The following is a 72,089-nucleotide window of genomic DNA, read 5'->3' as shown; positions in this document are numbered from 1 at the left end:
TGTTTCCAAAAACATCTTTAATACAATAGTAAGTTTAATAAACTTTAAAACATACATGACATAAGTTGAGATACAAAACGGGCATACACCCAGGACCCGTTTGACTTATCCAAAAGACACTAATCAATTTCCGACAAAAGACCGAGCATGGTGATTAGGAACGAACTACCTAATCCTATATAACTCAAAAGCCAAGTCTTCTAAGCATCACAAGCTAGCCCACTAGTCCCCACGCTTACCCTTGCCACGTCCGCCTTGCAAATCTATAAAAATGTAAACAACGAGAGGGTAAGCTAACGCTTAGTGAGTGAAAGTATACTACATACATATATATGCATAAAATGGACACTCCACGCAATAATAAACAAGTAGCACATACCGGAGTCCATGCATAAAGGCAAGCTAAACTAAGCATACCGTACGTTCGCTACAACAATCCAATAAGTCAACAAATGAAAGTACACCAACAACGATATGTACAACGCCATCAAGCTACACCCGGAGGGTTAGCTACAACACAACAATAAGACAATATATATATCTATATATATAACGACGCAAAAACCGCCCAAGGTTAACCCCTTAACCCAAACAGAATGCCAAATACCCAATACCAAAATGAAGATTGGCCGAACTACACGAGCCTTAGTAAATCCGCACCACACGAGACTACTATCTTCATTACCACCACAACATCGAGGTTGGCCCAAACTACACGAGCCTTAGTGAATCCGCACCACACGTGACCATTACCTCAATATGATGATCGAAACTACACGCGTCATCGTGAATCCGCACCACACGTGATTCACCTCCTAAATCAAAACCCACGGTCCCAGAATTATAACAATCCACATCATCGGGGTTACTCACATACCAAACCCACGCCGTTGGGATTATACAAATCCACATCATCGAGGTTATCCAAATCGCAACTCAATACCAATCCCACGACATCGGGATTATATAACTCCCCATCACAAGTCCATGTGATAACGTACACACGAAGCGTGCACCGCGCCAAAGGTGGTCAACCAAAACGCACAACCGTGCCCATTGAACCTATACACAAGTCAATCAAATCCACCTATATGTGAAGTGAGCTCTATAGCCGAGAACCACTTCACTCGACCAGCACCCATCCTATACATACATATGCACATAGTATATTAACACTCACCTTGAAGTCTTGATGGATTCACAAACCAAGATCGCAATCGCCAATGCGTACCTATTCCATTATCACATAACAAACAAAATAATTAGGGTAGATTACAAACCAACCCAAATTGACTCTTAGTGCAATTTCGACCCAAATGCACTTTCAAGCACAAACCGCGCACCAAACCTGTAACAGACTGAAACCTGGGCTAGTTGTAAGTGGACTATTTTGTCCTTAGGATTTTATTATGTGCTTTATATGCTTTTAATTTTAATTATGTGAATAGTGTTATTTTATTATTTGGTTAAGACCAGTTTGTGACAAGGGTCACAGAACAGGTTTGTTTATTTAATTTGGACTTCGTTAGGGTCGCCTAACGAGGTACGTAAGATTTCAGATAACTGGTAAATACCCGTGTGTGATGGGGTATGGGTTTTAACCCAAATAAGTGGGTATTACTTGCTTCATTCCACATTTTCTAGATTTTTCCCCAAAATCACTCCCGTACCTAACTTCTTCTTCCTCTTGAACCCTAATTCAATAAATCTCGATTTGAAGTCTAATTTGTGTTAGAAATCGATTCTTTGTGTTTTACTGATTCAAACAAGGTAAGAATCATGTGTTTTCATGCTTGAATTTGTGTAAAAATGAAGTTTTTGTGCTAGGTTTTACAAAAGTGGGTTTTGATGTCAAAATTGCTTAATTTGTTGTTGTTTTGATGTAATGTTTGTGGGTTTATGTCTCAAAAGGTTTTATAAACAAGATGTGATGAGTTTTGAGGTTTAAAATGAGTATATGGTCGAGATTTAGTGATTTTTGGCTCAAACCCGTCACTTTTTCAAATTTCAGCAGCTCAAGAACACACTCGGTCGAGTGTCTTTTGGAAGTGGGCCGTGTGTGTACACACTCGGTCGAGTGTCTTTTGAAGTGGGCCGTGTGTCTACACACTCGGTAGTGTTTCTTTTGAAAAGACAGTCGGTCGAGTGTCTCCACTCATTCGGCCGTGTATCTACACACTCGGTCGAATGTCTATGACACACACTACCGAGTTGGGTAGTGTGTCTTTTCAGCATTTTGAGAAACTTGTTTTGGTCATAACTTTCAAACCGTAACTCCATTTTTGATGAATCAAATATCGTTGGAATCGTATTGAAGAGTACATTTCAATGATGAACTTTTAAGAAGCTGGATCAAATTGTTTTTGGGGCGGGAAAATAGGTTTTGGCGTGTGTCCCGTTTTCCACGTACTTGTTTGACAATAGTGAATGGAGTTACGTTGTGGACTTGTGAAATAATGTTATGACCTAGTTTATAGTATGAATTGGTTATAATATTGATTGAGATATGTGTATTGACTTCGTTTGTATTGTTCTCAGGTGATAAGAACAAGGAAGAAGCTCAGAAGTAAGATAACTGAGCTGTAGCTGGTAATCGGTGAGTGGGTCTGTCTCCGGATAGAGTTTAAGTAGCATGTCATGCTACTGTGATTTATTCTATTACCATGATTTGCTATAATGTTATTACCATGTTTAGATATTGGTTGCCATGCTAGTGAGTTTATTACATGTTTATTGTGATTATGTGATATTATGTGCGCACTGTGTTTGGCACCAGCCGGGCCTGAGGAGGCTGGGGACTCGTAACCGGGCCTGAGGAGGTTAGAGTTCGTGTGAGGTTAACCGGGCCTGAGGAGGTTGGGTCCAAGGACTACCGATTGTGGAGTATAGTATTGAATGATGCATCCCCTGCGTCCGGATAACTATGCTGTGAATCGTGTAGTAAGGACTATCGGTAGACTCTAGCTCGATCAACTAGGAGTAGTGTGCTCGTACAAGCCGCCGATCCTCATATTGTCTTTATGTTGTATGCTATTTGGTTGTTAGCATGTTAGTGATATTGTTCGCATGTGTGGTGCTTATGCAATATCTGTTAGATAGATTCCATTCACTTAGCGTTATGCTAATCCCCCACATTTCCACCCTTGCAGGTTTAGGTACTGCTAGTTTGGACTGGTGCTAGTGTTGAAGATATGTTTGACGTGTGAACTCTGATGTGGACTTTTGTAACATGTATTTTGTAATAAGTAACACCGTCTTGTAAACTTAAACTTAATTATGTAGATTTCTGCTGTGATGTAATTAATGTTGTGATTTTAATATAAAAGTCTTTCGCTGTGTTTAAAAAAAAAAGCCGGTGTTACAAGTGATATTGTTCGCATGTGTGGTGCTTATGCAATATCTGTTAGATAGATTCCATTCACTTAGCGTTATGCTAATCCCCCACATTTCTACCCTTGCAGTATTAGGTACTGCTAGTTTGGACGGGTGCTAGTGTTGAAGATATGTTTGACGTGTGAACTCTGATGTGGACTTTTGTAACATGTATTTTGTAATAAGTAACACCGTCTTGTAAACTTAAACTTAATTATGTAGATTTCTGCTGTGATGTAATTAATGTTGTGATTTTAATATAAAAGTCTTTCTCTGTGTTTTAAAAAAAAAAATGGCCGGTGTTACAAGTTGGTATCAGAGCCAGGTTTGGCAGCAAGTACATGCGTGTATATTGTTCCCAAACCTTGTGACTAGTCAAACATGTCAATGGGATGGGGGTTAAGTAAATGTAGGATTTGTGTGCGTGTTAGTTGTGATTGAACTAACTGATATCCACTAAGCTTTTGTGTGAGCTGTTTTGTAGCACATGTATGGCTGATAGAAACGCAACTGGACCATCCAACCCCGGAACATTTAGAGCACCAGAAGAGGGTGTTGAGTCGGATGAGGATTAGAATAGTTACATCCTTCAGTTAGAAAGCAAGCTAAAAGAGGCTGAAGACAAAATTAATGAGCTTGAATTAGCGAGGCATTCTGGAAATGATGATACACCACCTGGATTCCCAACCGCGCAGTCCCAAACAATACCTAATGTGCACCAGAATCAGTTTCAGAATCAAATACCTAACCGATACTATATGCCACAACAAAGCGCTTTTACTTACCAAAATCCCATGATGATGAACCCATATCAAATGCAAATGTTTCAACAACCATACATGCAACCACCTAAAAGGTGTACTTATAAGAACTTCCGTGATTGTAAACCCTCCGAGTTTTCTGTAAGTACTGATCCGACTGTAACTCTCAATTGGTTGCGAGAAATTGAAAGGGTATTTGAAGCGTGTCCGTGTGAACCTGAGCTGAAAGTAACATATGCTAGTCGACTGTTGAAAGGTAGGGCTATGATTTGGTGGGATTCTTTGATTTTCAGTATACTGAAGGAGCAAGTGAGTATGATCACTTGGGAGCAGTTTCATGGGAAGGTGTGTGAACAATATTGTAATCCGTTTGATATGAACCGAATCAAGACTGAGTTTCTTGAAATGAAAATGACACCTCAAATGACGATCGATGAGGTAGTAGAGAAGTATATGGATAAACTGAGGTTTGTACAATAGTGGGTGCCAGACGAAGCGTCTCGTATCCAGCACTTTGTAAATATCATTCTGCCAGAGTATCGAACTTTTGTTAGAACAGCTACATCGTTGTCTCAAGCTGTTGTGCTAGCCAAGATGGTGGAAAGTGATGTTAAGGCAGCTAGAAGTAGGATGTTTGGCAATGTGGTAAATCAGGGTGGACAGGCATCTAGTCAATCAGGATCTAAGTCCAAGAAGTCAGGTGGGTTTAGATCAAAGGGTAAAAGTGGTTAGAGTAGTTCTGGGTCTGGATCTGGTAGAGGGGATTGGTGCCGCAATTGTAAATCTTCACATAATGGTCAGTGTTCAGATGCGACTAGGCGGTGTATAAGATGTGGTGTAATTGGGCACGATTCACAAGCTTGCTCATTCCCAAGTAGTGTGTGCTGGAATTGTCATCAATCTGGACATCGTGCAGCAAGTTGTCCATCCAAGAGTGTTAGTTCCGAGGCGGGGTCAGGTGTACGTTCGGCATCATCCGGAGGGTCTATTGCCTCGAGTGGGCAGAAGAGGAAGAACCCTCCATCAGCAGAGGCCAGGGCTTTTCAGATGTCAGTTGAGACAGATACTGCAACTGACGAAGTGATCACCGGTATGTTTCTAATCAACTCAATACCTGCTCGCGTATTGTTTGATTGTGGTGCCAATAGGTGTTTTATGTCCCTATATTTCTGTGCTAAGTTGAATTTACCAGCTGCTGTATTACCCAAGCCGGTTAGTGTAGAAGTAGCCGATGGTAAGACCACACCCGTCACAACATATGTGTCTGGGGTTTGTATAGAGATCGAAGGGAAGTCTTTCCTGGTGACTTGTTTAGTGTTACCTATTCTTAGCTTTGATGTAGTATTAGGAATGGATTGGCTGAGCTCGCTTAGGGCTAATATTAAGTGTGATAGGAAGATGATTACCTTCCATTCGACCGATGGAACCCGTGTTGTGGCCCGAGGGGAGTGGGGCGGGTATAATTTTCCGTTGATATCCATGATGAAAGCTAAGAAGTCGTTAGCGAAGGGTTGTGAATCATTTCTTGCATATGTGATTGATGCGAAGAAAGAAAAGAAAACAGTGGCTGATATACCGATAGTATCAGAATTTCCTGAAGTGTTCCCTAATGAGTTACCAGGTCTGCCGCCGGTAAGGGAAGTCGAATATAAGATTGAGTTGGTTCCTGGAACAACTCCAGTTGCAAAAGCTCCATACCAATTAGCGCCGTCTGAAATCCGTGAAATGATGTCACAGATTCAAGAGTTATTAGATCGTGGGTTTATCCGACCGAGTTCTTCATCGTGGGGTGCTCCGGTATTGTTTGTTAAAAAGAAAGATGGTTCAATGCGTATGTGTATAGATTATCGTGAATTGAACAAAAGAACAGTGAAAAATAAGTATCCATTACCTCGAATAGACGATTTGTTCGATCTGTTACAGGGTGCTTCATTCTTTTCTAAGATAGACTTACGATCCGGATATCATCAGGTTCATGTTGCTGAATCAGATATACCGAAAATAGCATTCAGAACAAGGTATGGTCATTATGAATTTCTTGTCATGCCGTTTGGGTTGACGAATGCGCCAGCAGTCTTCAAGGATCTAATGAATAGAGTGTGTCGTCCATTCTTAGATAAGTTTTTGATCGTGTTTATAGACGATATACTAGTGTATTCAAAGACGGACAGTGAACATGTTGAACATCTGAGACAGGTTTTGAACTTGTTAAAACGTGAGCAACTATTTGCAAAATTTTCAAAATGTGAATTTTGGTTACGTAAAGTGTAGTTTTTGGGTCATGTAATTTGTGCCGAAGGTATAAAGGTTGATCCGATAAAGATAGAAGCGGTAATGAATTGGAATTCTCCGAAGACTCTGACTGAGATTAAGAGTTTTCTGGGATTGGCTGGTTATTAACGCAGGTTTATCAAAGATTTTTCTAAAATAGCAAGTCTGTTGACTAAGTTGACTCGTAAAGATGTAGCCTTTCGATGGACTGATGAACAGGAAAAGGCTTTTCAGATTTTGAAACAGCTACTGTGTCAGGCACCAGTGTTAGCTTTACCAGAAGGTTCAGACGACTTCGTGGTATATTGTGATGCATCATATGCTGGGTTGGGTTGTGTATTAATGCAAAGAGATAAAGTAATCGCTTACGCCTCGCGACAATTGAAAGTTCATGAGAAGAACTATCCAGTGCATGATCTTGAAATGGCTGCAGTAGTGTTTACTTTGAAACTGTGGAGACACTATTTGTATGGAACTCATTGTGTTATATGTACAGATCATAAGAGTTTGCAGTATATCTTCGCACAGAAAGAATTGAATATGCGTCAGAGACGATGGCAAGAGTTGATCAAAGATTATGATTGTGAAATTAAATACCATCCGGGTAAGTCAAATGTGGTTGCAGACGCGCTAAGTCATAAAAAGTCAAGTGAAAATGTTAAATTCCTGCGTTTGAGTTTAACTTCAGATTTGATTGACCAATTGAAAACTGTTCAAGCCGTTGCTTTGGAGGATGAACATGTTAAATCTGAACTTATGACTAAATGAAAAGTGGACTTAATTGATGACTCACGTGGACTTAAAACCTTTGATGATCGTGTTTGGGTGCCTATGCTTGGAGACTTGAGGGAGTTAATCTTGACAGAAGCTCACAAATCCAGGTTGACAGTACATCCGGGTAGTAATAAGATGTATCATGATTTGAAAACAGTGTATTGGTGGCCGACAATGAAAACAGATATCGCTCGATATGTCGAAAAGTGTCATATTTGTGCTCAGGTGAAGGCAGAACATCAGAAACCTTATGGTTCATTACGTCAGTTACAGATTCCAGAGTGGAAATGGGAACATATAACGATGGATTTTGTGACCAAATTACCTCGAACTCAGAAACCACACGATATGATTTGGGTAATAGTGGATCGTCTAACTAAAAGTGCTCATTTTCTTGCTACTCGTGAAACAGCTTCGTTAAGTGAGTTAGCCGAATTGTATGTGAAAGAAATAGTTAGTCGACATGGTGTGCCGTTATCAATTGTTTCAGACAGGGATTCTAGATTTGTGTCGAATTTCTGGAATAGTCTTCAACAAAATCTCGGTACACGTGTGAATTTAAGTACAGCTTATCATCCTCAGAAAGACGGTCAGAGTGAAAGAACGATACAGACTTTGGAGGATATGTTAAGGGCTTGTGTGTTAGAATACGGTGGTTCGTGGGATACGCATTTGCCATTGGTCGAATTCGCGTATAACAATTCATATCATTCGAGTATAGGGATGCCGCCCTATGAAATGTTGTACGGTCGCCATTGCATAACTCCGACTTGTTGGTTAGAAGCCGGGGAGAAACAGTTTGCAGGTCCCGAAATTGTTCAAATTGCGCGAGAAAAGTTGAAAGCCGCTAGAGACAGACATAAAATGTATGCTGATCCGCGTAGACGTCCGGTAATCTTTAGTGTGGGTGAATGAGTGTATCTAAAAGTTTTGCCGTGGAAAGGGGTTATCAGATTCGGTAAACATGGTAAGTTAGCACCAAGATTTATTGGTCCATTTCCGATCAGTGAAGTGTTGAATAATCAGACTGTGGTGTTAGATCTTCCGCCAGAGTTAGCCGGTATTCATAATACATTTAACGTGTGTTATCTTCGTAAGTGTAAAGTCGATGATGAAACGCAACTCCTTCCTTTAGAAGATTTAAGGGTCGATTTGAATAAGAAATTGGTGGAAGAGCCGGTCCGTGTAGTTGATCGAAAGATGACTAAGTTGAGAAATAAAGAGATACCGATGGTGTTGATTGAATGGAAACACAGTTTGGGTTCTAATCTTACGTGGGAAACGGAAGAGTTGATGAGAACCCGCTACCCTCGTTTGTTTGACCAAGACCAGATTCCGAGGACGGAATCTCTTTAAGGGGGGTGGATTTGTAACAGACTGAAACCTGGGCTAATTGTAAGTGGACTATTTTGTCCTTAGGATTTTATTATGTGCTTTATATGCTTTTAATTTTAATTATGTGAATAGTGTTATTTTATTATTTGGTTAAGACCAGTTTGTGACAAGGGTCACAGAACAGGTTTGTTTATTTAATTTGGACTTCGTTAGGGTCGCCTAACGAGGTACGTAAGATTTCAGATAACTGGTAAATACCCGTGTGTGATGGGGTATGGGTTTTAACCCAAATAAGTGGGTATTACTTGCTTCATTCCACATTTTCTAGATTTTTCCCCAAAATCACTCCCGTACCTAACTTCTTCTTCCTTTTGAACCCTAATTCACTAAATCTCGATTTGAAGTCTAATTTGTGTTAGAAATCGATTCTTTGTGTTTTAATGATTCAAACAAGGTAAGAATCATGTATTTTCATGCTTGAATTTGTGTAAAAATGAAGTTTTTGTGCTAGGTTTTACAAAAGTGGGTTTTGATGTCAAAATTGCTTAATTTGTTGTTGTTTTGATGTAATGTTTGTGGGTTTATGTCTCAAAAGGTTTTATAAACAAGATGTGATGAGTTTTGAGGTTTAAAACGAGTATATGGTCGAGATTTAGTGATTTTTGGCTCAAACCCGTCACTTTTTCAAATTTCAGCAGCTCAAGAACACACTTGGTCGAGTGTCTTTTGGAAGTGGGCCGTGTGTGTACACACTCGGTCGAGTGTCTTTTGAAGTGGTCCGTGTGTCTACACACTCGGTAGTGTGTCTTTTGAAAAGATAGTAGGTCGAGTGTCTCCACTCATTCGGTCGTGTGTCTACACACTCGGTCGAATGTCTATGACACACACTACCGAGTTGGGTAGTGTGTCTTTTCAGCATTTTGAGAAATTTGTTTTGGTCATAACTTTCAAACCGTAACTCCGTTTTTGATGAATAAAATATCGTTGGAATTGTATTGAAGAGTACATTTCAATGATGAACTTTTAAGAAGCTGGATCAAACTGTTTTTGGGGCGGGAAAGTAGGTTTTGGCGTGTGTCCCGTTTTCCACGTACTTGTTTGACAATAGTGAATGGAGTTACGTTGAGGACATGTGAAATAATGTTATGACCTAGTTTATAGTATGAATTTGTTATAATATTGATTGAGATATGTATATTGACTTCATTTGTATTGTTCTCAGGTGATAAGAACAAGGAAGAAGCTCAGAAGTATGATAACTGAGCTGTAGCTGGTAATCGGTGAGTGGGTCTATCTCCGGATAGAGTTTAAGTAGCATGTCATGCTACTGTGATTTATTCTATTACCATGCTTTGCTATAATGTTATTGCCATGTTAAGATATTGGTTGCCATGCTAGTGAGTTTATTACATGTTTATTGTGATTATGTGATATTATGTGCGCACTGTGTTTGGCACCAGCTGGGCCTGAGGAGGATGGGGACTCGTAACCGGGCCTGAGGAGGTTAGAGTTCGTGTGAGGTCAACCGGGCCTGAGGAGGTTGGGTCAAAGGACTACCGATTCTGGAGTATAGTATTGAATGATGCATCCCCTGCATCCGGATAACTATACTGTGAATCGTGTAGTAAGGACTATCGGTAGACTCTAGCTCGATCAACTAGGAGTCGTGTGCTCGTACAAGCCGCCGATCCTCATATTGTCTTTATGTTGTATGCTATTTGGTTGTTAGCATGTTAGTGATATTGTTCGCATGTGTGGTGCTTATTCAATATCTGTTAGATAGATTCGATTCACTTAGCGTTATGCTAATCCCCCACATTTCCACCCTTGCAGGTTTAGGTACTGCTAGTTTGGACGGGTGCTAGTGTTGAAGATATGTTTGACGTGTGAACTCTGATGTGGACTTTTGTAACATGTATTTTGTAATAAGTAACACCGTCTTGTAAACTTAAACTTAATTATGTAGATTTCTGCTGTGATGTAATTAATGTTGTGATTTTAATATAAAAGTCTTTCGCTGTGTTTAAAAAAAAAAAAAATGGCCGGTGTTACAAAACCAACCAATAATCACTAACACAAGTGAGAATGGTCCTAATACACCAATCAAACCCAATTATAAGTGTTAAACACTTATCTTGCCCGAAATGACACCTTAACCCTAATTTTGACCCATTTCAAAATTAGTCGACCCAAATACGCCCAAATGGGTTCCAAAACTTCCATAATCACTAACACTAGTGATTATACACCATTTACAAGCCTTAAACATGGTTAAATCATCAACCAACCCACAATACAGCGACAATTGTCACGTTTCGCGACACCAGGACGCGATACTCTTCATCCAAACGCGACAAAAGGACATAAGGGAGGGTTTTTACCCCATCGCGTTTCGACATCACCTGTCGCGTTTGGCGACCCTTCCAGACGCGACAAAACCCTTTCAAACGCGACATATTGATCAGGAATTTGGGGACTTCATGTCATCGCATTTCAATCATTCCCATCGCGTGTCGCGATACACTGGAACGCGATACTGTGCCCTCAAACGCAATAATTCTCCAGTTTAGTCCAATTTCCAATGTTTAATCCATTTAAATCGACCACGGTTAAGGTTAAATGTTCAAGGGGTTCAATACGTACCTTGGAATATATATATGATAATGCTAAAAAGGAACATATATTTAGTATCAATATCCTTCCAATATGTAAAGCTTTTAGTTGTAATTGTTCTATTTTTATGTAATATTCGTTTAAATAAATAAGTGCGAAGACAAAAGAAGAAAACGACGATTTGAAGACACAAATGATCAAAAAAGCTAAAAAGTACAAAGTACAATCCAAGTGGTTCAATTTATTGATGAGAAACGTCTCAAAATTACAAGAGTACGAGCCGCAAAACGCAAAGTACAAGATATTAAATTATATGAAAGGACGTTCGAAAAACCGAAACCGGGACCTGAGCCAACTATCAACGCGCGACGCAACGGAGCTAAAATTACAAGTCAACTATGCACAAGAATATAATATAATATTTAAATAATTATATAAATTATTTATATATTATATATTATATTAAATAACGTCGACAAACTAGCAAACAAAAAATATGTGAGCTGGATCTGACGGCCATGCGATCGCATGGGAAATAGGCATAAAACTCATGCGAGTGCATGAGCCCATGCGAGTGCATGAGATTTGCACTAAAATCTCATGCGACCGCATGAGTTACTGTAGCAGGCCACATTCTATAAATACGCCAGTTTTCTGCGAGTAAAAATACATATTTTTCTATATCCATCTTTCTCTGATCTCTCTCATAATATATATTTATATTATAATTATAATTTTAATTTAAGATTAATAATAAATTATGGTTTAGTTAGGTTATTGTAAGAAATGTTTTACGGATTTTAAAGTCGGAACTCTGTCCGGGTAACACTACGCGATAAATAATCACTGTAAGCTATGTTCTTCCTTTTTAAATTAATGTCTTGTAACTAAGTTATTATTATGCTTATTTAAGTCGAAGTAATCGTGATGTTGGACTAAAAATTAAGATTGGGTTATTGAATTTTGTACCATAATTAAGGTTTGGACAAAAGACCGACACTTGTGGACAATGGACTATTGACTATTAATAGATAGGGGGTATTGTCTAATCGAATGACAACTCATTAGAATCTGTCGAACCTATCTTCAAATTAGTTAATCTAATAATTATTAAAATGATCATGTATGTTCTATTTAGTGACGTTTATACGACATCTTTTACGATCATTTAATTAATTATTCGGGTTGGGTAATTGATTATTCATTCTGATCAAGTGGGTAAATTAATATTCATATCTCATTAAAACAGGGGTGGATTACATACAAGGATAATTGGTGTAATTGTTAACAAAGTATTAAAACTTTGGATTACACGCAGTCGATAACCTGGTGTAATTATTAACAAAGTATTAAAACCTTGTTACAGTTCGAATCCCTAATTAGTTGGAATATTTGACTTCGGGAATAAGGTTAATTTGATGAGCATTTTATAATTATGACCGATGGACTATTATGGACAAAAACCAGATAGGTATCAAATAAACCAGGACAAAGGATAATTAACCCGGGTAACAATAATTAAAATCAAAACGTCAAACATCATGATTACGGAAGTTTAAATAAGCATAATACTTTTATTTCATATTTCATTGTACCTTTATTTACTGTCATTTTAATTACTGCAATTTACTTTATCGCAATTCAAATTCTGTCATTTATATTATCGTCATTTATCTTTACGTTTTATTTAAAATCGACAAACCGGTCATTAAACGGTAAAAACCCCCTTTTATAATAATATTACTATATATAATTATATATATTTTATATAAATATAGTTGTAAAAAATATAGTGTTAAACTCAGCTAGCTCCCTGTGGAACGAACCGGACTTACTAAAAACTACACTACTCTACGATTAGGTACACTACCTATAAGTGTTGTAGCAAGGTTTAGGTATATCCCATTCAATAAATAATTAAATAACTTGTGTAAAATTGTATCATATTTAATAGTATTTTGCAATAAAAATATAACTATTTCATATACACCTCGCACAACATCAAGTTTTTGGCGCCGCTGCCGGGGACTCGGCGAAACGCTATATTTTTACGCTATATTTTAGTAAAACTATATTTTTGTAAAAATATATTATTTCTTATTTCATAAAAATATTTTGTATTTATAATAAGTGTCAAAAATATAAAAAGAAAAAAATATATATATATTTTTAAGAGTGGTTCAAAATATATAAAATTATAAAGTATTTTTATTTCTATTTTAGTTTTTAAATATAAGTTTTATTTAATTTATATAAATATTTTATAAATAAATTAAAAATAGAAAAAAATAATAAAAATAATCAGGCATGGTACTGTAGCAGCCCAATTTGTGATCCGAAATTCAGGCCCATGCGATCGCATGAACCGGAAGCTTCAAATCCATGCGACCGCATGGTGAAGTCTGACACGTCTGAAACCTAGGACAGCCGAATTAGGGTTAAGTTAATTAATTATTATTATTATTAATTACCTAATTAGGATTTATTTTAATAATAATTTAGTTTAGTTGTTATTTAATTTGTATTTTTAAGCTATAATTAGTTTAATTAATATATAAATTAATACTTTTATAAAATAGTAATATAAAAATAATATTTTTATAAAATTGTAATTTTATCACTTTTTATCTTTTTATAATTGTATATTTTAATCGTTTAATTCGTAAAATTGTATATTTATCGTTCATAATTAGTTTTAAGACTAGTATTTTGCCGTAGTTATTTTTATTTCTAGATTTTTAGGCTTTGCCATAAAATCTCTTAAGTACTTTTTCTTTAGACTAAGATTTAGATGCTTTAGAATTTTGCGACGCCGTTTTAAGATTTTAGTACTTTTTAAGTTATTGCTGTTTTGGATATAGAATTCCTTTTAAGCTTTAATACCTTTAGATGCAACTTTTAGACTTAAGTTTTTAGAATTCTAAGTTTCAACGCTTTATGTTCTTATTTTTATTTTTCGACTATTTGTTTTTCGACGCTTATTTTTCGACCTTTTATTTTTTCGACGTTTTTCAACGCACTCTTTTTTTTTTCTTATTTCTCGACGCTCTAGTTTTTAGGACTTAGAATTTTTTCTATTTCTTCTCTAAAATTTCAAAACAAAAAATTATTTTAAGCGGTTAAATTGATAGACATCCAAAATTTTCTGGTTCGTAGTAATAGTTGGATTTGTTAGTGGCGAGTTGTGGGCTTCCGATTTAAAGGGTCCTGGCTACCTGCTGCATCTATTGGCTATTCGAAGCTTGGGCAAAATCAGAAAAGTCTATTAAATTTGATAACTTTAATAATTTTTATCTTTATAACTAATAGGATATTCAGTGAATGCACAGAGCAAAACGCTCACCACCTTTCATACGTTCACCACCTGTTCGATCAAGACATCTAGCTAATATTACCGCTGTTGATTTTTCTTTAGAATTATCATCTAGTCGACCAAGTACTCTAACTCAACTTTCCGATAATCCATTTTTTGAACCCGACTTCACTACCAAGAACCCGGAGGATATTCAAGGACAATTCCAAGATCCTGAACCACTAATCATTCCTCCTGAACCACAAACCGTTAAATCAGAATCCTCTAGTGATTCAGATTCAACAAATTCAATTATGGAAGTAACGGAACCTCTAAGTATGGAAGATCGAATGAGAGCCACACGCACGGGCCAAGGTCACGCCATTATTAAACCAGACATTAATGCGACAGATTATGAAATCAAAGGACAAATCCTACACATGGTAACTAATCAATGCCAATATAGTGGTACGCCAAAAGAAGATCCAAACGAACATCTTCGAACCTTTAATAGGATTTGTACTCTATTCAAAATCAGAGAAGTTGAGGATGAACAGATCTATCTCATGTTATTTCCCTGGACTTTAAAGGGAGAAGCCAAAGATTGGTTAGAATCGTTACCTGAAGGGGCGATTGACACATGGGAAGTTTTAGTTGAGAAATTTCTTAAACAATTCTTTCCAGCATCTAAAGCTGTGAGACTTCAAGGAGAAATAGTTACGTTCACGCAAAAGCCAAATGAAACACTATATGAGGCGTGGACAAGATTTGGAAAGTTGTTAAGAGGATGTCCTCAACACGGTTTAGATACTTATCAAATAGTACAAATATTCTACCAAGGATGCGACATTGCTACACGAAAAGACATCGACATAACAGCTGGTGGTTCCATTATGAAGAAAACCGCAACTGAAGCTTACAAAATCATTGATAACACAGCCTCCCACTCACATGAGTGGCACCAAGAAAAAGATATCTTTCGTTCATCTAAAGCGGCTAGAGCCGATTCTAGCCATGACTTTGATTCCGTTTCCGCAAAGATAGATGCTTTCGAGAGACGAATGGAAAAGATGAATAAAGATATTCACGCAATACGAATCAGTTGTGAGCAATGCGGTGGACCACACTTAACAAAAGATTGTCACATCGAGAAAACGATGGAACAACGTGAGAATGTTTCCTACATGAATCAAAGGCCGGGAAATAATTATCAAAATAACTATCAACCGCCAAGGCCAAACTTCAATCGAAATAAAACATTCTTTACAATCCAAATGGACCCAACAATAACTCGTATAACCAACAAGGTCCGAATAACCAACCAACTCAAAACAACACTTTCAATCAACAAAGACCTGGCTTATATAAACCACCACAACAAACCGAAGAGAAAAAGCCAAATCTAGAAGAAATGATGGCAAAGCTAATGGAATCTCAAAAACAATTTATTATATCTCAAACCCAAACGAATGAGAGGTTTGATCAATCATTAAGAACTCAACAAGCTTCCATTTTGAATCTAGAAAAACACATAGGTACTCTTGCTAGCATGATGAGTGAGAGGGAACAAGGAAAGCTATCGAGTAATACTGAAGTAAATCCTCGGAATGAGAATGTTAATATGGTTTCAACGAATTCTAAAAAACCAGCATCAGAAGATGGGAAGGTTTTTGATGTGAGTAACAATGAAGAAGTTACAACACCACCACCACCCGAGTATGTAAAGCCAGTGGTGACATCATACAGACCACCCATCCCGTTTCCAAGAAAAGGAGTTGAGTATGAGCAAGTAATAGGTAATAAAGTTTGTGATACCTCTGGAAAGAAGAAGAAGAATAAGAAAGTGCAAGAAATAAAAACCGTAAAGATAAACCCAGTGAAGACAGTTCCACCAAAACCTCCACCCAGGTTGGGTGATCCTGGTAAATTTATTGTTCCTTGTCTACTTAGTGATTGTGTCATGTATGATGCACTAGCAGATTTAGGTGCGAGTGTGAGTGTTATGCCTCTTTGATTATATAAGAGATTAGGAGTAGGTGAGTTAAGTCCAACGAAAATGAGTGTTCGACTCTTTGATCAAACCATTAGGCACCCAGTTAAAATTGCTCACAACCTACCCGTTCAAGTGGGTAATTTAACCTTTTTAGTCGAATTTATTGTCATTGACATAGAAGAGGACTCAAACATTCCTCTAATTTTAGGTCGACCATTCTTAGCGTCCACCAGGGTGTTATTTGATGTAAGAGAGGGTAGAATGACACTTAGTAATGATGAAAAATCGATCACCTTTGTGAGTCGAAAGTCTAAATCTCCACCAACCAAAACCATTGAACGAACAAAAACAATTGGTAAGAACCATGTTGTTTTACCAACTCCAACGGTAGTGCTTAGCAATAATAAAACGCCTAAGTGTGGGGAAGATGAAGTAACACCTAATGATGACCTGATAACAAAGAACCCCGTTGTTGATGCTAAATTAAATGACCCCGTTATTAACAGTTCAATGAAGAAACTTATTAAACGGATTCGCGATGCTAGAACCAAGGGAAACTTTAAGTTATGTAACCGGTTAGTATCCAATCTATCGCCTAAAGAAAAGTTAAAACTAGTTGAATTTGTGGAAATTACACAGGAATCCGACCAATGGCTTAAAGCAAAAGTCACAGATATGCAAGTTGATTATGGTCCAAACGAAATTAACGATGAAGTTAATCACAATTTCAAAACCACAGCTACCTAAGTGTGGGGAGATTCAAATGTTCTAAAAAGAAAACGTTATTTAGAGTTAGTTGTTCTGTTCTCGTGTAGTTCCGAGAATGGAATCCGATTGGTCTTTTCCACTAGCAGACACTAAAGAACTAGTTTTCTTCCCCCCATTCTGAATTTTTGTTTTGTAGGTTTTATATTAAATTAATACGCATTTTTAAATTTAATTTTTGTGTGATTTAAAAAAAAAACAAAATTTACTTTATTTCATTAAGTTTAAAAAAATGATTTCTAAAATTCATCGTAAGTTGAAGACTAGGTCATGAAACCGAAATTGCTTTACCCGAGGGCGGGGCGAAAAATTTTGTTATCATTATTTTTAATTTTATTGATCTAAAGTATACCAAAAAAATTAAAAAAAACCAAAAATCTTTACTTTTAAAACAATCGCTTTAACGACAAATTTTAAATTTTGTCGAGGGACGTACTAGGTAAACATACCGAAACTACCTAAAGTAAAAGGAAACAAAATTTTAAAAAATTATTCATTTAAATTGTTTTAATAACTAAAGATTTTATAAAAATAATAATAATAAAAATATTATGTATGTTTGTAGTTTATCTTATGTACAAAACAGGGTAAAACATCGCACTTTCAAAGACTGACATTAAGTTCAGCAAATGCTACTAATTTTGACGACAAGACGCAAAATATCAAATGTGATATAAAATAATATGTTTGCATACTCGGTATTTTTAATCACTTTTCTACACTAATCACCCTCATAAATTTATAATTATAGTCTGATTTAATGCAAATGAGGGCATTGCATGATCTCAAGTGTGGGGAAGGGTTATAAATTCTCTCTGGTTTACACTTAGTTTATTTGCCAAATTTTGTAAAAATTTAAAAAAATTTCAATAAAATGAATTCAAAATCATGTTTATACATATTTATGAACGATAAAACTAGGTGTTAATACCGAAATTATTGTTACCTCGGAGAGAACGTAAATGGAGAAACAACCCAAAATGTTAGAATTCATTTAAAATGGAATAGAGGAGAATAAAAAGGCAAAGAAAAAAAAAAGCTAAGTGTGGGAAGAATTTACCAAGTTCTTCAAAACATATATCACATATTTGTACAAGATTATTGCAGGTACTTTTGTTTTGGACTAAACTAATCAGTTTTACCCAATTTACTGTAATATATTTGAAAGAATATATGGATCTACACAATGAATCAATTCCATCATTAAAAGGAAGTAAAGTCTTCCGAGAAAGACACGCGCTTCTTGATTTAGGTCAGGAAGTTGTCGTCCAGACCAACTGTAGGTTGACGAAAAATCTAGAAAAGTCATCTCGAAAATCAGCTGGAAATCCACGGACCTCAGCATCAAACAGGGTCGCCAAGTGGTCAGACTTATCCTAACCATTAGAGGATCTGTCTCATAAAATGGAGAGGGCGCCGTGCAAATTAGCTTGATAAGACTAATAAATCAGACCCCCAGAAAGGATAATCTCCTTAAAGATTAAAAATCAGCTTTTAAGACTGATATTACTCAATCCTTGAGATTGACTTTAAAGATTGAGAATTACAAACTCATGGAATTCGATGATATCTAAACTCGAGCTTGAACGAGAAAATATTTTGATCAAATTACAAACCGATTTGTTTTCTGAAAACCCATTTTCAATGCGTTCATTACCATTGAACGTAAAATCCTAAGAATTCACCTGGAATTCATTAGGTCACCTGAACCAATTCGGGTGTCAACCGTAAGAACGGTGGTTGCATAGCATGGTCGAAGACAGGACCTTGTGCCAGACCGAAAAATTATAGGGTGATCTTTACTATTGCTCCTACAAAGAATAGTAATTGCATCCGACACGTTTTTGACCATAATTATCTGCATGTCACTGGACATTGCCTTAACAGTTGCTTGTTCAACGCTTTCCTTTACAACCGGACGGTAGTTTACCGAAAGGTAATATACGGAGCAAGTATACTGGACGTGTTGCTTTCCTAATACAAGGTTAGCAAGTGGGTGACACAAAACCATAAGTTTTGAGCTAAAATTTTAAAATATGAAACCCACAAAACCCACAAAAACATTTTGCAAACACCGGTGAAGGGTTATTCTGGAAAACTTATCTAGGATAAAAGCTAGAATGAATTTTCAAAAGATCAAATGTTTTCATAAAGATCCAATTTCCTTAAGGATCTAAATTTTCATAGTCATGTGGGACTGTAAACCACATCGTTACTATCATTGTTTATACCGCTGTATCAAAATCACTGATGTATAAAGTGTGAGAATAAAAAAAGTGATTCGAGTGAAGTGTGATTTAATTTCAAGTTCTGTATTGCTTGAGGTCAAGCAACGTTCAAGTGTGGGGATATTTGATAATGCTAAAAAGGAACATATATTTAGTATCAATATCCTTCCAATATGTAAAGCTTTTAGTTGTAATTGTTCTATTTTTATGTAATATTCGTTTAAATAAATAAGTGCGAAGACAAAAGAAGAAAACGACGATTTGAAGACGCAAATGATCAAAAAAGCTAAAAAGTACAAAGTACAATCCAAGTGGTTCAATTTATTGATGAGAAACGTCTCAAAATTACAAGAGTACGAGCCGCAAAACGCAAAGTACAAGATATTAAATTATACGAAAGGACGTTCGAAAAACCGAAATCAGTACCTGAGCCAACTATCAACGCGCGACGCAACGGAGCTAAAATTACAAGTCAACTATGCACAAGAATATAATATAATATTTAAATAATTATATAAATTATTTATATATTATATATTATATTAAATAACGTCGACAAACTAGCAAACAAAAAATATGTGAGGTGGATCTGACGGCCATGCGATCGCATGGGAAATAGGCATAAAACTCATGCGAGTGCATGAGCCCATGCGAGTGCATGAGATTTGCACTAAAATCTCATGCGACCACATGAGTTACTGTAGCAGGCCACATTCTATAAATTCGCCAGTTTTCTGCGAGTAAAAATACATCTTTTTCTATATCCATCTTTCTATGATCTCTCTCATAATATATATTTATATTATAATTATAATTTTAATTTAAGATTAATAATAAATTATGGTTTAGTTGGGTTATTGTAAGAAATGTTTTACGGGTTTTAAAGTCGGAACTCTGTCCGGGTAACACTACGCGATAAATAATCACTGTAAGCTATGTTCTTCCTTTTTAAATTAATGTCTTGTAACTAAGTTATTATTATGCTTATTTAAGCCGAATAAATCGTGATGTTGGACTAAAAATTAAGATTGGGTTATTGAATTTTGTACCATAATTAAGGTTTGGACAAAAGACCGACACTTGTGGACATTGGACTATTGACTATTAATAGATGGGGGTATTGTCTAATCGAATGACAACTCATTAGAATCTGTCGAACCTATCTTCAAATTAGTTAATCTAATAATTATTAAAATGATTATGTATGTTCTATTTAGTGACGTTTATACGACATCTTTTACGATCATTTAATTAATTATTCGGGTTGGGTAATTGATTATTCATTCTGATCAAGTGGATAAATTAATATTCATATCTCATTAAAACAGGGGTGGATTACATACAAGGATAATTGGTGTAATTGTTAACAAAGTATTAAAACCTTGGATTACACGCAGTCGATAACCTGGTGTAATTATTAACAAAGTATTAAAACCTTGTTACAGTTCGAATCCCTAATTAGTTGGAATATTTGACTTCGAGAATAAGGTTAATTTGACGAGCATTTTATAATTATGACCGATGGACTATTATGGACAAAAACCAGATAGGTATCAAATAAACCAGGACAAAGGACAATTAACCCGGGTAACAATAATTAAAATCAAAACGTCAAACATCATGATTACGGAAGTTTAAATAAGCATAATACTTTTATTTCATATTTCATTGTACCTTTATTTACTGTCATTTTAATTACTGCAATTTACTTTATTGCAATTTAAATTCTGTCACTTATATTATCGTCATTTATCTTTACGTTTTATTTAAAATCGACAAACCGGTCATTAAACGGTAAAAACCCCCTTTTATAATAATATTACTATATATAATTATATATATTTTATATAAATATAGTTGTAAAAAATATAGTGTTAAGCTCAGCTAGCTCCCTGTGAAACGAATCGGACTTACTAAAAACTACACTACTCTACGATTAGGTACACTGCCTATAAGTGTTGTAGCAAGGTTTAGGTATATCCCATTCAATAAATAAATAAATAACTTGTGTAAAATTGTATCATATTTAATAGTATTTCGCAATAAAAATATAACTATTTCATATACACCTCGCACAACATCAATATACTAGGAAAAATGGGGTGTTACATTTTGCGTGTTCATTGTGGTGGTTGTTGGTGAAAACGAAAAATCCTTTATAATTTTAATATTCATGGTGGAATAGGATCATATTGATTATAACATAGGATTTTGGATTTATGTTTGTGGTTTTTCAATGCCATTCAAGTATTTGTGAAAATGTCTTAATGAAAAGTTTGATTTCATTTGAATGTTATAATCCAATTGATGTAACTGCATTACTAATTTATGAGAGACATAAAGTGTTTATATGTGTTTTTTTCTTCTTAGTTATTTACTTAATGCAATCATTTTTTGTTTTGTAGCCTACATGTTTTGTAGCCTACTCGTGCTGCAATTGTAGCCGACTACATGCTAAGCGTAAGATCTACAACATAAATTGTGTGAATTCATGATTTTTATGTTGGTTTCTTTGTCTTTGCAAGCTTTGTTTACTTTTATTGGACTTCGCATATTTAATGTCATGTGGATTATTAAAATTCGAAAGGTAAATACAATTTAACTATATTTGCCATAGAGGGTATTACTTGCACTTTGTCATGTTTCTTTTGTAGAGATAAATGTGGATATTTTTCTGTGATCACAAAACACGGAAACTCGAACGAAGTTCTTGATGACATACTTCAAGAACCACAAAATCTTTGTGTAAGTGATACTTTATCGTTATGGAAACTGTTTATTACAACATTGCGTTTGTTAAGACTTGAAAATATACAACATCGCTGTAATTTCATGTCTTTTCTTTTAACATTATTGACAATATAAGATTAACTGATTACTTTTTAGTCAGGCGGAGCATCTGGCGAACTTGAGGCCTTTCTTATTTAGGTGACGTGGTTTTATGCCTGACATTTAGTTATTGAAGGTATTATTTTTTAATATTTTATATTGATGTTATGTTATAAATCTTTTTTTAGGTGACATATTAGTAAGTGTAGGCTCAATAAATTAGTTTGTATATGTTTCCATCTAATGAGATGATATTAGCATTTTTGTTATATGGAATCTGTTTATTTACTTATGGGTTAAAATGAGCTCGAAATCAGTTAGGTAGTTTGTTTTTCGCCATCTAAAATATTGATCAGTGCATGCCTTAACACGGGCAACATGTTCATGGTAGAAATAGCTAAATGTTTGATGTGGTATAAGCACTAGATATAGAAAATAAGTTATGTTCAAATATTCAAACTTTTTCATACTGAAGTACAACAAAAAAAGTTAAATATCTTATAAGGTGAAGCCGGAGAATCCTGCCCAAGTTAGTAAATCAGCATGCGGACATCATTAGGCATTTAATAAAGTTACCTGGACAATAAATATCATAAAATATCGAAACAACTTGAAACTCGGATTTGCATGTTTTTTTTCCTCTTTTAACTATGGGTTGTGCCATTGTTTGTGGTTTTTGGTGGCCATTTTGGTGTTTTGTTTGTGGAATCCATTACCCCTTCTGCTTATGTCATGAATGACTGTTGTAGATCATTTGTGTGAGCCCTATGTTCCACTGCATCCCGAGCGTCATTAAAAAGAATGTTGCTCACTGATTCTGGCAACTTTTGCACACACCGAACACTAATATTACTGGATATTGAACTAGCCTTAAGACCCGGCTTTCCATTGGTTGGATCATCTAATGTTATGGGTATATTTGTACTTTAATTTCTTTTATTTTATTTTTAATTTTGATCATTTGTTGTGTTTGTTTGATCTTCATTTGTGACTATTTATTTTAGATATGTAGGTGGCCTGCATTCTGATTCTGAGTTATCTCTGCCAGCTTTATGTAAGGATATTAGGACCCAAAACAACGCAAAGTGATTCAACGAGATCAGTCACCGATAGTAATTCTACAAGATTACTAACCCACTTAATGAACGAAAGATTATAAATGCAAGAAATGTAAATCGACACAAGAGATAACGTGGTTATATGCAATCGTTGTGATTGCTTTAGTCCACGGACCAACTAGAGAATGTATTTACTGAATATTTGTGGTGTGTTTACAATGAGTTACAAGAGGGTCTATTTATAGAATGATTTAAGGAGTAAGCTAAAAACAATTCCTTGAAGCTTCATGTGAGTTTCCTGACAGCTTCATGGAGGCTACATGTGAGTTTCCTGACAGCTTCGTAGAAGCTACATGTGAGTTTCCTGGAATCTTCCCTCTAATTGTTTAAAGTTCTCCATATTTCCAACACTTTAGTGTCTGATACATGTGTTCGTGAAGGTATGTTAGTTGATGTTGTTTCATTATATGTCGAATTTTTGGGTTGTTATCATAATATGTTTGTTATTGTTCCATTTTCTGAATTGCAGGAGTAACCACTGCTTATGATGTTGGTGATTGCAAGTGCGCTTGCCGTTTTTGTGGTGCCATTTTTTGGTTTCAAGAATGGTTGAGAGCTTCTTCTAACAATTTGAATTTTCATCGTTGTTGTGAAGGAGGTCGTTTTCTGCAGTCCCTTAAGAAGGTAGTTCTCCACGTTTTCTGCAGATATACCATTGGGTTTGTTTATCCTCCACGTTTCTTCCATGTTTTCTTTAGGCGCAGACATAGTTATCCGGGTCTTTCATTTAAAGGTGAAGCAGTTTGAATATAACAAGAGAAGTATTTGGAGAATAACTCCAACCAATAGGCTCAGACGCCAGACGGCCCAAGAATGTTACCCCAGAAAGCGACAACAACCAACCCAAGAATAACAAGGTTTGAAGCCGCAACGCGCCCGCCGTTTATAATCTAGTTTATATAATAAACCTTCATCAATCGTCCTAAATCAGTACCAACCGAAAGAAATAAATAGTAATTTGAATTTTCATCACTTGTTATATTATAATTTGAATAAATAAATAGTAATTCCCTAAAATAAAAATTCTTTTAGCTACAAATATTCTGTTCGATAAACGACTTTTCTCTCTCTCTAATTAACTTAGTAGAACTTGCAGCATTACTATAACTTTGAACGACACCTTTTAGTCTATAGTTAAAGATGTTAATGTATGTGTGACGTACGCTTGCTGAATTCATCAACATGACAATCTTTTTAAGCACAAGTCTGCAATACAAGTTGCCAAATTCCGCATACAGTGACATCATTGTTTTATGTTGTATACAAAGAGGCCGTCCACATTTCCTATCATAACAAGGCTTTTATCTTTTTATTCTTGGTACCATTTACAAATTGTATGCCCTGTTGCTCTATTTATACTCCTTTACTCTGAAGATTAACACCATCCCATTTTCACCAGTAATTGATAAAAAGTTCACTTTAACAAAACTAGCAAAAGATTAAAAATGGCAAACCGCAACGGCTCAATGTTTTTCATCTTCGTTCTCATCCTTTCCTTTGCTCTCGTTATCTCCATCGGAGAAAGTAAATTAATGACATTTAGCAAGAGTAAGTTAAATGCTTTAACTATCATACTAATATGTGTACAACTAATTTTCTTTGCTTCTATAAGTTTGATCAAATTCATATTAACTAATTGGTTCGCATTTAATAGGGTCTGTGAAGCAAGCAACATTGGTGTGTAACGAAATTTATGGGACAGAAGTTGGGGATACATGTTTCAGCATCATCAAGGCATTCGGCCTCTCGCCTGCTTCTTTCAGTGCTTTCAACCCTAACCTAAACTGTGACAAGGTCTTTGTTGGAGAATGGTTGTGCATCGATGCTGCCTTCGCTTAAATGTTGGTCGAATTAAGTTAAAATGATGAAATGTGATCGTGTTAACCATGTTTTTTTAAACATGTTCTTGTTTACTGTCGCTCGTATTACGTATTACTTAATTAACTCTTGTTAAGGGCATCGGCTATCTCCTAGTTATGGTTTCTTTATTAAATAAAAGGTTTTGGTGTATTATTAACCGACTATTGTGTTTTCTGATGAATACTACTACTATAAAGAATTATGTATGGTATATAATTGTATTTGTCATTTGACACTTGGATTGTTCTATTCTCGTGGACGTTTTTTCTTTTATAAAAATTGAATCGCGCATAATACGTAATTGTGCAATATACGAGCACTAAAAAAAACACAAATAATGCACAAAAATTATAATATAAGTTTTTAGTTTAATTTTTTTAGCCCTAACACAAGTGGTAATGAGGCTTTGTCGTCTGAAGTTCACCATGCAAGGCGTTAGAACGTCCCTAGTGGGGCATTCATGGCTTCAAAAAATGGGATGTGTAACAATGGAACATGGAGAGGAAAACGATTAATTTTAATCGTTTTTTTCGTTTCTTTAGTTTCATTTTCATTAAGTCCCTAAAGAAATTGTCACATCACCACCATTATGCCTCTTTATCGCAACACAGTGTCATTTTACAGTTAACTTTTTTGAAAATCTTGTTATGTCACAATAAAAAATCTATCAAATTCAAAAATTTAACAATCATGGTTAATAACTTAAAATTACCGGGCTAAAAACTTAACATTAATGAGTTTAAATATTATGATATATTTGTACAAAAGAACTAATTCTTGGCCATCCCATTTGTGTGAGGTGGCCATTTCGCTGGACCTCTAGATTTTCCAATAGGCAAAAAAGGCTTAAGAAGGGTCAAGACTTCTTCGCAAGATATCTCGAACAAGTTTGTTACTGAAAGGTTGGTGTTATGTGTTCTCCTGGAGGATGTCATCCCACTGTTGGATGTTAAAGTCAAAGGACACTCATTTATGTTCGTGCTGACGAGTTCGTGTAGATTAGCCCATTCTCGAAGTTGGCTGGGACTTCTTCCCGTTCGCTTGGGTAGAGGTCAAAAGAATTCTGGCCACTTGTGTTTCTACCAAAAATGCGAGGGTTGTTGTTGGACTTTTGGGCGAAGTATTGTCCCTGGCCAAGGCTTTGACATCTCTCGATAATATCGTTTTGTTATACGTGTTTATTAAGTCGTTGTGTACGAACCACATTCTTGATTTGGTTGAGGTAGACCTTAATGTGTTGGTTTGTTCGAACTTCTAAGTTTGGGTGTCCCAGTTGAGCGACTTGTCAAGTTTAGATTGAGTGTTGTTTGATAGGTTTGATCAAGAGTTGTTGGCCCGCTCAAACCCAGACCAAATCATGTTGGGTCTTGATGAGGTTCAAAATGTTGTGGGTGATTGGGTTGACTGTTTCGGCTCCATCGTTTTATTCCACACATTTGGACACTATAAAGAAGCGTTATTCGGGAATGAAGGTGATTCTGTTGCTGATCGCATGGGTATGGTTGATCCCATGGGATATGGTGGATGTGGATGATTTAGATGCCTGGGATACAATTCGAAAGGTTGATGGCGGATGCGTTGGAAGGTTCGGTCACATTTTTTGGTTCATCTCCGATTGGTGGTGGATTTGTTTTTTAGAGCTTAGTTGGAGGTGTCATTAAAGATAGTATTGGTCGCTAGAAGTCTTGTTTGGCTCCAGGTTTAAACCGAAGGGGTAACATTTCGTAGGGGTAATGTTTGGAAGAAGGTTAAGATGAAGGCTGCAGTCGATGATCATTCATATCGTTTGTGCGATGGCGTTTATGACCTCACGTTTGGGAAGGCAGCACACGATTTCTTCATGGGCGATCAAGTTGAGGACTTTATTGAGGGTAAGGTTGCCCCGACTTCCGATGTTGGCACCTCGAATTCCATTCTCCCCGGTTCCCCGAAAGTTTATTAGAACAGGAAATGCGGTGAAAATCAAAAAGGTGGATGGAAAGTTGAGTAGACCGGTCTCTAAGTCCAAGAATGCAACTCGGGCAACGATCAAACTTGGCGGGTTCTAACTGTACTTCTAAGGATTTTGCTTCTTTAGTTGTTTTGGTTTGCACACTTTGTTGGTGTTTTGTGTTAGTTTGGCTAGTTTCTTGAATCTCTAGTAGCTTGTTCAAATGTGTATTGCTATTTGTGGGTTTGGTTTTTTGGTTCAGGCGGGGCCCGTTTCTTGATAGCTTTCTTTTTTAGTTCGTTTTCTAGCTACGAGGCTTTGTCGGTTGTTTTTGTAATCCTCGGTTTGATGGGCTCTTTCATACGATGAAAGTGTCATTATTATTCTTTAAGTCTTATTATTATATTATATTATCTATAGTTAATATTAAAATGCTATAATGATGATGTCATTATTAGGTTAATTCCTTTTGTTAAGAAAAAATCAAAAAGAAAAAATCTAAATATGGTGGGTGATGTCATTAATCTAAATAATTTTGAATTAAAATTAAATCTTATTAATTAATTATTGTTATTAAATCTTATTAATAATTGTTTTAATTATTAAAATTAAATAATCTTGTATTATTTTAATTATTTATTTTTAATTGAGTACGAGAAGGATAAAAGTTAGACAGAAGGAAACCAATTCTAAATTTATATTTTAATTTACACTTTTAAAATAAAATGACAATCAATATTATCTCTTATGATTGGATGTGGATTGTTTAATATGAATTTTAGGTGTTTGATGAAATGTTCAGCTGACGAGTTTCTTAGTCGGACTCTGTGGTTTCACGGGTGATTAAAATAAATAAATTTAGCATTTACGTTCACTTAATACCTAAAACATATCATTAAACTGTTACGTTTAAACAACCCCGTGTTTCCACGGGTCATTTCATTAGTTATTATTATATTATATTATTCTTTAATTTTGAGAAAAAAAGATAATTAATTATTCTCAATTTTTGAAGTTAACATTAATGAGTTTTGTATCTACCTACAATGTTACAATATCTTGTGTAACTTTACAATTTTCCCCCACAAATTCATCGACAAGTCCAGACACGCCCAAATTCTTCAAATTCAAAGGCATTGTTCTTCTTAAACCCTAGCTAAACCCTAAACTTCGAAAAAACCTACAATCGAATTAGATGCACCCTCATTCCAATCTTCTGAAACTAATATTCGCTCGTCGATGGAAAACCCCCAAATTATTTCGCATTTTTTCCTTTTTATTCAATAATTCTTGCAGCCATCCCAGTTTTGCTCATGAAAGATTAAATGTATCAGTTTCTAATTATCAATACAACACTGTAAGTTATCAAATATTTCAAATTCCAAAGTATCTTTACATCCAATTTTCATTGTTCATGTGTAATGTGTATTAGGGCTCACATTTTGTCTTCTTAGTATATAATGATATACAAATACGTATAGATATAGATATAGATATAGATATGGATATAGATATGGATATGATCTTATTCTTACAGGAAATGTGTATAATTGCAGAAGCATGTTATATCAACCTCGTGTAAAGTTCCGTGGATACGTTCACCCTGTTTCACGCGTAGCACACACAAATTCGAGAGTCGGTCATTAGTAACGCAAGCATCTACGGAGGAAGAAGAATTGGTGTATCGCGTTTTGGATGAAATTACTTCTGAGCTAAAGAAACGTCCAAGTTCGATTAAGAAATTGTGTACGAATCACATAGACGAACTTTGTAAAAAGAGAAAGCTAAAAGCAGCTTCAAAGCTACTGCAGTTATTGCGTGATAAGCATGCTGTATATAGCCTCCCGGATTATAACCTGTTACTAGCTGCAGCGAGTGAAAACAACGATACGCAGATTGCGAGTATTGTCTTCAAAGATATGTTAGTTAACCATCTTTTGATGAATTCAACAACATATTTTAATGTTGCTAAGGCTATTTCGAAGAGTAATGATTTGACATTTGTGCCATCTTTTGTCAAGGAAATATCGGAACTGGTTAGTACAGAAAGCGTGACGGTTATTAACCGGATTATCTATGCGTTTTCCGAGTGTGGACATGTTCATAATGCCATGCTTGTATTTGATCATATGAAAAGTTTGAAATTTAAACCAGATTTGGTTACTTATAATACTGTCATGGGGATATTAGGTAAAGGTGGTCGAATTGACGAGATGCTTAATTTGTTTGTGTCTATGAGAAATGACGATATTGCCCCTGACATATTTTCGTACAATACTTTGTTACATAGCTTGAGGAGGGTCGGACGATTTGACTTGTGTGTGGTGCTTGCAAATGAAATGGGAAAAGTGGGTCTGCAATCTGATTTGATTACTTACACAGCGTTGATCGAGTGTTTGTTTAAATCGGGTAATATAGAAGAATCGTTGAGACTGTTTGAAGATATGAAGCGTAGGGGTGTCCGACCTTCAATATACGTTTATCGATCGCTTATTAATAATTTGAAGAAGTTGGGTAAGCCAGAGTTAGCACAAAAGTTTTTGGAGGAAATGAATGAATGTTTGGAGGATCTTGTTGGTCCTAAAGATTTTAAAAAGAAAAGTAGGTAGAATTTTTTTTCTCTTTATTTGGGAACGAAACGATTTTGGGAGTAGGTTCTTCAAATCATTCAATCTGTTTCATTATTTGACTGCTCTGCTCGCCCAAAAAATGGAGATTCAGCGTGCGAGCTTCACAGTATTCTAGGTGCACCTTCTTATTCTTACTCTGTCTGATATTATATCCAGACACGATAACTTCACACGCACAGCGCGCGCACACACACACGCACACATAGTACTTGTTCTTACAATGATGAAAACTCCATCTGAGAGTTTGTTGAGCAGTTCATTATGATCTACTTATAGTATGTAGATGTTCAATTACAAACTCATTAACATATGAATCGATCGGTCCAGGTTACATTTTTCTTATAACCGGTCTGAAGGTGAACAAAGTTATAAAAATTTCAAGAAGGGAACTGTTTGTGTGTTGAACAAGTCGAAAGTCGCCCATAGTGTACTTGCAAGGCTTAAAGCCTTCTAAATAATATATATTTGGAAAACTTAAGAGATTAAAATGATATAATTTCTTTATCCGATTTTAACACACATATTGTTGATTGAATATGATAAATGATTTCGACAACAAACTGTTTTGGGTCAATGTGAGCAAATGTGTTCTAACTGGTACAAAAATAATTCATATTGACCCGCTGTTTTGCCCCCTTCTAATTCAGAAGCTTTTATACCCCATTTATGAGTAATAATTGAAAAGAGAAAGTATATTTATAGAAAATAAGAAAAGTAATGATTTCGATGTGTTCTCATGCTATTTGGGCCCTGAAAAGGAAAGGAGAAAAAAAAAATAGCACTATGCTAAATGTGCGGGAAATTTTTTATAGGCATGATTGGTAGGGAGAAATGAGAACATGGTGAACTGGTTTACGTTGTTTTACATAGGCGAAAAAATGAGAACGTGAATAAATGGTTTATAAATTAAGGCAATTCTATGTATTTCAGTTTTCCTAGATTTAGCATTGAAACTGCATGGATAATGTTAGTTGCATATACATATCATCGATACATATGATTTCTGCTCGATGTTAGTTACACATACGTATCATCTATACATATGATTTTTGCTCATGTTAGCTATATATATGTATCACCTATGTTTTTCATTCGTGCATTACATGGATAATGATAATGATAATGATATGTTGTTCATTATATAGATGAAGATTTGGGTTGCCAAATACTTGCTAGGTTGCCAAAGCGCACAAGGTCTCTCAGTTTGATTTTTAGGCTGAGCATTATAAATTCATCATATGAGAGTTATGTGCCTCCTAAGAATTATTATTTTTGTTAATGGGTGTATTTATTTACCTTCATCAGGGTTTTTCCATTCTGTGTTCTTACCTGTTTCTTCTGTGGGAAACTTTTAATAGGTGGAAGAGACATAGTTCAGCTATGCGGTTCTGCTGTTACTCCAACTTCTTATTGATGAATATTGTCAAACGCATACTGCAAAATGGACTAATTGAAAACTTGAGCTTCTTAGTATAACCTTTTTGCCTGAAAATTCACTCAAAAAGTTGTGAAATTTTTCCGGATGCAGCATGTTAAAGTTGCTGTTGTATGTAGATCATAACTTCGTTTTTTGTTTCACAATCTGATGTCTGATTTCATGATTATACATCATCAAATATTGGTAGACAATTTAGATTACAACTATGTGACAGTTTATCGGTATAAAGCTAAATTCTTTTATAGTGTGATTTTGTACAGGTTACTAGTTCTGCTATTCAGGTCTAGTATATTATCCCTTTATTGATTTGTGTAATTCATCCTGTGAAATGCTAGCAAAAGAAGATATTAATAAGACGTAATTTACACATTTTCATCAGCGTTTAGAAGAGACGGGGAATTCAGAAAAGATGGTTAGGAAACAAGCAAAAGTTTAAGCTACAACGTTTATACAGGTGGCGAAAAATTCGCCACGTAGTATTGTTCTAAATACTTGTATTTCAAGTAATAACACAAGTAACCAAAAGTTGATTGTTGTTGCAACATTTTGTGTTGTTCATTATGTCAATTCCCAAATATCTACTGTAAGCTGTAAAAGACATTTTTAAAATAATGCTTTTATATGCCAAATAGTATCATCTAGCTATATAGGTGATACCATTCATCCAACTTACATACAGACAATACCAATGTAGACATCTTCTATATTTAGTTTGTATTTAGTTCAGCCAAGTATTTTAACTCGTGACTTATAAAGTTTGTCATATACATAAAATTATTCTTATTTTAGATAACATTTGATCTCATTGATTATTTCTATCAAAAAGGTATAATTTTGATGGTTTGGCCTAATTGATAATGCTGGGTTTAAAGAAGTATAAAGATGTAACGCTGAAAAGTTGGTCTAAACATTGATCTAATGGTGCTGCTGAGCTTGTTATATGATCTATTGTTGTTTTTTTAAACAATAAACACACACGATTTGTGTCCACGAGAGGACTCGAACTCACAACATTTGTGCCCACAACATCAAGATCCATGAATTCTCTTGATACCCAGAAGCCCTTTGATTATATATTATATATTTGTTATATTTTTATATGGTCTATTGTGATGTGAACTGCAAGTTAAATGCAAATATTGACCGGTTGACTCGGGAATGCCCTACTTAATTCTTGTTCTCAATAAAAGGTTCGCTGGGAAATTTCCCATTAACGAAAGAAAAATTATATGATTTTAAAAAGCAATAAACAGCCCTATAGGATGCATTGATTCAAAGTCAATTACCACCCTAAAATACAGTAATATACTGAAACAGTGTAGATTACTTTCTGAAACGAAACTATTAAATAATTGCATGACAAGATCAAGGAAACATAAATATTGATGCATCAAAATAGAAGCTCCATAAAAACATTAAAGATACCGGTACAAGAGATTCAAATGATCCAAAACATACAAACAGATATAAATCAACTTCCTTCAAAACTGAACTCCAAACTATTACAATAAGCAAAAAGCAAGCTTCTAATTTCCAATTTGTTGGGATTTGTTGAGAATGACACCCTCATATTTCACTTGAAACCATTTCATTGCATCCTCCTTAGTCACTCTGTGCTGGATCCCAACACGAGACTTGCACCTTCTGCGACGGCCAACACGGTAACCAGGACGTTCTAGAACAACAAAGAAATCCATACCATAGATACCAGTAGAGGGATCGTATCTGCAATAAAACAAAAGAGTTATTAAAAAAAATACAAGTAGCAAATTAGTTTAAGACACCCTGCAACTTTTGTTGATATTATACGTCCCGATATTCAATCTTTTCATTACTTCAATCCAAAATCATGGTCAAAGTAGAAGTAAAACAGACCCTCATATACATATAAAAAAAGTGAAGCCTAAAATTTACATTCAAATATTCAACCAGACTCGCTTTATCTATAATGACAACCACGTTTATAAGAACTAGTCACATAATTTTGTAATATGCCGTACCTAAAGTATAACAAAATAAAAAGAAAACAAAAAAGTAGGCCAAGAACGGGTTATAAGTCTCAACTCTCAAGTAGCATATTCATACAACTTTTACAACACTTCGACAATTGGTTCATCTATAAAATAAAACTATATTGAATTCATTACACATCAGTTAACCATCACAAACAGCAACAACCTACAATCTATCAACTATATGCAATAAATTGATTTTACTTGAGTGATCAACTACAAGTACATATATACATATCAATCAATATCAATATTAACAAAAAAAAGCACTAGCAACTTACTTGATACCAAGATCAATGTGCTCCTGGATACCAAATCCAAAGCATCCAGTGTCACTAAAGTTGCGCCTCAACAACTCATACTCCTTCACCTTCAAACCACTTTCCAAAAGTTGCATAGCTTTGTCTCCTCTAACAGTTACATAACAAGCAATTTTCTCATTACGCCTGATACCAAATGACCTCACAGTGTACCTTGCTGTTATTCACCACCACAATACATTAATACAATACACTACTAGCCAACCTAAAAATATAAATAAATTAGTAAATTACATAAATACAATTAATACAATTAGCAGATTCTTACCCTTTGAAAATACAGGAGATTGTCCGCTAAGTTGTTCTAAGACCTTATTAACAAACATTATAAACTCAACTTCAGTGAATAATAGAATAAAAAATTATTAAAAAAGTAAAAACTAGGGTTTCGATGAAAAGTAAATAAATAAAAAATAAAAAAAAAGACCTTGGCTGCACGAGTGAGACGATCGCCACTTTCACCAACAGAGATGTTGAGAACGAGCTTCTGGACTTTAATTTCTCTCATTGGATTCGCTTGTTTCCTTTCTGATGCCTACATTTTTATATTATTATAAGATACGAATAAGATTAAACGATTATCAAATGAAATTATTTATGGATTATTGATGATTCATAAAGCGTCGAAGTTAAAGAGAGATTACCATTGTTGATTCGTCAGAGCAGATGATTGCAGAAGCTGCGGGAGTGAAATGTGTTGCTGCTAGGGTTTGATTTCATTCGGATGTAGAGAAAAGATATACCTATCCGTAAAGGCCCTTATGATACACGGCCCATCCTTTGGCCCATCTTTTGAGACCCAAAAACGAAGTTAATGATTCGGAGTACATTTTATTTATTATTTATTTATTTATTTATTTTGATTTTAATGATTTGATGATTTTTTTTAAAAACCTATGCTTCAAATTATTGACGTGTATAGACATCACTCATCCGATCATTTTTCACGTCCACACATGTATATAAGGGGTTTTTTCTCTAATTTTTTGGTCTTTTCAAAAAATTTTGAGCCTTACGTGATTATCTATCTGATGCACCTTTTAAGATACTCTGATGTGTATATTCCAGTAAATAGGTGTACTATAAATCTTAATTATTAATTAATCATTAATCATAAACGTTAAACATAACTTAAAACTATTGCTCTTGTATCCAAACAAAATAAACTTGATTAACATGAAAAACTTATACTGAGTATTTGTTTAAGGCAAACCTAACATGATTAGTAAGTAGATTAGTAAAGTGTGAGTAAAAATTCGCTTAATGGAAATATAAGAGTTTCAAGTACCTGAAAATTAACCAAGACCCCCTTATTTCTTAACTAGCTATAATATACTTTTCTTAGAAAAGATGTATTCTCATTTTCATATGTGACATAAGCTATGCACTACTATCTACTCAAAAACTATAGTTAAGAAACTTCACTAATCATAACAGCAATAACACTGGCTAAAAAAATATAGTTGAGTAATTTCATTAATCAAGAATAATAGCATATTGAATGAAATCTATCTTGCTTTAAAAAAAAAAAGAATAATAGCATATTGGACACTTATTTTAAAAATGTTGCTACATATAATCTTACGAATAATGATATTTTCACCATAAATTTTGATAAATTCATCACATATGTACATTAAGTACTTTACATGTATTTAATGCAAAATCTTTTCAATTCATTAAATTAAATTTAACGATGAAAATATCAATACCTTAAGTCCTTAATCACAAGGGCTACAATAATTTTAATACCAACTTATATGGTTAAAATTTGCTACTTTAGTGTAAGTTATTTGACGGTTGATCAAAAGCTGGACAACTTTTACATAGCTACTAAACACAATAATAAGGTTGTCTTTAGAGAAAGAAAATGATTTACTTCGATTATTATCTATGTGATAACGGGATTAAAACTGTTGATCACACTCTTATTTTCTGTAAAATCAAAATTACTATTTGGAGAAAGAACTTATAATATAACATAACACTTGTTATAATGATATCGAGACAAGTGCCCATATTTTCTTTGAGTGCTCTCTTGCGAAGGAGTTGTGGCTCAAGGTAAGGATTTGGTTAGATTGCGGTTTACCTATTTGTTCGTCTTGGGATACGTTTATTTCATGGTTAGAAGGCGTTCATTTACAAGCTTCTCAAAAGAATCGGATTGTTGCGGTGATCGTTACTTTGCTATGGGCTATTTGGCGTTATCGGAACCGGACTGTTTTTAATAATTCGTTTTGTAGTACTAGTAGCCTTTTTGATGTAATTAGATCTTTTTCTTTTCGTTAGATTAAACATATAAGCCATTTAGTTTGAAACTGGAACTCATGGCTATCTATGCCGTTGTAATTATCTCTTAGCGCCTTGCTATGGATCGTTTTATTTATATAATTGATTCTTTGGCCGTAAAAAAAACACTTAGTTATAATCTTAAAATATTCAATATTATGTGGATTATCATTATCACTAGTGAAATGATCCGTGAAAGCATGAGTTTTGTTTAAACGAAACAATTTAATTACATGTTTTAGGTATTAAGTGACTGTAAATGCTAAAGTCATTTATTTTAATGACTCGTTTAACTAAGAAATTTGTCGTTATTTTTACAAATATATAGAAACATGTATTTTAGCATACATATGTAACGTAATTAGTTTCGTAAAAAGAATCCATATTTGAATATTAATAATATAATAATTATAATTATTATATTAAAAGTAAAAAATAATAATAAATAATTATTAGTAATAAAAAATGCCTTTTGAATTTTTTTAGAAAATTAAAATTACAATATAGGAGAGATATTTTTTTTTATAAAAGTTTCGTATTATTTTTTAATTAAATTAATATATAATTATGATATCATCATTATCATTATGAAAATTAAAAGATAATTAGTTTAATGACGGCATCATCATTTTAGAGTTTTATATGACTATACAGATATATAGATAATATAGATAGATTATAGAGATAGAGATGATATATAGTACTGTAGTTGGAAAAAATCACCTATGTTTTAGAAAAAAATAATGTTATGTTTTCAACTATCTCGTTTATCATTTTTCTGTCGTCCTTGTTACTTATTAATGATATGACTAGCAAGTCATGAAATTCCAGTTGTTAAAGAAGCAAAATCACGATCTTCCCTCCCTGAATTCGGTAATCCGTACCTCTCAGTATCCCCGCCCAGTTTACACTCCAAATATTCAACCACTTTATTATTAGGGTTTCCTTAGGGCTTATTATAATCACTCAATTCAACCTTCTATCTGTTATTGTTATTACAATTATAATCCTAAATATATTCTGCTAATGATCAAGTTTCAATCAGAGGATTTTATTAATTTGTTAGTGTCTCTCAAATCATCTACACCTACATGGCCATATCTAGTTGCCGGTTTATGTGTTTTCATCAGTTTGACCCTATCAATTTACTTGTTGTTCGAGCATCTCTCTGCTTACAAGAATCCAGAGGTAAATTAATACATATATCTAGGGTTTTGAACACGTTTGATCAGATACTTCTAATTCTCTAATTCTTTAGAAACTGATGTTCGATTATTGTTATTGTTGCTGTTGCTGTTATTTGATTTACAGGAACAGAAGTTTTTGTTTGGAATTATACTAATGGCACCTTGTTATGCTGTTGAATCAGTAAGCATTGACTCAATTCTTTTTAATGCAATTTGTGCTTATAGTGATGTACTTTGATCTGTTGATATAAATTGTTAGTCATCAAATGCATAATCTTAGCTTAAACCTTGATGAACCTAGGTAGCTAACGTTCTCTAACCATATATTTGAGTTTGTCCGCAGCATTTGCCTTAATTTTTTTTTTTTTTTCAAAACAAGCATAAGCTGAAGCTATAGTGTAGAGTCATGCTATTCCAATTAGATTTGCTCTAATCATCTTCAACTATGGGCAAATATTATGTTAAAAGATTAGTACATAAATACTAAATTAATGATTTGTATGAATTCATAAAAAAGAAAAAAGTATGATAAAGTTCAATCACCTTGCTAGACTTCATGACAAAGAAAGTTTATGTTATTTGGAATACCGCCTAAAAGGCGATTATGCGTTCTTTATGGAAAACAAATATACTCAAATTTGGTTCCCCATTTCTATGTAAAATATCTTATTTTACCTTAATACTCGAGTCATGTGCTGAACTTACTGTAACTCCAACTTATATTTGTAGTTTGCGTCACTGTTGAATCCATCAATTAGTGTTGATATCGGAATCTTGCGAGATTGTTATGAAGCCTTTGCAATGTATTGCTTTGGAAGATATCTTGTCGCATGCTTGGGTATCTTCTCTAACTTTTGTATACAAAGAAGTAACCTTGACATTGACTTTTCTTAATATGTTATATCTATTATTGCTTTGAAGAGCCGGGGGCTCACATATATAGTTAGCAATGTATTATATCTACTTATTTATAAGAAAGTTCGTAGCACAAAATAAGACTTTCATTTTCACGTTGACAATGTCCCTAATTTAGTGACATTAACTTCTAATAATCATTTGCTTAGACACATGTTTGATGTTTATATTGTGCACGAGTTGCTGCTTCTTAACCCATGTGAAATGTGAAACACAGATAATATTGGTGAAACACAGATATAAATATAATAAATATTTATATTTCATTAGTTCTGTGGGCTCAATTATTTTCTTATTGGTGGCGATAAAGTTATTTTTTGCTTTTGTAAGGAGGTGAAGACAGGACAATCGAGTTTCTAGAGAGGGAAGGGCGTGCAGGGCCAAAAACCCCTCTACTAGAGCAAAGTCACTATAATGGACTCGTGAAGCATGTATTTCCATTTAGTCTATTTTTAAAACCATGGCGATTGGGTCAGAGGGTTTATTTAATCATCAAAATTGGAATTGTACAGTATGTAAGTTTCCTCACAAACATGTTCACTGTAGATATAAACCATACTTTTTATTGTTTTTACATAGAGATGTTCAATAAATTTTGATTCTGTTGATGAATAACACATTCACTTTTTTTTAGATGATTATAAAGGCTGTTACAGCTGCTCTGGCAGTGATTCTTGAGGCCTTTGATGTATATTGTGAAGGAGATTTTAAATTGGGTTGTGGGTAAGATATCCTCTATTCAATTATTATCATCATTATCGTTCTTGTTATTATTATAATGATTGTTAGTATTTTTTTTGTTGTTGCTTTCAACCTTTGCCATATTGATTCTAAAAGACAAGCAAGTTACTAACTTTTTTTTTTTTTTTTTTTTTTTTTTTTTTTTTAATACCTTTATTGAATGTGTAGGTACCCATACATGGCTGTTGTTTTAAATTTTAGTCAGTCATGGGCTCTTTATTGCTTGGTTATGTTTTATGAAATTACGGCTGATGAGCTGGCACATATTCACCCACTGGCCAAGTTTCTAACATTTAAGTCAATTGTATTTTTGACCTGGTGGCAAGGTGTGGCTATCGCACTCCTTTATTCTTTTGGATTAGTCAGAAGTCCAATTGCTCAGACTTTGCAGTTCAAATCAAGTATCCAAGATTTCATTATTTGCATTGAGGTGATTTTTGCAGTTCAAGTCAAGTTTTAATCATGAATCAATAGTTATATATCTATTTGATTATAGTATTATTTAGTGTGAAGTTTAACAGGTTTTTGTATTTATCCAGAACAGATGGGAATTGCTTCTATAGTTCACCTATTTGTGTTTCCTTCAAAGCCATACGAGCTAATGGGCGACCTTTTTCGGGGTAACGTTTCAGTTCTTGGAGACTATGCATCTACCGATTGTCCTGTAGACCCTGACGAGGTTAGAGAAAGCGAGCGCCCTACAAAGTTACGTCTTCCCCAGCCTGATGATGATGTTAGAACTAAAACCGCTATTAGAGAAAGTGTTCGTGATGTTTTTGTTGGTGGTGGTGAATACGTAAGTTTTCTTTATCTTTTACCATTGTTGTAAATTTCAGCGTAGTCAGCCGAGTACTCGTGGTGTAATTGGGAAAGTCGGTTCGAATCGCTATAACTCAAAATTGGTCGACTTTTTATTATGATTAAAATTTAAGGGTTTGAATCCATCTAACAAGTTGAACAGTTTTCTTTTCGTTTGGAGATTGATATCTAATGTTATGCTTTATGTGTTGTTTTTATTCTTTATCTACGAATATATTTTGAAATTAATTATTTAAATCTGGGAATCTCCTTATCCGAGTACTCCCCGGACTTGGCCGAGTACACCCAGTCTAGTGAATTTTACGATCTTGTCTTTTACTGTTTTAATATCAATTGTTCATGGCCTGTGAAACTTCTATGAGTGCTAAATATAACGTTTTACTTTTACATGTATTGAACCAAACCGAGATTTGGGTTTCGAAAATTCTGGTAGAACTTTTAAATCAGACAGAACATATCGTGTTCCACTTGAGCTCACTGGTTTCAATGGTTTGAACCGTTTTTGTACACCTATAAAATTGCACCAATTGTCATTCTAGTCCTTATCTTTATCGCTTTTATCAAAATCTTGAAAGATTTACGGTTCTCATTGACAATATTTTATTGGTTAAAAGATCTTGGCTTGCTTTTTCCATAATGGTTAGAAGCGTAGACTTGTATAATTAGGACTTCATTTAGAAGCAAACAAGGGATGTTGTAAAAATATCACGGTACATAGACTATAGGAGCTGGTTTCATTAGGGCATGAAACGATGCTATGCTTTACCTACACCGTTGTGCATTGGTCAATTCGTCTTTATATAGGTTTTTAATCAGGTTTGGTTACTGTAGGTGGCATATATAATCAGCAGGTCAGATGGGTTGGGTACTTAGGTTATGGATCAAAATGGGTTCATCTCCAAACAGGTAACCTTATAGTGCTTGTCATTTGTCAAAAGGGGTCTTTTCAGGTTGACCCATAAGGCCATAATTACTCCTCTGCCTACTCTTAAAGAAATCATCAAAATATCAATGCATTTTAAATATGATAACAGAACTATATTGTCATAATAATAATTAAATGTTGAACTTTGAATAAGGCAATTGAGTGTTGTATGCGTTACAAGTATACTTTAGGCGACCTTTTTTAGCCTGTTTTTTACTCACCCGGCCAGTTAGATCTGCTTCATTTGTAGCTAAAACTTTTTATTAAATCTTGTTAACACGTGTCCAATTCAAAGGCTTATGACAACGATATAAAAACTACTGTCATCGGATATTTTGCCTTCACTGAGAATGTCCAAAAACTGTGACCGTAAGCCAATTAGATTAAAATCATGTAACAATTTTTTAAGGTATAAATCTTTTTAGTATTTTCATATTTTTTTATTCAGCTCTTAGCTTATGCTGCTTAATTTAATGTCTACTCCTCTCTAGATTGTTAACGATTTAAAGTTCACCATGAACCGAGCAGTAGAACCTGTAGAAAAAGGGTTCTCAAGAATTAATCAAAAGCTGCACAAGATCTCAGAAAACATAAATAGAAGAACAACCAAAGATGATAGTTGCATCAACACTACGCCAACAAAGAGAGAAATACGTGGAATCGATGATCCCCTTTTAAACGGAAGCTTTAGTGACAGTGCAACCACAAAGAAAAAGAGACACCGTAAGAAATCAGGATCTACAAGTGCAGAAAGTGGCGGTGAAAGCAGCAGTAGTGAGCAAATGTACGGCGGGTATCAGGTTCGCGGACGTAGGTGGGTTACAAAGGATTAGTTTGCTAAAAAAAATCGGGTTTATATCTAACTCAGAACAATGGAGAACAGTATACGGAAACTTCGCTTATCGTTCTCATACATCTGAAGGTGCAAGGGATCTTGTGGGTAAGAATGAAATAGCTTTTCGTGTATTTGATTGTAACTTTGTAAGTAGCCATTGGATGATAATGTTTATAGTTTTTCGTGTATTTGATTGTAACTTTGTAAGTAGGCATTGGTCAGTTCATATTTAGCTGGTGTGTGGTGTTATGGGCTAGCATGGCTGCTTAATAACCATGCTAATGTATAAAGATATGGTTGGCTGTATGGTCTAAATGTCGATATCTGATTACATTATAGAGATGGTTTTCTTAAATACAGATTAATTTGTATAGTTAGTTACTCTTTTCCTGTTGCATTTACAATTTTACATGAATATTACTCTCGATGGAGAAATGACTTGTCTTTATTCTCGGATAGGGGAAGGATTGTCTACAGTTCAACTCCCCATACACCACTTATGTGGTATTTAGTTTTTTTGTTGTTGTTGTATAAGAGTGGAGGTTAGGAAATTGGTTGGATCTGAAACGGCTAACAAGGAAAATGGAGGTGGGTTGGATACTTGGGTATAGTTGGTTTGGGCTGACTCTGACCCTCAAATACATACATTTATTTTCCATATAAAAAGATATGTTTAGTGAATTTTATTTATTTATTTTTATTTATTATGTTACTAAAAACATGTATTCTGTATGTAAGATATGTTTGGTGTATGGGAGTCAGGATGAACTTATGGGTTTCATTCCCATTTAAGTTGTGGGATTGGGTTTCAAGTTTAACTTACTCAAGAAAAGTGTTCAAATTGTGGAGTTAGAGTTTCGAATCCAACTATCATACTCAAGGAAATGGACATGCTTCAAACCCAACCCAACCCAACCGAGGGGTTGGGTTTACATATCGATTGCCATACGCCAACACTCATATTGATTGTCACAAGCAAATCAAAACCCCAAAAAAGGAACCAATTTAGATATAACGAGTATCGTATATGAATGTTAGTTTATTTAAGTAGTTATGTAACTTTCAAGTGGCGCAAGTTGATATGACCAACATGAATATTAATCAAGATCCACAACATACTAACACCACTAATGACTTGTAATTACACCTTCTTCATTAATTTCTCGTATGTATATATGTGTTATCTACTACACTCAGTGTTGTAAATCTCGTTATTTCTCCCCAAGATCTCCCTGAGATCTTGTTATTGGAAGACAACCGAGACGAGATGTCCATCTCCCAGGATTTCGCGGTCAATGAGGTCAAACTTGGTCAAAGCCACAATTTCTCAGATTTTCCCGCGCATTTCTCGAATTGTCTCGTAAAATCTTGGATTTTCTCGCCCGTTTCTCAGATTTTCTTGTAAAATCTCGTAAAAATGTATATGAATATATCTAAATATATATATATATATATATATATATATATATATATATATATATATATATATATATATATATATATATATATATATATATATATATAGGGAGATGATTCTCATACACCATTTTTTGATCCATGTACACCCAATTACCTATTTTACCCTTAATTATACTTACTATAATAATTTAAGTTCAACTTTTTAAGGACAAAACTGTGATTTTATAAGATAAAAGTGTATATGGATCAAAAAGTGGTGTGTGAGAATCATCTCCCATATATATATAGTGGTAGGATCAAGAGGGAAGTAACCATTCGGGGGGAAGCGGGGGGAAGCAAAAACTTTTTTTTTTCTTTCGTTTTTTGAAAAAACTTTGTTCACGAACATTATAGATGAGATGAAAATATGAACATTTAGTATAGACACTTTGTGATAAATGTTTTTATTTTGGCGGAAAAACGCTCGAAGAAGTAATATATAACAATTATCGTGTTTTTCGAAAGTATTTTGAGGTTTTAGCAATTTGGGGTTTAGATATTAGGGTTTATAGGGCTTAGATATTAGGGTTTAGAAATTTAGGGTTTAGGGTTTATATTTAGGGTTTAGATTTAGGATTTAGATTGAGTTTTTAACACGAACGATTTAGGGTTTAGGGTTTGGTGTTTTGGGTTTATGAAATAAACCCAAAGCACCAAACCCTAAACCCTAAACTCTAAACCCTAAACTCTAAATCGGACTAAATTTTACTTCACAAAACATAAAAAAAACGTTCATATTCTTCACGAACAATATTATCTTGAATGTTATTTTTGTCGATCGTTTTTCCCGCCTAAATAATAACATTCATCACGAGGTGTCTCTTCTAAATGTTCATATTTTCGTGTGATCTTGATGCTGGGAAAAAAAAAATTCAAAAAAAAACGAAAAATTTTTTTTTGCTTCCCCCCGCTTCCCCCCGATTGGTTTACTTCCCCATATATATATATATATATATATATATATATATATATATATATATATATATATATATATATATATAAAAACTAAAAAGTCAACGTAAGTCAACGTCCGAGATCTTCCCGGGATTTTTCCGATATGCCGAGATCTCCCCATAAATGTCCAAACGAGATCTCCCGAGATCCGAGTTCTTCAACCTTAACTACACTAATACGCATATTTTTTGTTCACACTTAAACACATAAACAACAATCCTCCTCATTTACTCGCCTTCTTAGTTCTAATACTGACACTCTATTATGATATATATATATATATATATATATATATATATATATATATATATATATATATATATATATATGTGTGTGTGTGTGTGTGTGTGTGTGTGTGTGTGTGTGTGTGTGTGTGTGTGTGTGTGTGTGTGTACATATACATATATTTTATGCGGAAAATTTAAAAAGACATTCATAAAAATAACATTCATAAAAATATTAAACATTTGATTATAACAATAACATTTATACTTATACAATGTTCATAAAACAATAATTTTCTAATTTACTAACTAAATATATACTTAATTTTCTAATTAAAAAATACATAACTAAACATAATCAACATACACATAACTAAACATAACTTAATTTTCAGTTTATATTAATTTACAAAAATATTAATTTTCAACATACATAACTAAACATAATCAACATACATAAGCAAATTAACCCCATAATCAACATACATAAGCAAATTAACAAACTAAGCATGAAATTCATGAGCCTAAATATAATCACACATAACAATCTTCAAAACATAAGCACAAAAATTCCGATTTAATAGAAATAACTCAAAGCACAAAAATTCGGATTTAACAAAAATAAGCACTAAAATTAGGATTTAACAAAAATAAATGAAGAACATACCTTTGTTAGTGTTTTAGGAGTAAGATTAGGTTGGAATTGGTTGGAAATAGCTTAAAATCGCCGGAGACTTAGGAGACTTTAGAGTAATATATATATATATATATATATATATATATATATATATATATATATATATATATATATATATATATATATATATATATATATATATATATATATTTTTGCAAAGAAGCTGCTGCCGACTGATCTGGATACAGCTTTTTGTTAAAAAACTTTTCCGAACGACTAATCCCAGACGACTTGTCGTCTGGGAAAATGGTGGAGGGAAACCAAAAAAGTAGGCGCCAGATTTTTTGTGAAATATTTAAATATTTTATGATTTTCAATTTATTTTTATTTTATAATAAAATCTATATAATTACTTAAGTAATTAATTAAAAATTACTTAAAAATAATTTTTAAATTTTTAAATATTATTTTTAATTACTTTTAAATTATAAAATTACTTAAAATTTATTTTTAATAACTTAAAAAATTACTTTTACTTACTTTTAAAATTACTATTAATTACTTTTAAATTACTATTAATTACTTTTAAAATTACTTTTAATCACTTAAATAGTTTTTTAATCATTTATAAATTATATAAATTAAATCCTAATTAAACCTTAATTAAATCCTAATATAACCATACTTAAACCCTAATTAAATCTTAAATAAACCCCTAATCCCTAATTAAACCCTAGCTAATTAAATCCTAATTAAACCCTAAACGATCCGGTCTGGCGGTAAACATTAGGTGGGAAATCTTGGGCGGGAAAATGGATGGTGGCTTTTGGGCGGGAAAATTCTTCTATATAATAATCCCACTAATCACAACACTTTGTGACTGCAACAATATGAATCAAGATTGCCAGTTTAGTCCAGAAGAAACTTTTGTTGTGAAATTTTGTCGAACTTGTGGTTCAAAGATGGTGGTCAAAACTTGCTTGACGGATGATTACCAGTACGGTCGACTATATTATGGTTGTGATGGTAGGTCCGGGTACTTGATGCATGAGCGTTGTAGAAGGCGACAAATTTGGATTGATCTGCTCTGGCCTGATAGGGCGCTTGAAGTGATACCAGAATTGTTAAGGTCCAAAAGAGCTCTAGAACGTTCACTCAAAACCGCAAAGCATCAATAAAAAATGTTGAAACTGATGTTAATTTACTAGCATTTGTGTTGTGTTTCATTTTCAAGTAACTGATGTAATTTCTTTTGAAAGTATTGTGTTGTAGTTTGAAAGTTCCATTTAATGGTAGAAATACTAAGTAATATATATGTTTCAGTTTCTAATTAATATATGTGATTCAGTTTCTAATTCAAGCTTCAACCCTAATAAAGAGGCTGTAGACGATGTGAACTCACTTAAATACCTCAAAACATTAATGATGTTAATGCACAGAGATTCATCTACCCTAAACCCTAATTAACCCCTAATTTAACCATAATTCACATTCATCTACTACACTAACATCCGATAACGACGTTAATGATGTTAATGCACATAGATTCTTTATTGTTTAAACCTGTGAAACAGAGATGCTTTATTTAAAGCTGTATTCTAAAGAGATTCTTTATTGATCAAAGCTGTGAACTAGAGATGTGACGACCCGGAAATTTTCGACCAAATTTAAACTTTAATCTTTACATCATTCCGACACGATAAGCAAAGTTTGTTAAGAATTTTAAACTGTGTTCATACATTCAATTAACCTCGACCAAGTTTCGACGATTCACGAACCAATACATAAATGGATATGATTATATATATATATATATATATATATATATATATATATATATATATATATATATATATATATATATATATATATATATATTATAACTTGAAAATATTAACAAAGTATTAAACGTATAATACTTTACATGAACGTATTTGTTTCAATATGTTTATCGACGGAATTAGAAGATAATATCAAATGATTGATTTATCATATACATTGAATTATGATTTCGAGTCTCTATCGAGAGGTCCACTTTGATTTAGAAAACCTTTCCTTTTTAACGGTATCCGGAATATTTGGTAAAAGTGATTTATAAAAGTGTCATTAACGAGAGTTAGTCAAAAGTTAGTAATCATTTTCGTTTAAATTTTAAAAGTATACTTTACTTTGATTAACTCGTGTCCCTTGATAAATCAACTATTTAGTTTTCATATTAAAAACATTATTTGATAAAATAACTACTATTATTTTAAACTAGTTAAATTATATAAAACGAACTTTGAAATGTAATTGGTTTTGAAAGACTAAATATTATATCATTAGATAAATATTTCAAACATATATATTATGTACAAATTTACAATTCTAAATAAAAATATATATATATTTTAACTTAGTCACAAAACGTCCTGATTTAAAATAATATACTTGGGTAAACAACGAGCCACTGATTTATAGAAGCAAATGACCACAACGCTCAATTTTATAAGTTACATTTATTATAAGTTAATTTGTTGATAAGTAAGTAAAATTATTAATAAGGGTACACGTCGCGTAACGTAAAAGGCTAGTTTTCTAAACGTACGAAAATGCGTTCGAGAAATCGGAAAAGACACATGAGTCGAGTGACAACGTCCGTGTCATTTGAGTAAAAATTACGTTTTTACCATGAACGTAAATATAATATAATATATAAGAAATTATATAAATTAAATAAATATATACTAAATAAATATATAAAACCGTTGGTGCCTAAAATGAAATGGATGATAGCTGGCTAGAAGGGCCATGCGATCGCATGGCCATATCACCTTCAATCCATGCGATCGCATGGCATGGTGGGTGAGGCTAAATCCTTTAAAGCTTCGAGTTCCAGTTTGATATAAACACACACACATACAACCAATGCACTACTCCCTCTATTCTTATTTTCATGATTTATATTATTATTATTATTATTATTATTATTATTATTATTATTATTATTATTATTATTATTATTATTATTATTATTATCAAGATTAATATTATTATTATCATTACTATTATTGTATTATTACTAGTATTATTACATAAAATACTACGACGGGGTGCTGTTTGAGTAATTTAAAAATAAGTTTTGCGAGTAGGATAGGGCTAAGGAAATTATGGGTTATAGCTATGGAGGTTATGGGTATGGATCATGGGTATGCTCGTGAGGTCAACCTAGTGTTTATCGTCTTCGTTGCGTCTACGTACCTTTTCTGCAATATTGAATCTCAATATTGATACGTAAGCACTCATAAATTAATTTTTACATATTAATAGTGTATCCCTGACTAGTGCTCGAGTATATAGGATTATGCATGCTTGTACTTTTGATATTGCCATTAGATAGGATATGTTGAATCCTGAATTAGTTACATATGCAGTTGAGATAAGGTACAAGATATGCATGTCTTTGGAAAGCTAGCGAAAAATTAAGAACTTTTCATTTAGATATCGAATGGTTTCGATGAACGGATTAGAAGTTATAGTCAATTGAATTTTTGTATTATTATTAAAAATGATTATTATTATCGTCGTTATTATCATCGTTCTAATTTTTATCTAATTATTATTATTATTATTATTATTATTATGATTATTATTATTATTATCATTATCCATAAAAGGTATTATCATTAAAAATTGTTATTTTATTATCATTACTATTGTTACTATCGTAAAAGTTATAATTAGTATTATTATTATCATTAAAATAGTTATTAATATTATCATTAATATTACCATAATATTTATTATTATTAATATTATTATAATGAATACTAATATGAGTAACACCTAATTATTATAATTACTATTATTATCATTAATATGAACGCCATATAAAAGACGATTAAAAGCTATTAAATGAATCTTTTGAGAAATAATGAGTATGAGTATCATGATGATATTAAAATATTGTAAGATATTGATTTAAATAAAATTATCGCTCTTATTATTTCCATTCTTACTATTATTATTAAAAGTATCGTTAATATTAAAACTATCATTTTAACAAAAATTATCATTCTAATAGAAATGTCATTGTTATTATAAAATATCATTATTATTATCATTTTAAATAAAAAATATTATATTAAAGTTAATATTAAAAAGTATCGTAAATATTAAAGTTATCATAATTAGAATTATCATTTTATCATAATATCATTTTTTTTTGTAAATACAAATATTGATGTTGTTATTAATAGAATAATAATAATTATTATTACAAAATAATACAACTTTTACTTATTATTATTATTATCAATGTTATTTTATCAAATAAATATGTAATACAAATAATATAATTACCTTAATAAAACCTATCATAATATTTTTACGATATTAATTGAACTTTATAAATTTTATTACTTAAGATATATAAAAGTATATTTTTATATAAAGTTTTATTTATTAATAAATGAATTATATTATTTACTCTAATAAATCTTTTAAAAATATTTAAAAATATAAAATGACGATATTTAAACCATATAATAATCATGTATAAATTTTGGAAATCAGTTTGAGCCAAATTGACTTTTGTTGACTTTTGCATATTAGTCTCGAGCATTAGGATTGTGGTACACTATGACTTGACCTAGTTTGTTAGACAAATATTGACCAACATACAAATATATATATATATTTAATTTAGGTTCGTGAATCCGAGGCCAACCTTGCACTTGTTCAATGATGTTATATGTATTTTTACTACGAAATACAGTATGGTGAGTTTCATTTGCCTTTTTACCCTTATATTTTTGAGCTGAGAATACATGCGAAATTTTTATAAATGTTTTACGAAATAGACACATGTAATTGAAACTACATTATATGGTTGAATGATCGAAGCCGAATATGCCCTTTTTTGCTTGGTAGCCTAAGAATTAGGGAACATCAAAATTAGTGCACCCCTAATTGACGCGAATCCTAAAGATATATCTATTGGGCCCAACAAATCCCATCCGTTGTAGTGGATACTTTAGTACTTCGAGTTTTTATATCATGTCCGATGGATATCCCGGAATGATGGGGATATTCTTATATGCATCTTGTTAATGTCGGTTACCAGGTGTTCAATCCATATGAATGATTTTTGTCTCTATGCATGGGACGTATATTTATGAGAAATGGAAATGAAATTCTTGTGGTCTATTAAGATGATAGAAATGAATGATTATGATAAACTAATGAACTCACCAACCTTTTGGTTGACACTTTAAAGCATGTTTATTCTCAGGTATGAAAGAAATCTTCCGATGTGCATTTGTTCATTTTAAGGTTATTACTTGGAGTCATTCATGGAATATTTCGAAGAACGTTGCATTCGAGTCATTGAGTTCATCAAAGATTATTATTAAGTCAATTTATCGTTGGATATTGGATATTATGAAATAGTATGCATGCCTGTCAATTTTCGATGTAAAGAAAGTTTGTCTTTAAAAAAAAAACGAATGCAATGTTTGTAAAATGTATCATATAGAGGTCAAATACCTCGCGATGTAATCAACTATTGTGAATCGTTTATAATGCATATGAACGGGTCCTTTCAAGAGATGCTTTATTTAAAGCTGTATTCAACAGAGAATCTTTATTGATTAAAGCTGTGAACTAGTAAGTGTGTTTAATTTTAGTCGTGTGCTTGAGGGATATGTATGTCATACCCAGTCCAAAATCTTCCGAACGAATACAATAACATATGGTACCATCGCGATGAACGGACCTCTATATGCCTTGAACGACTCCATGTAATGTCTCTAAAATGAGTAAATGCACAGCAGAAGATTTCTTTCATACCTGAGAATAAACATGCTTTCAAGTGTCAACCAAAAGGTTGGTGAGTTCATTAGTTTAACATAAATATTCATTTCCATCATTTTAATAGACCACAAGATTTTCATTTCCAATTCTCATAAATACACGTCCCATGCATAGAGACAAAAATATCATTCATATGGATTGAACACCTGGTAACCGACATTAACAATATACATATAAGAATATCCCCATCATTCCGGGATCCTCCTTCGGACATGATATAAATTTTGAAGTACTAAAGCATCCGGTACTTTGGATGGGGTTCGTCAGGCCCAATAGATCTATCTTTAGGATTCGCGTCAATTAGGGTGTCTGTTCCCTAATTCTTACATTACCAGACTAAAAAGGTGAAATGTCCCGTTCTTATTGATTAAAAACGTTCCATATTAATTGATTTCGTTGCGAGGTTTTGACCTCTATATGAGACGTTTTTCAAAGACTGCATTCATTTTAAAACAAACCATAACCTTTATTTCATCAATAAAGGTTTAAAAAGCTTTACGTAGATTATCAAATAATGATAATCTAAAATATCCTGTTTACACACGACTATTACATAATGGTTACAATACAAATATGTTACAACGAAATAAGTTTCTTGAATGCAGTTTTTACACAATATCATACAAGCATGGACTCCAAATCTCATCCTTATTTAAGTATGCGACAGCGGAAACTCTTAATAATTACCTGAGAATAAACATGCTTAAAACGTCAACAAAAATATTGGTGAGTTATAGGTTTAACCTATATATTATCAAATCATAATAATAGACCACAAGATTTCATATTTCAATACACATCCCATACATAGAGATAAAAATCATTCATATGGTGAACACCTGGTAACCGACATTAACAAGATGCATATATAAGAATATCTCCATCATTCCGGGACACCCTTCGGATATGATATAAATTTCGAAGTACTAAAGCATCCGGTACTTTGGATGAGGTTTGTTAGGCCCAATAGATCTATCTTTAGGATTCGCGTCAATTAGGGTGTCTGTTCCCTAATTCTTAGATTACCAGACTTAATAAAAAGGGGCATATTCGATTTCGATAATTCAACCATAGAATGTAGTTTCACGTACTTGTGTCTATTTTGTAAATCATTTATAAAACCTGCATGTATTCTCATCCCAAAAATATTAGATTTTAAAAGTGGGACTATAACTCACTTTCACAGATTTTTACTTCGTCGGGAAGTAAGACTTGGCCACTAGTTGATTCACGAACCTATAACAAATATGTACATATATATCAAAGTATATTCAAAATATATTTATAACACTTTTAATACATTTTGATGTTTTAAGTTTATTAAGTCAGTTGTCCTTGTTAGTAACCTACAACTAGTTGTCCACAGTTAGATGTACACAAATAAATCGATAAATATTATCTTGAATCAATCAACGACCCAGTGTATATGTATCTTAGTATTGATCACAACTCAAACTATATATATATTTTGGAATCAACCTCAACCCTGTATAGCTAACTCCAACATTCACATATAGAGTGTCTATGGTTGTTCCGCAATATATATATATATATATATATATATATATATATATATATATATATATATATATATATATATATATATATATATATATATATATATATATATATATATATATATATATATATATATATATATATATATATATATATATAGATGGGTCGACATGATAGGTCGAAACATTGTATACGTGTCTATGGTATCTCAAGATTACATAATATACAATATAAGTTGATTAGGTTATGGTTGGAATAGATTTATTACTAACTTTCACGTAGGTAAAATGAGTAGTTTTTATCAATCTTGTTTTACTCGCCATTTCTTAGTTTCTAATCCGTTTTGAGTGATTCCAGTGGCCATGGTTTCGTATTGAACTTAACTTTATGAATCTAAACATAAAAAGTATAAGTTTATAGTCGGAAATACAAGTTACAAGTCATTTTTGAAAGAGGTAGTCATTTCCGTCGAAAGAACGACATCTTGATGACCATTTTGAAAAACATACTTTCACTTTGAGTTTAACCATGATTTTTGGATATAGTTTCATGTTCATAAGAAAAATCATTTTTCTAGAAGTATATCTTTTAAATCAAAGTTCTTCTTAGCTTTTAATTATCCCAACCAAAACAGCCCCCGGTTTTACTACGACGGCGTATATCCAGTTTTATGGTGTTTATCGTGTTTTCGGGTTTTAAATCATTAAGTTAGCATATCATATAGATATAGAACATGTGTTTAGTTGATTTTAAAAGTCTAGTTAGAAGGATTAACTTTATTTGCGAACAAGTTTAGAATTAACTAAATTATGTTCTAGTGATTACAAGTTTATAACGTTGAAAAAGATAGCTTTTTATGTATGAATTGAATGATGTTATGAACATAATTACTACCTCAAGTTCCTTGGATAAATCTACTAGAAATGAGAAAAATGGATCTAGCTTCAAAGGATCCTTGGATGGCTTGAAAGTTCTTGAAGCAGAATCATGACACGAAAACAATTTCAGGTAAGATTTCCACTCGAAATAAGATTGTTATAGTTATAGAAATTGAATTAAAGTTTGAATATGATTATTACCTTGTATTAGAAATATAACCTACTATAAGTAACAAAGGTTTCTTGATCTTGGATGATTACTTGGAATGGATTTAGAAAACTTGGAAGTAAACTTGCAATCTTGGAAGTATTCTTAATTTTATGAAACTAGAACTTTTGGAATTTATGAAGAACACTTAGAACTTGAAGATAGAACTTGAGAGAGATCAATTAGATGAAGAAAATTTAAGAATTAAAGTGTTTGTAGGTGTTTTTGGTCATTGGTGTATGGATTAGATATAAAGGATATGTAATTTTGTTTTCATGTAAATAAGTCATGAATGATTACTCATATTTTTGTAATTTTATGAGATATTTCATGCTAGTTGCCAAATGATGGTTCCCACATGTGTTAGGTGACTCACATGGGCTGCTAAGAGCTGATCATTGGAGTGTATATACCAATAGTACATACATCTAAAAGCTGTGTATTGTACGAGTACGAATACGGGTGCATACGAGTAGAATTGTTGATGAAACTGAACGAGGATGTAATTGTAAGCATTTTTGTTAAGTAGAAGTATTTTGATAAGTGTCTTGAAGTCTTTCAAAAGTGTATGAATACATATTAAAACACTATATGTATATACATTTTAACTGAGTCGTTAAGTCAACGTTAGTCGTTACATGTAAATGTTGTTTTGAAACCTTTAGGTTAACGATCTTGTTGAATGTTGTTAACCCATTGTTTATTATAAAAAATGAGATGTTAAATTGTTATATTATCATGATATTATGATATATAATATATCTTAGTATGATATATATACAGTTAAATGTCGTTACAACGATAATCGTTACATATATGTCTCGTTTCGAAATCATTAAGTTAGTAGTCTTATTTTTACATATGTATTTCATTGTTACTACACTTAATAATATATTTACTTATCATTTAACATAATTAACCAAGTGTATCAATATCTTAATATGATTCATATGTACCTAGTAAGACGTTGTTATAACGATAATCGTTATATATATCGTTTTCGAGTTTCTTAAATTAATAGTCTCATTTTTATGTATATAACTCATTGTTAATATACCTAATGAGATACATACTTATAATAAAATCATGTTAACTATATATATAACCATATATATGTCATCGTATAGTTTTTACAAGTTTTAACGTTCGTGAATCACCGGTCAACTTGGGTGGTCAATTGTCTATATGAAACCTATTTCAATTAATCAAGTCTTAAAAAGTTTGATTGCTTAACATGTTGGAAACACTTAATCATGTAAATAACAATTTCATTTAATATATATATAAACATGGAAAAGTTCGGGTCACTACAGTACCTACCCGTTAAATAAATTTCGTCCCGAAATTTTAAGCAGTTGGAGGTGTTGACGTATCTTCTGGAAATAAATGCGGGTATTTCTTCTTCATCTGATCTTCATGCTCCCAGGTGAACTCGGGTCCTCTACGAGCATTCCATCAAACCTTAACAATCGGTATCTTGTTTTGTTTAAGTCTCTTAACCTCACGATCCATTATTTCGACGGGTTCTTCAATGAATTGAAGTTTTTCATTGATTTGGATTTCGTCCAACGGAATAGTGAGATCTTCTTTAGCAAAACATTTCTTCAAATTTGAGACGTGGAAAGTGTTATGTACAGCTGCGAGTTGTTGAGGTAGCTCCAGTTGGTAAGCTACTGGTCCGACACGATCTATAATCTTGAATGGTCCAATGTACCTTGGATTTAGTTTCCCCCGTTTACCAAATCGAACAACGCCTTTCCAAGGTGAAACCTTAAGCATGACCATTTCTCCAATTTCAAACTCTATATCTTTTCTTTTACTGTCCGCGTAGCTCTTTTGTCGACTCTGGGCAGTTTTCAATCTTTGTTGAATTTGGATGATTTTCTCAGTAGTTTCTTGTATTATCTCCGGACCCGTAATCTGTCTATCCCCCACTTCATTCCAAAAAATCGGAGACCTGCACTTTCTACCATAAAGTGCCTCAAACGGCGCCATCTCAATACTAGAATGATAACTGTTGTTGTAGAAAAATTCTGCTAACGGTAGGTGTCGATCCCAACTGTTTCCGAAATCAATAACACATGCTCGTAGCATGTCTTCAAGCGTTTGTATCGTCCTTTTGCTCTGCCCATCAGTTTGTGGATGATAGGCAGTACTCATGTCTAGACGAGTTCCTAATGCTTGCTGTAATGTCTGCCAGAATCTTGAAATAAATCTGCCATCCCTATCAGAGATAATAGAGATTGGTATTCCATGTCTGGAGATGACTTCCTTCAAATACAGTCGTGCTAACTTATCCATCTTGTCATCTTCTCTTATTGACAGGAAGTGTGCTGACTTGGTGAGACGATCAACTATTACCCAAATAGTATCAAAACCACTTGCAGTCCTTGGCAATTTAGTGATGAAATCCATGGTAATGTTTTCCCATTTCCATTCCGGGATTTCGGGTTGTTGAAGTAGACCTGATGGTTTCTGATGCTCAGCTTTGACCTTAGAACACGTCAAACATTATCCTACGTATTTAGAAACATCGGCTTTCATACCCGGCCACCAAAAATGTTTCTTGAGATCCCTGTACATCTTCCCCGTTCCAGGATGTATTGAGTATCTGGTTTTATGAGCTTCTCTAAGTACCATTTCTCTCATATCTCCAAATTTTGGTACCCAAATCCTTTCAGCTCTATACCGGGTTCCGTCTTCCCGAATATTAAGATGCTTCTCCGATCCTTTGGGTATTTCATCCTTTAAATTTCCCTCTTTTAAAACTTCTTGTCGCGCCTCCTTTATTTGAGTAGTAAGGTTAGTGTGAATCATTATATTCATAGATTTTACTATGGGTTCTCTGTCCTTTCTCAAATGTTCACCGTGTTCTTGGTCATTCTTTGAGTAAATAAGTATGTCATCGATGAAAACAATGACAAACTTGTCAAGATATGGCCCACACACTCGGTTCATAAGGTCCATGAACATAGCTGGTGCGTTAGTCAATCCAAACGGCATAACCATAAACTCGTAATGACCATAACGCATCCTAAAAGCAGTTTTTGGAATATCATCCTCCTTTACTCGCATTTGATGATATCCAGAACGTAAATCGATCTTCGAAAAAACCGACGAGCCTTGTAGTTGATCAAATAAGTCATCAATTCTCGGCAGTGGATAACGGTTTTTGATGGTAAGTTTGTTCAACTCTCTGTAGTCAATACATAACCTAAATGTACCATCCTTCTTCTTGACAAACAAAACAGGAGCTCCCCACGGTGATGTGCTTGGTCGAATGAAACCACGCTCTAAAAGTTCTTGTAATTGGCTTTGCAGTTCTTTCATCTCGCTGGGTGCGAGTCTGTAAGGAGCACGAGCTATTGGTGCACCTCCTGGTACAAGATCTATTTGAAATTCAACGGATCGATGTGGGGGTAATCCCGGTAATTCTTTCGGAAATACATCGGGAAATTCTTTTGCGACGGGAACATCATTGATGCTCTTTTCTTCAGTTTGTACTTTCTCAACGTGTGCTAGAACAGCATAGCAACCTTTTCTTATTAGTTTTTGTGCCTTCAAATTACTAATAAGATGTAGCTTCGTGTTGCCCTTTTCTCCGTACACCATTAAGGGTTCTCCTTCTTGTCGTACAATGCGAATTGCATTTTTATAACATACGATCTCTGCTTTCACCTTCTTCAGCCAGTCCATGCCAACTATTACATCAAAACTCCCTAACTCTACTGGTATCAAATCAATCTTAAATATTTCGCTACCTAGTTTAATTTCTCGATTCCGGCATATATAATCTGCTGAAATTAATTTACCGTTTGCTAATTCGAGTAAAAAATTTACTATCCAAAGGCGTCAATGGACAACTTAATTTAGCACAAAAATCTCTACTCATATAGCTTCTATCCGCACCCGAATCAAATAAAACGTAAGCAGATTTATTGTCAATAAGAAACGTACCCGTAACAAGCTCCGGGTCTTCCTGTGCCTCTGTCATATTAATATTGAAAACTCTTCCGCGGCCTTGTCCATTCGTGTTCTCCTGGTTCGGGCAATTTCTAATAATGTGGTCTGGTTTTCCACATTTATAACAAACTACATTGGCATAACTTGCTCCGACACTACTTGCTCCACCATTACTCGTTCCGACACCATTTGTTCCTTTCATTCTGTTAACCCCTGGTCCGTAGACCTCACACTTCGCCGCGCTATGACCATTTCTTTTACACTTGTTGCAAAATTTGGTGCAGAACCCCGAGTGATACTTTTCACACCTTTGGCATAGCTGCTTCTGATTATTGTTGTTGTTGCGGTTGTTATTGTTGTTGGGATGATTGTTGTAGTTGCTGTTGTTGTTGTTATTGTTGTTGTTGTTGGGCCGTTTGTTGTAGTTGCGATTGATGTTGCGATTGTTGGGATAGTTGTTGCGATTATTGTTGTAATTGCTGTTGTTGTTATATTGGTGATTCTTATCACCGTTTTCCTCCCACTTTCTTTTGACTTGCTTCACATTGGCCTCTTCAGCCGTATGTTCTTTAATTCTTTCCTCAATCTGGTTCACTAGTTTGTGAGCCATTCTACATGCCTGTTGTATGGAGGTGGGCTCGTGTGAACTTATATCTTCTTGGATTCTTTCCGGTAATCCTTTCACAAATGCGTCGATCTTCTCTTCCTCATCTTCGAACGCTCCCGGACATAATAGGCACAATTCTGTGAATCGTCTTTCGTACGTGGTAATATCAAATCCTTGGGTTCGTAACCCTTTAAGTTCTGTCTTGAGCTTATTGACCTCGGTTCTGGGACGGTACTTCTCGTTCATCAAGTGCTTGAATGCTGACCACGGTAGTGCGTACACATCATCTTGTCCCACTTGCTCTAGATAGGTATTCCACCATGTTAACGCAGAACCTGTGAAGGTATGCGTAGCGTACTTCACTTTGTCCTCTTCAGTACACTTACTTATGGCAAACACCGATTCGACCTTCTCGGTCTACCGTTTCAATCCGATCGGTCCTTCGGTTCCATCAAATTCCAAAGGTTTGCAGGCAGTGAATTCTTTGTAGGTGCATCCTACACGATTTCCTGTACTGCTAGATCCAATGTTATTGTTGGTATGTAGCGCAGCCTGTACTGCGGCTATGTTTGAAGCTAGAAAAGTACAGAATTCCTCTTCATTCATATTCACGGTGTGTCGAGTAGTCGGTGCCATTTCCTTCAAAATAGTCAAATGGAACAAGTTAATCATACAGAATATTAAGAGTAGTTAATAGTATTTCGTAGCATAATATGAACTCATTTATAAAAGCTTTTTCTTCATATTAGCGTTTTATAAGTTTAAATTCGGGTAGTACCTACCCGTTAAGTTCATACTTAGTAGCTAATATACAATTCAACTACTACAATTCTATATGAAAAACTGATTGTAATAATATTTCGCGTTCAAACTTTTATACAATATTTTACAAACTTACAATACCGCTTATTTTACATAAAGCATGAAATATAGCACACAATAACTTTGATACAAGATAGTTGTGAAGATAATTCTAGCTAGTACACAAGTCGTTCAGCAAAGGCAATAAAGACACGTAATTCATACGTCCAGAAACAAGTCATGCATTCTGGTTTTACTAGGACTACTTCCCATCCTTGGTCTTGTGGAACATAACCGTTATGGCCGTTGATAAGACAGCGTGTTGTAACGTCGTCAAAGGGACGAGGGTTACGTAATATCCAACAGTCCCTTAACAATCTAAAAACCTCATTTCTTACCCCAATTACCGACTCCGTCACTTGTGGGAACGTTTTGTTTAATAGTTGTAGCCCGATGTTCTTTTTCTCACTTTGGTGAGAAGCGAACATTACTAACCCGTAAGCATAACATGCTTCTTTATGTTGCATGTTAGCCGCTTTTTCTAAATCACGAAGTCCTATATTCGGATATATTGAGTCAAAATAATTTCTTAACCCGTTGCGTAAAATAGCACTTCGGTTCCCCGCAATATATGCGTCAAAGTAAACACATCGTAACTTATGGGTTTCCCAATGTGATATCCCCCATCTTTCAAATGAAAGTCTCTTATAAACCAAGACATTCTTGGAACGTTCTTCGAATGTCTTACAAACTAATCTCGCCTTAAATAGTTGTGCCGAGGAATTCTAACCGACTCTAGACAAGATTTCATCAATCATGTCTCCGGGTAGGTCTCTTAAAATATTGGGTTGTCTATCCATTTTGTGTTTTTATACTGTAAAATAGACAAGAGTTAGATTCATAAAAAAATACTTATTAATACTAGCAATTTTTACATATATCATAAAGCATAAGCACACTATATTACATATATTACACCACACGAATACAACTATCTTATTCCGACTCCCTCGTTTCTTCTTCTTCAGTTTTGGTTCGTTTTGCCAAGTTTCTAGGGATATATGATGTTCCCCTAATACGAGCTGTCATTTTCCACAACGGTTTAGAAAAACCTGGTGGTTTAGAGGTTCCCGGGTCATTGTTACAACTTAAGGACTTCGGGGGTTAACGATACATATAAAGTTCATCGGGGTTGGAATTAGATTTCTCTATTTTTATGCCCTTTCACTTATTATTTTCTTTTGCCTTTTTAAATTCAGTTGGGGTAATTTCTATAACATCATCGGAATTCTCGTCGGAATCCGATTCATCGGAGAATTGGTAATCCTCCCAATATTTTGCTTCCTTGGCGGAAACACCATTGACCATAATTAACCTTGGTCGGTTGGTTGAGGATTTTCTTTTACTTAACCGTTTTATTATTTCCCCCACCGGTTCTATTTCCTCCTCCGGTTCCTCCTCTTCCGGTTCTGATTCTTCTTCCAGTTCTGATTCTTCTTCCGGTTCTGATTCTTCTTCCGGTTCCTCTTCGGGAACTTGTGAATCAGTCCAATATATATTCAACTCTTCATTATTATTAGGTGAGTCAATGGGATTTGTGCTAGAGGTAGACATCTATCACACAATATCAAACATGTTAAGAGATTAATATATCACATAATATATACATGTTAATAATATATAGTTTCCAACAAAAATGTTAAGCAATCATTTTTAAAGAAAACACGGTCGAAGTCCAGACTCACTAATGCATCCTAACAAACTCGATAAGACACACTAATGCAAATTTTCTGGTTCTCTAAGACCAACGCTCGGATACCAACTGAAATGTCCCGTTCTTATTGATTAAAAACGTTCCATATTAATTGATTTCGTTGCGAGGTTTTGACCTCTATATGAGACGTTTTTCAAAGACTGCATTCATTTTAAAACAAACCATAACCTTTATTTCATCAATAAAGGTTTAAAAAGCTTTACGTAGATTATCAAATAATGATAATCTAAAATATCATGTTTACACACGACTATTACATAATGGTTACAATACAAATATGTTACAACGAAATAAGTTTCTTGAATGCAGTTTTTACACAATATCATACAAGCATGGACTCCAAATCTCGTCCTTATTTAAGTATGCGACAGCGGAAACTCTTAATAATCACCTGAGAATAAACATGCTTAAAACGTTGATGTGCGAAAAGTGGTACATGAATTGTTGTATGGAAAATACCGGTTTTAAAGATTACACACACTAACGGGCAGTGTACCCGATCGTGTAGTAGTATAGATAATGGTAAAATCCGTGTATCGTTCCAAGGATAGTTGTATTAGTCAAACTAGAATTATAAACTATATTATGATTAACTAAGCAAATGAAGCTTAAAGGTACAAGTTTTATGTTTTGTGGCTTATTTAACGATTAGCCAAATCAGAGAAGAGTAAAACTAAAAACAATATTTTTGGTCTTTTAAATTTATAAGTGCAAGGAAAGCTATTAAGATAGTTTTGATATCAAAGAGATGAAATATGCTCATCTAGACTTTTTACCCTCGATGTGAATGTTTATTTAGGATTAAGATCGGATTGATTGGTTATGCACGAGAACTAATTGATCGGTTTACCAAGAGTAGTCTTGAATAAACACTCAAACGGGATTACACGACGCAAGTGATGTTCTTGTCATCTAAGATCTCCTATTTGTAATCAACTAATTCAACTAGTCTAAAGACTTGAAGAATGATCAAGTCAATGGTGTGTTGATCATGATCCACTCCTATGTCAACTAATGGTTTAGCTTAGTTCATTCCCTTGATCTGGTTAAATGTTCAATTCACCCAACCCAAGTAAACAATTAAGTGTGATAATAAGATCCCTATAAATGTCACTAGATAAGGCAATTTACGAACACCTATTAGTTATATGGAATTGAGTAGTGAAATATGTATAACAGATTCTAGGGAATTGATCGTTCACCTAGACAACTACACATATCAATTAAGCTATCTGAGAGTATCTACAAGAGTCGTTCTTACATTCCCATATAGATTAACCGTTTGAAAGCAACTTACCCTTTTTGGTAAAAGATGGGCAAACACTTGTCACTAGGTGTAAATCAATATACTAAATCAGCAAGATGGTGTTTCTTAGTTGAACAAGTATACTAACTAGTTGAATCGAAAAGATTAAACTTAACAAGAATGGTTCTTGTATTCAAACATCAAACTATCGTACATGGTAACTATCAATCAAAAGTAAACATTCAACATCTCGGTTATTTATCTAGATGAACATAAAAGGAACTAGCCAACAATCATGCTAGAAAACTTAAACATAACAGTAACAAAGATAGAATTCATTGTAAATACAAGATTGACCTTTTTAGAGTAATCTTGGATGAAGCCCTTGAATGATCCTTGAATCTTCAATGATTTTAGTGTTTAGATGCAATTTGATAAGCTCAAGAACTGTTTTGAATGATATGTTTTCGTCTCTGAACAGAAAGAAAACTGGCACACTTGGAATGAAGCTGGAAAGAGGTTTAAAAAGGCTGAAAAGTAGCTGGAAAGCACTGTGCGCGGCGCGAACATAAGGGGTGCGCGGAGCGCACTACTCACCTACCACACTTTTACTTTCCAGTTCACGATCGCACTTCAATTAGAACGTTTCAGGTATTTGTGCGCGGCGAAGTGCGCGGCGCGCTCTCTTGTGCGCGGCGCGCTCTGTTGAAATTGCGCGGGGCGCTATCTGGTTTCCATTTTAATCAAATGTTCTGTTCAAAGTCTTGAGTACGCGGTGGTGTGCGCGGATAGTGCGCGGCGCGCACTGTAGCTTTCATTTTTCTGTTTCTTCGTTTCTTGTTCTGGTTTTGATCTTTGAGTTGTTTCATTCATTATCTTCAACATTTCTTCAAGTATTCAATGATTCTATGCTTAATTACAATACAACGGAATAATAATGGAAATATTACATATTCGTATGAAATAACCGACGATAGGACTTGATATTGTGACTAATGATATGTCTATTTTGAGTAATATCAAAATCCCCCACACTTAACTCTTGCTTGTCCTCAAGCAAGTCTTGTTCTAATCATGCGTATACAAAACACAAATATATATGAATCAAAAACATTGTTTGAAGTACATTATACACAAATCACACGAATCACGCAAAACACACACAAAGACTCACGCTATATGGTACACAATTTTCACACGATTCACATGAAGTACACAAAACACACGCATTATTTTGTAACACAACTCACGCTATATGAACACATGTTTACACAATTGGAATACACACTTGCGAGGGTACACACACAATTTATGAAACACACGCACACATTTGGATTGCTTGGGAGAGGTGAACTTCGATGAAAGTTCTTTAAAAATTTGGATCCTTAGGGAAAATTGGATCTTTGAGAAAACGTTTTAAGATTTTGAAAATGTCATTGCTAGTTTTAACTAGACACGTTTTCCGGTTTTAACCTCAAATTCCGGTTGAGGGTAACTGAAAACCGAAGTCTCAGTCGGCGAGTAGCAAGCTATTCGCCCCCATGATTGTAGTATCATGGAACTCTTAACCGGGCGCCCCCTGACGCGATATAAATATCGGTCTTTTATGTCAATTTTGTACAATTAAGATCAAGGTTTAAAACTGCGAAGACTAAGCTATCGCGCGGGACAGATCCTGCTCCAGCTTATACACCGTAATCGGTCTTGCACTGGATAGCGACTTGGATTTACCCTACCAAGTTTATTTTCGGGTTTGAAAGTTCAAGACTTTCCCTTCCCACTGTACTTTATATCATGAAATGATATTAGTATGAAATGACATAGTTTAGGAAGTTTGCTATATCAAGTAAGGCGAAATTCGGAAGACTTTACTTCCTTCAAGGATGAACTAGATGCATCCTTTCGTTTAGTGACTTTTATTCCTTTTTCAAGCCAAACGTACTTTAATCGTTTTAATTTTGCAAAATTTGTAAAGATTGGTAAAATCCCCCACACTTGGCTTTTTCGTTAAGGCTTTAATAATTATTTCCATTAAGAATTCGAAAGTAAGCCAAGATGTACCCGAGAGAATTACCTCTCCCCACACTTGAGATTAAGTAAGGCCCTCATTACTTAAATCTTATTACTTAAATTCACGAGGGCATTTGTGTGAAAAGAGTTCGAAAAAAACCTTGATAATAAGCCCGAGATCGTGAAACTTAGGTGAGCGATGGCGCTGAACTTAATGCCAGCATAAGAACATCGTTCATTCCTTAATCTCTATCACAAATTCCAAAATGTTTGTACGTTGCTGAACTTAATGCCAGCATCACTAAACCTTAACAATAAGAAATAAACAAGCACACAAAATATAAATAGATAAAAATGGTGTTTTTAACACAACCACCACAAACATTAGTCTACAATACAAATATTCAAATAATTACAAAACAAAGCTTCTGAAAAATCACCAAATTGTTACCAATCATCAAATAAGGTACATTTGCCCTCTAATCATCACTAGAGAAATTACCAAAAGGCCATCCGGAGTAGGTTCCCGAACCATCATTTCGAGGTCTCCCGCGCGGGTATTGGTCCTCAAAGCGCGTCTGTGCATCCTGCATAGCCGCTTGCTCATCGTATAAGGGAGGACTCGGAACTCTGTTCGGTGTGTTATAATAGGTCGGATTTTGGTAGGAAGTGGCATAATAATCATGTGGGCGTTGCATATACAAACTAACATTATGGCGAAGCCAATCGCCCCTGTAATTCCCCCACCTTTGATCATACCTTGAAGCGCTATTATGTTCCTGTTGTTCTTCCTGAAATTCGTTAAATTGTCGCCTTTGTTCTTCATATTGGTCGTCTCTGTGTTGATAACCAACCTGAAAATCATGAAAACCGGAAATCACTTCCTCCAACTCTTCTTCCCGTGTCCTTTGCGTCTGCCTACGCCTTCTCCTTTGAAACTGAGGTAATTCTTCTTCACTCTCAGGTTCCTCCATGTGAACCTCCTCCTGCACATTTTCTCGTCCGACACCGCTACCACCTGCTTCATGATCGTGGGCACGGGGTGGGTTTTGAGGTGGTTCCATCCTAGGAACAAAGGGAATGAGCCGATTGTGTTGGTTGAGCTGCAAAAATTGGGCATTGATATCGTATATACTTCCCAAAGGTTCCATCATGTCCGGATTTGCTACTAGCCGGTCAAAGTTAATTCCAAACGAGCTTGCTATTCGAGTGATATAGTGACCACCTACAATAGGGTTTATATTTCTTGTCCCTGTTTCGTTTAGATATTTTGCCACTGTGGTTGGAATATCAACTGGACTTTTATTGTAGATTTTGTCCATCAGAAAAACGTCTAGCCTCGTTACCTTGTTGTTTCCTTCCCTTCTTGCATTGAATGTGCAAGAAACCAACCTCTGAATTAACTTCGCCTCTTGATGATGTATTTTCGTGAATGTGCTTCGACTAGCAGCGAATTGGTAATTACTTATGTCGCTCTAAAAAATTCTGGGATTGTAGCTGGAATCGTAATACTCTGTCTGTCGGAGATATGCGTCCAATTGATCGTCATCAAGCTCGTTATATATGTCCAAAGCATGAGCTAAATCGATTTGGCTCATTGATCGAGCCAAACCTCCTAATCTAAACCTCATAAAATCCTGCCCTCTCGGATTTAAAATGCATTGAAAGTTCAGAGTTGCGATGAATTCCTTACACAACTCGGGGTAAATGGTTTCATTTATCCGCATAACCCGTTCCCATGCCCGAATTGTGATTTCTTGTCCGGATGACAATTGGTGTTTCACCTCTAACATTCGTGCGACTCTATTGTACTCTCTTGCTTGAACCAATGGTTCCGGGTCAAAATACCAAGTGGCCTCACACTTTTTCCTTACCACCCATTCATATTCTTCCGCGTAGTCCTCATGATCCCGGACATAAGCTAACCAAACAGCAGGATCATTTTGATCTGGTACGGGTGCTTGTTGTCTTCCTTGGTTTGAACCTTGTCCTTGTTGGGCCGCTTGACTAGATGACCTTGTCTACACATAAGAAACATCACCAAAACAAAAAGGCATATAGAAATAATACCTTGTTAGTGTTAGGTTAAATCAAAATACATGTTCAAAGATACATATAGCAATAGTTATGTTAATCCTTCAAGCAAATAAATCATTTTAAGAGCAAAGATTATCATGACTAGTATAGCATTATAGAAACCAAATTTGAACATGATCCTTAAGCACAATTTAACTCATCATGTTATTGTTACCCAAAAATCTATTAATCATATCACAACAAGCATACTTAAGTGGAACACTAAAGTTTTTCATGCTTACATTATCAATTTTTTTTTTTCATTCAATTCATGTTAGCATTCCAACTTTGAGACTTTTATTCAAGATAACAAGACTCATAAAACATCCAAAATCATCTTCAATCAACCCACAATTACTAATTACAAACTATCCTTAACACATTATCAAGCAAGCAATTCTATTGGCATGTAAACCCTAGATTCATAAGAATATCATAAAAATACAATGGAATCTCAATTTTAAGGCATACAAGGTGTACATAATAATTATAGCATGTTAATGTTCACAAAAATCATGAATTTAAAGAAAACCCACTTAAATTCTTCAACAAATTCGAATTTAAGAGATTATAATCGATGTATTAAAAAGAATAAAAAGTAGAAGAACATGAACATACTCTCCTCATCTTGAATTTGCTTGAAAATGGAAGAGATTTGGTGAAGATTGGATGAAAATTGGTTAGGATTTGGTAGGTTTTTGAGTTTGGAAGAGATAGATGCAGAATTTGGGGATGAAAAATGGCAGAAATCGGGGTTGGGGTTTTTGTGGTTGAGAATTAAAAGTGGGCTCCACAATAATTGAACCAATAAGTAGCTGAACGGAGGGGTGCGCGAAGCGCACACAGAAGTGTGCGCGGTGCGCACAAGCTTGCACGGTGTTTTTCTTTTTGGTTTTGCGCGGAGTGTACCAGAGACTAACTCAAGAAGCTTGCTGATCAAAAATTTTTCCCGATATAATGAATTCAGTGGTGTGCGCGGGGCGCACAAACAAGGGTGCGCGGCGCACACCATGTGTTCTTCACTGTTTTTTTTTCCCGCTTTTGATCAGTTTAGCTTTAGTTGGTAACTTTAAGGTAATCACAGAAGTAAAAATCACACAGAATCACTCAAAATCACGCAATCCTAATTCTACCATTCGTGAAGGTTTAAAATTTGAGTCGCTTCACTCGACTCTTCCCCCAAACTTAGGTAGCTTTGGGGTCGAAGATGAGGTTGACCTCATCTTCAATGTTCATGGGTCCATCAACATATAGTTTGACCCTGTGCCCATTTACCTTAAACGTGTCACCTTTTGTGTTTCTTAACTCCACCGTTCCATATGGAAAAACCTTATTAACCACAAATGGTCCCATCCATCGGGACTTGAGTTTTCCAGGGAAAAGATTAAATCGTGAGTTAGATAACAAGACACGATCACCTTCTTTAAAATCTTTTGGATTCCTGAGACGGTTATCGTGCCAAACTTTGGTCTTTTCCTTGTAAATGAGTGAGTTTTCATAGGCATTTTGTCTCAACTCATCCAACTCATTAAGTTGGTTTAGACGGAGGTTTCCCGCTTCCGTAAGATCGAGATTACATGTCTTAATAGCCCAATCTCCAAAGGGAGATGACATGCCTTCCCATAGACTAGGCGGTAAGGTGTGGTTCCAATAGGAGTTTTGTAGGCGGTTCTAAACGCCCACAAACCATCGTCAAGCTTTGTTGACCACACCTTAGGATTTGATCCAACTGTTTTCTCAAGGATCCTTTTCAATGCCCGATTCGTGTTTTCAACTTGCCCACTTGTTTGTGGGTGATAAGATGTAGAAATTTTATGGGTTACCCCATATCGTTTCAACACCTTTTCCAATTGGGTGTTGCAAAAATGGGTACCACGGTCACTAATTAATGATTTCGGGGTACCAAATCGGGCAAAAAGCTCTTTAAGAAAAATTATAACAACTCGTGCATCGTTTGTGGGGAGAGCCTTTGCCTCCGCCCATTTTGACACATAGTCAACTGCAACGAGTATGTATTGGTTGGAATTAGATTTTGGGAATGGTCCCATGAAATCAATGCCCCAAATGTCGAAAACCTCACAAACTTGGATTATGTTTTGAGGCATTTCGTCTTTCTGACTAATTTTTCCTGGCCCTTTGGCAAGAATCGCATGATTTACATACTTGGTGGGCATCCTTGAAGATGGTAGGCCAATAAAAACCGGCCTCATAGACTTTTCTCCCCGTGACTTGGGGTCCGAAATGTCCACCAGTGGGACCAAGATGACATTGGAGAAGAATCTGATTGCATTCTTCCCCGGAGACACATCGACGGATTATCCCATCGGGACACCGTTTGAAGAGATACGGGTTTTCCCAAAAATAGTATTTTATGTCACTGAAATTTTTTTTTCGTTTCTGATGTGACATACCAGTTTCTAGGAATCCACCCGCAAGATAGTTGGCTATGTCTACAAACCATGGATCATCAATTTTCTCAATCTTCATGAGATTTTCGTCTGGAAAGTTATCTTGGATAACAGTCTCATGGAGAACCCCAAGATTCGGGTTCTCAAGTCGAGAAAGGTGATCGGCAGCTAGGTTTTCGGCCCCCTTTTTGTCTTTAATATCGATGTCGAATTCTTGCAAAAGCAAGACCCAACGTATTAACCAGGGTTTAGCATCTTGCTTAGCAAGCAAGTACTTCAATGCCGAGTGGTCTGTATAGACAACCGTCTTTGCTAGTACCAAATAGGATCGAATTTATCAAACGAAAAGACGATTGCCAGGAGTTCCTTCTCGGTGGTAGTGTAATTAAGTTGGGCTCCTTGCAATGTCTTGCTAGCATAATAAATGGGCTTGAAATGTTTTTCAATTCTTTGCCCCAAGACGGCACCAATAGCAAAGTCACTAGCGTCACACATAAGTTCGAATGGTATTGACCAATTCGGTGATATGAGAATGGGTGATTGTGTGAGCTTTGCTTTAAGTAGGTTAAAGGCGGTAAGACACTCGTCCGTAAAGACAAATGGAGCGTCTTTCTCAAGAAGTTTGTTCATGGGGGTTGCAATTTTGGAAAAATCTTTAATGAACCGCCGGTAAAAACCGGCGTGCCCCAGAAAACTTCTTACGCCTTTTACATTTGACGGTGGTGGTAATTTGGCTATGACTTCCACTTTAGCTCTATCCACCTCCAGACCTGCACAAGAAATTTTATGACCCAATACAATGCCCTCTTTTACCATAAAATGGCATTTTTCCCAGTTTAGCACAAGATTTGATTCTTCACACCTAATCAACATACGCTCAAGATTATGAAGACATGAGTCAAAAGAATCACCGAAAACTGAAAAGTCATCCATGAATACTTCCATAAAGTCTTCAATCATATCATGAAAAATAGCTACCATACACCTTTGAAAGGTAGCAGGAGCATTGCATAAGCCAAAGGGCATACGTCGATAGGAGAAAGTACCATAAGGGCATGTAAAGGTCGTTTTCTCTTGGTCCTCTGGTGCTATAGGTGTAATACCCCAGCTTAACATGACCACAATATTGTCCGCTTTGCCCGTAGGCGCACGGCTTTTTCTTGGCGACCACACACGAGAAGCACTTTCCCAGGAGGTCACCCATCCTGGTAGTGCTCTCACCCGAGCACTCTTAACTGCAGCGTACTCACACATCTGCTCTGCCTGTGATCCCAAAACGCGTTGTGTCATTTAAGCGTGAGTATTACCTTATAATCCCATGATCACTCATGTCTGTGGGTGATGTGGGATTTGCCTAGGGTGTTACATTCACCCCCTCTTAGGGACTCATCGTCCTCGATGAGGTTTACCCCACCACCCCCAACGGCACATGAGTGGCTCTGATACCATTCTGTAATACCCCAGCTTAACATGACCACAATATTGTCCGCTTTGCCCGTAGGCGCACGGCTTTTTCTTGGCGACCACACACGAGAAGCACTTTCCCAGGAGGTCACCCATCCTGGTAGTGCTCTCACCCGAGCACGCTTAACTGCAACGTACTCACACATCTGCTCTGCCTGTGATCCCAAAACGCGTTGTGTCATTTAAGCGTGAGTATTACCTTCTAATCCCATGATCACTCATGTCTGTGGGTGATGTGGGATTTGCCTAGGGTGTTACAATAGGGATTTGGAAATATCCCGAGAAACCGTCAAGAAAACAATAAAAGTTCTTTCCTGCCAACCTTTCCAACATTTGATCAATGTAAGGAAGAGGAAAATGGTCTTTTCGGGTAGCATCATTTAATTTTCTGTAATCAATACATACCCTCCAACCCGTGATAGTCCTGGTAGAAATTAATTGGTCATCTTCATTTGTGACAACGGCCATGCCACCCTTTTTGGGCACGCATTGGACCGGACTCACCCAAGGGCTATCCGAAATTGGATAAATGAGACCTGCATCTAGGAGTTTGACAATCTCCTTTTTAACAACTTCTTACATATTAGGGTTGAGTCGCCTTTGTCTTTGTACACATGGCTTATAGTTATCTTCCATTAATATCTTATGCGTACAATAAGAGGGACTTATACCCGTGATGTCATGAATTTTCCATGCTAGAGCCGTTTTATGGGCTTTTAACATGGAAACAAGTTTAGACTTCTCACTTACAGAGAGTTCGGATGAAATGATAACCGGGAGAGTAGAACCTTCTTGTAGGTAAGCATATTCCAAGTGTTTTGGAAGTGGCTTGAGTTCTAAAACGGGAGGTTCTTCAATCGATGTTTTACATCGGTACTCATTTCCTAAATCCAACTTTCTGTATTCTTCATCATTTGGCTCATAACCGTTAGCCATCAAGGTGGTCAACATCTCCACTTCTTCCAACATATTCTCTTCATCACCTTCCGCAAAAATGCATTCTCCCGTACCTTGCAATTCTGGAAATTCCTGCAATAACTCTGAATATGTGTCTATGGTTTGCACATAATAACATTGATCATCAGTAGACTCGGGGTATTGTAGGGCATGGTCAACGGAAAAGGTAACCTTCATATCCTCAATACTAAGGGTCAATTTCTACCCATGAACATCTATCATAGCTCTAGCGGTATTGAGGAAAGGTCTACCTAATATAAGAGGCACACGTGTGTCCTCCTCCATGTCCAAAATTACAAAGTCAGCCGGAAATACTAGGGTACCTACTTTTACTAACATATTCTCTAAAATTCCACGAGGGAATTTAACAGAGCGGTCCACTAGTTGAATTTCCATTCGGGTTGGTTTTAGTACCCCGGGGTTTAGCTTAACATATAATGAATAAGGCATTAAATTTATGCTAGCCCCTAAATCCGCTAATGCTTTAATGCATTCCAAATCTCCCAGGAGACATGGTATGGTAAAACTTCCAGGATCTGCTAATTTCTTTGGTATTTTGTTCATCAAAATTGCTGAACAATTAGCATTCATGGTGACGGATGAAAGTTCCTCCATTTTCTTCCGATTAGTAAGTAAGTCTTTTAAGAACTTAGCATACTTGGGCATACCTGAGATTACATCAATGAAAGGCATATTTATGTTAATTTGTTTAAACACATCTAGGAATTTTGACCTTTCGGCCTCTAGCCTTTCTTGTTGTTGTTTTCTTGGGTATGGGAGCGGTGGTTGATATGGTTTCACTACGGCTTTTTCCCGTTCTTCCTTTTCAACCACTTTTTCCGGCTCCTTAACCGGTTCATCATTTCGGTTCAACGGAACACTAAAATCAGAATTTTCGGGCATTTTTGGAGCATCGTATGCTAAACCACTCCGTGTGGTGATAACATTGGCGTGCTCATTTCGAGGGTTCTTATTTGTATCGCCCGGTAAACTACCTAGTTTTCTCTCACTAAGTAAGTTAGCTAAACCACTCATTTGTTTCTCCAAATTCTGAATTGAGGCTTGTTGATTTCGAAACTGGTGTTCGTTTTTCTCGTTGGGTTGGTTTATATTTGTGACAAGCTGAGTTTGTGATGAAATCAACTTTTCCAACATACTCTCCAAATTTGACTTTTTTTCTTCCTGTTGGGGTTTTTGATAAAAACCCGGAGTTTGTTGTTGGAACCCACTACTTGACCCTTGTTGGTAATTGGAATTTTGACCTTGAGGGTTGTAGGGGTTGTTAAAGTTCCGGTTAAATTGGGCTCTTCCTTGAAATTGATTGTTATTTCTTTGGCTTATGAAAGCCACTTCTTCTTTTTGAGCCATTGTTAAACCGGCATCACAATCTTTTCCTAAATGAAGACCACCACAGTATTCACAACCTACTTTCATGCTATGAATTTCCTTGGTGATTTTATCCATGGTTCGAGCAACACCGTCTATTTTAACACTTAGGGAACTAAGGTCATCATAGGTGCCGGCGCTTTGGACTTGAGCATTACGAGTAATTGGGCATTCTTGATGCCACTCATGAGAATAATCGGCTAGCTTCTCGATTATTTCATAAGCCTCTTGCTCGGTTTTGTCCATAAGAGAACCACCGGCCGCTTGGTCAATTGAAATTCGGGTTGCTACATCACAACCTTTGTAAAAGATTTGGACCTTTTGAAAGGTATCCAAACCATGGTTTGGACAACCTCTTAGCATTTTGGAAAATCGATTCCATGCTTCGTACAGGGTTTCCATCGGCTTTTGACAG

At 34.7% G+C, this 72,089-nt stretch overlaps 3 protein-coding genes across 8 annotated transcripts; 2 read left to right on the top strand and 1 right to left on the bottom strand.

Annotated features, from left to right (window-relative positions):
• Nucleotides 1-28,242: 28,242 nt before the first annotated feature.
• LOC139845040 (uncharacterized) lies at nt 28,243-31,392 on the top strand. Of its 2 annotated transcripts, none has more exons than XM_071835264.1 (3): nt 28,243-28,498; nt 28,698-29,886; nt 31,130-31,392. In XM_071835264.1, the coding sequence occupies exons 1-2, from the start codon at nt 28,337-28,339 to the stop codon at nt 29,748-29,750; spliced, it is 1,215 nt and encodes a 404-aa protein (XP_071691365.1). In that variant the 5' UTR covers nt 28,243-28,336; the 3' UTR covers nt 29,751-29,886; nt 31,130-31,392. The 2 variants fall into 2 exon arrangements, with proteins under 2 accessions (XP_071691365.1, XP_071691366.1); XM_071835265.1 differs by having other exon boundaries at nt 30,917-31,392.
• A 1,203-nt stretch (nt 31,393-32,595) lies between these two features.
• LOC139845039 (large ribosomal subunit protein uL5) lies at nt 32,596-34,281 on the bottom strand. Its single transcript, XM_071835263.1, has 5 exons — nt 34,186-34,281; nt 33,969-34,076; nt 33,810-33,852; nt 33,503-33,698; nt 32,596-32,934 (listed from the first exon to the last, which is right to left on the bottom strand). Exons 1-5 carry the CDS (start codon nt 34,186-34,188, stop codon nt 32,736-32,738), a joined length of 549 nt encoding a protein of 182 aa, XP_071691364.1. The 5' UTR covers nt 34,189-34,281; the 3' UTR covers nt 32,596-32,735.
• A 2,295-nt stretch (nt 34,282-36,576) lies between these two features.
• Nucleotides 36,577-41,635, top strand: LOC139845038 (protein LAZ1-like). Of its 5 annotated transcripts, XM_071835260.1 has the most exons (9): nt 36,577-37,018; nt 37,142-37,198; nt 37,747-37,855; nt 38,263-38,447; nt 38,567-38,655; nt 38,842-39,103; nt 39,218-39,469; nt 40,324-40,398; nt 40,909-41,038. In XM_071835260.1, the coding sequence occupies exons 1-8, from the start codon at nt 36,857-36,859 to the stop codon at nt 40,363-40,365; spliced, it is 1,158 nt and encodes a 385-aa protein (XP_071691361.1). In that variant the 5' UTR covers nt 36,577-36,856; the 3' UTR covers nt 40,366-40,398; nt 40,909-41,038. The 5 variants fall into 5 exon arrangements, with proteins under 5 accessions (XP_071691361.1, XP_071691360.1, XP_071691359.1 ...); XM_071835259.1 differs by lacking the exon at nt 40,324-40,398 and having other exon boundaries at nt 38,266-38,447; nt 40,909-41,635; XM_071835258.1 differs by lacking the exon at nt 40,324-40,398 and having other exon boundaries at nt 40,909-41,635.
• The last annotated feature ends 30,454 nt before the right edge of the window (nt 41,636-72,089 follow it).

The sequence above is a fragment of the Rutidosis leptorrhynchoides genome, chromosome 4, assembly GCF_046630445.1.
Source record: "Rutidosis leptorrhynchoides isolate AG116_Rl617_1_P2 chromosome 4, CSIRO_AGI_Rlap_v1, whole genome shotgun sequence".
Classification (NCBI taxonomy): Eukaryota; Viridiplantae; Streptophyta; class Magnoliopsida; order Asterales; family Asteraceae; genus Rutidosis; species Rutidosis leptorrhynchoides.
This window is presented reverse-complemented; position numbering and strand designations above follow the sequence as displayed.

Coding starts and splice junctions, on each gene's coding strand:
- LOC139845038 (XM_071835258.1), top strand. CDS start 36,857: ATGATCAAGTTTCAATCAGAGGATTTTATTAATTTGTTAGTGTCTCTC. Junction 37,019..37,141: donor CTGCTTACAAGAATCCAGAG/GTAAATTAATAC, acceptor TTTGATTTACAG/GAACAGAAGTTTTTGTTTGG. Junction 38,448..38,566: donor AAATTGGAATTGTACAGTAT/GTAAGTTTCCTC, acceptor ACTTTTTTTTAG/ATGATTATAAAGGCTGTTAC.
- LOC139845040 (XM_071835264.1), top strand. CDS start 28,337: ATGCACCCTCATTCCAATCTTCTGAAACTAATATTCGCTCGTCGATGG. Junction 28,499..28,697: donor CTAATTATCAATACAACACT/GTAAGTTATCAA, acceptor GTATAATTGCAG/AAGCATGTTATATCAACCTC.
- LOC139845039 (XM_071835263.1), bottom strand. Junction 33,699..33,809: donor ATCTCCTGTATTTTCAAAGG/GTAAGAATCTGC, acceptor GGTGAATAACAG/CAAGGTACACTGTGAGGTCA. Junction 32,935..33,502: donor CACATTGATCTTGGTATCAA/GTAAGTTGCTAG, acceptor GTTTTATTGCAG/ATACGATCCCTCTACTGGTA.